Source organism: Heteronotia binoei, chromosome 1 (genome assembly GCF_032191835.1).
Source record: "Heteronotia binoei isolate CCM8104 ecotype False Entrance Well chromosome 1, APGP_CSIRO_Hbin_v1, whole genome shotgun sequence".
Lineage (NCBI taxonomy): Eukaryota > Metazoa > Chordata > Lepidosauria > Squamata > Gekkonidae > Heteronotia > Heteronotia binoei.
The window spans coordinates 4,775,990-4,847,787 of NC_083223.1; the positions used below are offsets into that span (position 1 = coordinate 4,775,990).

The window sequence follows — 71,798 nt, forward strand, 5'->3', positions numbered from 1 at the left end:
GACAAAGGGGATCCAATAGATGTTGTTTACCTTGACTTTTGGTAAAGTTCCTCATCAAAGGCTCCTTAGAAAGCTCGAGAGTCATGGAGTAAAAGGACAGGTCCTTTTGTGGATTAAAAATTGTGGCTAATTAATAGGAAGCAGAGAGTGAGTATAAATGGGCAGTCTTCACAGTGGAGGATGATAAGCAGTGGGGTGCTGCAGGGTTCATTACTGGGTCCCATGCTCTTTAACTTGTTCATAAATGATTTGGCGTTGGGAGTGAGCAGTAAAGTGGCCAAGTTTGCAGATGACACTGAATTGTTCAGCGTGGTGAGAACCAGAGAGGATTGTGAGGAACTCCAAAGGGATCTGTTGAAGCTGGGTGAGTGGGCGTCAACGTGGCAGATGCGGTTCAATGTGGCCAAGTGCAAAGTAATGCACATTGGGGCCAAGAATCCCAGCTACAAATACAAGTTGATGGGGTGTGAGCTGGCAGAGATTGACCAAGAGAGAGATCTTGGGGTCATGGTAGATAACTCACTGAAAATGTCAAGACGGTGTGCGGTTGCAATAAGAAAGGCCAACACCATACTGGGAATTATTAGGAAGGGAATTGAAAACAAATCAGCCAGTATCATAATGCCCAAGTATAAATCAATGGGGCGGTCTCAGTTCGAATATTGTGTACAATTTTGGTCACCACACCTCAAAAAGGATATTATAGCATTGGAAAAAGTCTGGAAAAGGGCAACTAGAATGATTAAAGGTTTGGAACACTTTCCCTATGAAGAAAGATTAAAACACTTGGGGCTCTTTAGCTTGGAGAAAGGTCGACTGTGGGGTGACATGATAGAAGTTTAAAAGATTATACATGGGATGGAGAAAGTAGAGAAAGAAGTACTTTTCTCCCTTTCTCACAATACAAGAATTCGTGGGCATTCAATGAAATTGCTGAGCAGTCGGGTTAGGACGGATAAAAGGAAGTACTTCTTCACCCAAAGGGTGATTAATATGTGGAATTCACTGCCAGAGGAGGTGGTGGCAGCTACAAGCATAGACAGTTTCAAGAGGGGAATGGATAAGTATATGGAGCAGAGGTCCATCAGTGGACCTGATGGACCTCTTATCTTATCGAGAGAACCACATCTTATCGAGAGAACTCTCTGTCTGGGGCAGTGATGCTCTGTATTCTTGGTGCTTGGGGAGGGGGGGGCAAAGTGGAAGGGCTTCCAGACCCACTTGTGAACCTTCTGATGGCACTTTGTTTTTTTTTGGGGGGGGGGTTGCCACTGTGTGACACAGACTGTTGGACTGGATGGGCCATTGGCCTGATCCAACAAGGCTTCTTTTATGTGACACAGAGTGTTGGACTGGATGGGCCATTGGCCTGATCCAACAAGGCTTCTCTTATGTGACACAGAGTGTTGGACTGGATGGGCCATTGGCCTGATCCAACATGGCTTCTCTTATGCGACACAGTGTTGGACTGGATGGGCCATTGGCCTGATCCAACATGGCTTCTCTTATGTTCTTATGTGACACAGAGTGTTGGACTGGATGGGCCATTGGCCTGATCCAACATGGCTTCTCTTATGTTCTTATGTTCACAGCTTGTTTTCAAGGCTTGCTCAATTGCACAGGAGCTACAGCACAAGACCTCTATTTTTTCCATTACCGGAGGCTCCTCCCTTGGGGAAGAAGGGGGAGAGGCAGTGCTTGTTTTTCCAGGCTCTCTCAATTGCACAGCAGAGCTACTGAGCCAAACCCCTCTTCCTTCTATTGGCTGGGACTCCTCCCCCTCCTGATCCCCTGGGGAAGGAAGGAAAGAGCCAGTGCTTCCTTGACCCAGTTCCCTGGATCCCGTGGAAGAAATACAAGGAAAGCACCTTTAAGACCAAGGAATGATAATGTTTTAAGTTTTTAAAAAATATATATTTTATTGTGTTGGTGTGCTTTATAAAGTTTATATCTCTGCTACGTAGTCTTAAATACGTATACATGTGGCCTGGCCTGACATGGCCTGGCCTGACATGGACTGGCCCAACCCGACACAGCCCGGCCCAACAAGGTCTCATTTATGTCAGCTCTGACCCTCATAACAAATGAGTTCAACACCCCCTTCCCAGGTTTAAGCCCCCCCCCCCCATTTCTCTTGGTCGTAGCTTGTCATGGCGGGAAGAAAGGAGGATCCGAACCAGCCAGTTTGGTTCGGGGCATTTTTAGCCTGGTTCAGAGTTCAGTTCACGAACCACCCCCGAACCGAACAGAATTTTTGGGTTCGTGCCCATCCCTAATCATTGGTATCTTCAGTGATAAGGACCAGGCAGTAGATGATGAGAAAGTCCTCTGAGACCTTGAAGAGCCTCTGCCAGTCTGAGTTCACAATATTGACTGATAGACCAAGGCAGTTTCATTTGTTCACATGTTGATGTTCAGTATAAACTCCGGTTATATTATTCTGTTCCCACTAGGAACTGAACCAATTTGGTGTACAGGTGAAGTGCACTGACTCTTAACTGGGAGAACCGGGTTTGATTCCCCACTCCTCCACTTCCAGCTGCTGAAATGACCTTGGGTCAGCCATAGCTCTCTTATCTTGGAGAACCGGGTTTGATTCCCCACTCCTCAACTTGCACCTGCTGGAATGGCCTTGGGTCAGCCAGAGCTCTCTTATCTGGGAGAACCAGGTTTGATTCCCCACTCCTCCACTTGCACCTGCTGGAATGGCCTTGGGTCAACCAGAGCTCTCTTATCTGGGAGAACCGGGTTTGATTCCCCACTCCTCCACTTGCACCTGCTGGAATGGCCTTGGGTCAGCCAGAGCGCTCTTATCTGGGAGAACCGGGTTTGATTCCCCACTCCTCCACTGGAATGACCTTGGGTCAGCCATAGCTCTCGCAGAGCTTATCCTTGAAAGGGCAGCTTCTGTGAAAACTCTCTCAGCCCCACCCACATCACAGGGTCTTTGTTGTGTCAGAGGAAAATAAAGGAGATTGTAAGCCACTCTGAGACTCTGATTCAGAGAGAAGGGTGGGGTATAAATCTATGGTCTTCTAAAAAAAAACCCCTCACCTTCGCCATCTTAAAGCCAAAGCCTACATGAGAAATATAGAGCTTGCCTTAAGATTTTAAATAAGATGAGAATGTATCACACCTTGAACTTGTTTTTGGAAGTTTCTCTCCTTAATGGTGGTGGTCGTAGAAAGTGCCATCAAGTTGCAGCTGATTTGTGGTGACCCCATAGGATTTTCAAGGCACAAGACAAGCAGAAGTGGTTTGCCATTGCTTGCCTTTGCATAGCAACCCTGAGCTGCCTAGATGGTCTCCTATTCTAGTATCAACTGGGGCCAACCCTGCTTAGCTTCCAAGATCTGGTGAGACTGGGTAGCCTTGGCCATCCAAGTAGGACAGAAATGAATAGACGGTGGTTTGCCACTTCCCTTGGTGGTCTCCCATCCTTGTATCAACCAGGGGCAACCCTGCTTAGCTTCCAAGATCTGGTGAGACTGGGCTAGCCTTGGCCATCCAAGTAGGACAGAAATGAATAGAAGGTGGTTTGCCACTTCCCTTGGTGGTCTCCCATCCTCGTATCAACCAGGACCAACCCTGCTTAGCTTCCAGGATCTTTTGAGACTGGGCTAGCCTGGGCCATCCAAGTAGGACAGAAATGAATAGAAGGTGGTTTGCCACTTCCTGCCTCTGCATAGCAACCATGGACTTCCTCGGTGGTCTCCCATCCTCGTATCAACCGGGGCCAACCCTGTTTAGCTCCCAGGATCTCATGAGATTGGGCTAGCCTGGGCCATCCAAGTAGGACAGAAATGAATAGGTGGTTTGCCACTTCCTGCCTCTGCATAGCAACCATGGACTTCCTCGGTGGTCTCCCATCCTCGTATCAACCGGAGCCAACCCTGCTTAGCTTCCAGGATCTCATGAGATTGGGCTAGCCTGGGCCATCCAGATCAAGCCGTTCTTCTTACTAGCGTTATTAATGATATGTTAGAATATAGTCCATCTTCTGAGAACGATATGAGCATAAGCCAGTATTCTTCTCAGGTTCAAGATGCCCTCAAGGTACAGGATCCAGACTCATATATCAGGAATATTGATTTTGGACCCATCTCTTGCTAACCTCTCATGTGAATCCCACATCTCATGTGCCTTCGTTCTTTCTCATGATGCCGAAACCTGCTTTCTTTGGGAGGGGAAAAGACCGTAAGGCAGAAAACGATTCTATTCTGGTTGCGATTGTTTGATTTCCCCAAATTTTATTTTTGTAAACGGACAGGACAATTTGTCTGTCTTGCGAAATGATGGCTGTAGGAAAGGGGGAGGGGACGGAGGAAGACCCGGGGAACCTTCCCGGTTCCTAACCGCAAAAGATCGCAGACCCCGGCGACAATAAGGCGACACGTTTATTTGACTAATTCTTTCACCGCTTGTCAAAGAACATACTTGTCGGGGTTTATTTTGTGGTAACAAACAAGCTTTCCCCCTCTTCCATTTCTTCTCCAGCAAAGTGGGACGAGAGCGCTCATGGGGCAGCACACAGCCCCTGCTAACTGTTATGATGTTTGCTGTCAAACTCATTTATTTATGCAAGTGCTGTGGAAGAGCCCCGGGCGGATAAGCAGCCATGAAAGATTTCAGAGCCCTGGTGTGGGGTCATGAAAGGGAAAGAGAGGGAGAGAGCGAGGGAGGGAGGGAGGGAAGGGGGGGGGATGCCCTCCACTGGTTATGAGAAAGGAACTGACACAGGAAATGGTCACATATGGCACAGATTTATTGGGTCCAGGACTTCCCATTCAAATCCCATTATATCTACCGCTCACAGCAGCGTGCTCGGCGCAACCGGCGTTCGGTTTTTTTTTTTTTTAGGTCAAGCATCCAATGAAATCAACTGCTCCGTTCTCCCAAAAAGGGGACAGTTAATTGTGCATGGCAGGCAAGCTGGGGTTGGTCTTGCATTTGGAAAGAAGGCGGTCAGAAGGGGCAACGGTGAGACGGGGGACGGGGGGGGCGCATGGAGAAGCTACCTTTGTGGGCTTTCGATTTAATTAATCGGAAATAATTTCGGAGAAGAGAGAGCTTTGTTGTTGTTGTTTGCAATCAAGTGGCAGTCAGCTTATTGTGACCCTGTAGGGTTTTCAAGGCAAGAGACGTTCAGAGGTGGTTGGCCATTTCCTGCCTATAAATACAGGAAGGAAAAGAGGATATTGGATTTATATCCCACCCTACGCTCTGAATCTCAGAGTCTCAGAGCAGCTCACGATATCCTTTATCCCCTCCCCGCACAACAGACACCCTGTGAGGTAGGTGGGGCTGAGAGAGCTCTCACAGCAGCTGCTCTTTCAAGGACAATTCCTGCAAGAGCGATGGCTGACCCAAGGCCATTCCAGCAGCTGCAAGTGGAGGAGTGGGGGATCGAACCCGGTTCTCCCAGATAAGAGAGCTCTGGCTGACCCAAGGCCAGTCCAGCAGCTGTAAGTGGAGGAGTGGGGGATCAAGCCCGGTTCTCCCAGATAAGAGAGCTCTGGCTGACCCAAGGCCATTCCAGCAGCTGCAAGTGGAGGAATGGGGAATCAAACCCGGTTCTCCCAGATAAGAGAGCTCTGGCTGACCCAAGGCCATTCCAGCAGCTGCAAGTGGAGGAATGGGGAATCAAACCCGGTTCTCCCAGATAAGAGAGCTCTGGCTGACCCAAGGCCATTCCAGCAGCTGCAAGTGGAGGAGTGGGGAATCCAACATGGTTCTCCCAGATAAGAGTCTGTGCACTTAACCACGACACCAAACTGGCTCTCAGAAGAAAAGGCTGCAACAGTGAATAGGAGAAAAAAGGAACAAAAGGATCTTCTACGCTTTTTGCTAATTTTTTTGTCAAGGGATCTTATATGCGAACTTCTTGGCTTCCACTTGGAATGACTGGAACAAGGTTTAATAAAACCTCAGCCTTGAATTGCAGCTTGTTCCTTTTTTTTCCTCCTGCCTCTGCTGTAGATGTCTTAGACTTCCCGGGTGGCCTCCCATCCAGTTTGGTGTAGTGGTTAAGCACGCGGACTCTTCTCTGGGAGAACCGGGTTCGATTCCCCACTCCTCCCCTTGCACCTGCTGGAATAGCCTTGGGTCAGCCATAGCTCTTGCTATGGAGTTGTCCTTGAAAGGGCAGCTTCTGCGAGACTCCTCTCAGCCCCAACTACCTCACAGGGTGTCTGTTGTGGGGGGAAGGTAAAGGAGGTTGTGAACGGTTCTGAGACTCTGAGATTCAGAATATAGGGCAGGATATAAATCCAATATCATCTTCAAATACTAAGCAGGGCCAGTCCTGCTTAGCTTCTGAGATCTGATAAGATTTGGGTAGCCTGGGCCAGCCAGGTCAGGGAAGAGGTGGTTTGTTGTTGCATTCCTCTGCATAGCAACCTTAGGCTTCCTTGGTGATCTCCTATCCACGTACTCACCACGGCTGACCCTACTTAGCTTCTGAGATCTAATGAGATAGGGATGGTGGCTCAGTGGTTCAGTGGTAGACCATCTGCTTGGTGAGCAGAAGGTCTCAGGTTCAATCCCCGGCATCTCTAACTCAAAAGGGTCCAGGCAAATAGGTGTGAAAAACCTCAGCTTGAGACCCTGGAGAGCCGCTGCTTGTCTGAGTAGACAATACTGACTTTGATGGACCGAGGGTCTGATTCAGTAGAAGGCAACTTCATATGTTCATATGACATTTAGTTAACCTGGGCTATCGAGGTCAGGACTATAATGCATAAAAGGTACCGATCTTGTTGGTTGCACTTCAAGATGTTGAGTTATCTTTTTCCAGCCATCTCCCAGAGCACCTTTCATGACACGCTTCTCTGAAGCGCTTGGGCTGTATTAATGCCACAGGGAACCCAAAACACAGGAAATAGGCTAAAATTTGAAGAAGTATGGATGGGCAGAAGAAGATATTGGATTTATACCCCACCCATCACTCTGAATCTCAGAGAGTCTCAAAGTGGTCACAATCTCATTTACCTTCCACCTCCCACAACAGACACCCTGTGAGGTAGGTGGAGCTGAGAGAGCTCTTACAGCAGCTGCCTATGAGACTTATGGCTGACCCAAGGCCATTCCAGCAGCTGCAAGTGGAGGAGTGGGGAATGAAACCCGGTTCTTCCAGATAAGAGTCCACACACTACACTACGCCAAACTGGCACTCAAGCAAAGTGGGTGCACCCTACCCAACCAAAGTCTCTTGAGCCCCTCTCTCTATGCCATGGGTATGAAGGTTATTCATTTATTTAATTTAAAACATTTTGATGCAGCCTTTCCACCCAAATAGGCTACCCAAAGTGGCGAAGATTGAAACATTGAAGACATTGAAATGGCACTTAAAATAGAGCAGTGCTGAAATATTTGAACAATTTAACTGAAAATGTATGAGCATGCAACACACATAATGCAGCCAGGGAGGAGGGTCAATAACAGTTGTTGGGGGTGCACCAAACCAGAAGACAACAGTAGAGGGAGGCAGATGAATCTTCTCAGAGAATTCCAGGGTTTTGGTGTCACAACCAAGAAGGCCTTTTTTCAGGTTGCTGCATGTCTAACTTCAGACAACAGGGGCACCTAAAGGTGGTCCTTCCAAGATGGCTGTAGTCATTGGGTAGGTTCCTAAGGGAGTAGGTGATCTTTCAGGTATGCTGGTTCCAAGCTATATAGGGATTTAGGGGTCAATACTAACACATTGAATGAAGCTCAGAAGCAAACTGGGACCCAATATGGATGGCACAAGACTAGTGTGATAGGGTCCCTGTGACTCACTGCAGTCAGCATTCTGGCCACTGCATTTTGCACCAACTGTAACTTTTGGACAGTCTTCAAGGGCAGTCCCATGTATAGCACACTGCAGTAATCTAACATTACCAGGGCATGCACCACAGTGACAAGAGCTTTCCCATCCAGGAAGGGCTATAGCTAGCTTGCCAGCTTTAAAAAGATTTAGAACATAACCTAAGCCATCAAGGTTCTTAACTGTAGGTGCATTCACATTACACTAAATAATGCCTTTTATGTCCGGATTTTTACTGTGTAAGACTAGCAGAAATCTGGATGTAAAACACGTTATTTCGTGTAGTGTGAATGCACCATGTGTATAGTCTACTTGCAGTGAGGTAGTGGGTTTATACAGCTAGCCAACCGTAATTGGCCTGCATTAATTCATTGGGTCACCATAATTCGACCCTAACAAATAATTTGACCCAATTCACTTGAGTCACCATAATTCAACCCAAGCGAATAATTCGACCCAAGCGAATAATTCAACCCAAGCGAATAATTCGACCCAAGCGAATAATTCAACCCAAGCGAATAATTCGACCCAATTCATTTGGGTCATCATAATTCGACCCAAGCAAATAATTCGACTCAAGCGACTTGATGGCATTTAACACACACAAACTGAGATCTGGAGAAACCAAGGGTTAAATGGAATTAACATGCAAATACACGTAACACATCCTCACATGCACGCACACACACACACACTCATGCTCTGTCCTCCCAAACAAAGCATTTTCAGAAATTAGCAAGGGGAAGTGTAGAAGCGGGACCAGCCAAGTGCATTTTGCCAGCCCAGAAGCCTTCCTAGACTAAACAAGATGGGCTGTAGAGGCACTTTCCAACCTGTCTTGGACCCAAGGCGACAACAGTCACTTTGGTCAAATGAGCGGTGAGCTCCATAACACTTTCCTCATGTGACTTGTTTGGTCCAACTCCACCTGCTTTCCAGCCATGTCTTCCCAAGGTGCTTCTTCCTTTCCCTTCAGGTTTCTGATTTTCTTTAGATGAGAGCAAAGGTCTTCTTAGGTAGTTCATGGAATTGTAGGCAAGCGAATAGGGTTCTTTTTAGAGGACATGTTCTTTTTTTTATGTCCATCCTCTTTGGGTCTATTTTTAAAAAAAAGTTATAAATTGTCTTTATTAGTCAATTCCATACATACAGAATATAAACTGCATCCTCTTTTGTTTTCACCACGTACAAATTTAAACAACAAATCATGCTAAACCAAAATATACACAACTAAATGAAATAAAGTATCTTCCCTATTATGCAATGAGTTAATCCATTTACAGATAAATCGGTTTTCTATAATACTGTTTACTAGGAAGAATGTTTTTCTCATAGAAATAAGAAACCAAAGGGAACTGCACTGATACCACATGCTATTATATCATACGAATTGTATGCTAATTTCATTAAAATAAAGATTTCCCATACCCTCTGGTGCCATATGTCCACTGTCGGAATACTTTTGCCCCTCCACCACGTAGCAATAGTCAGTCTCGCTGTTGCTATTAAAATATGGACTAATTCTGAAGTGCTAGAACCCACTTTCGAATCTGCCCAGTTATGGAGTAGAAATATATCAGGTTCCAATGGCAGGTCTATTTGAGTGATTAAGTAAATTTGCTCTTTAATTTGTTGCCAATATGTGGTAATGTATTTACATTTCCACCAACCGTGGAAAAAATCAGATTGTTCTCCACAAGACTTCTTGCAAAGCGGATCTATTGAAGGAAATATTTTGCTTAATCTTTTTGGAGACCAATACCATCGTAGAAGAGACTTATGAAATTGGAACTTTAGGTTAAAAACCTTTGATTTATTACAATAAGAACTCCAGATTATTTCCCGATGATTATCTGGTATAACCTTTTGACAGTCTTCATTTCACCTCTTTTGGTATTGAAATTCTTGTTTGTTGAATATATTGAAGATATTGGATTTATATCCCGCCCTCCACTCCGAAGAGTCTCAGAGCAACTCACAATCTCCTTTACCTTCCTCCCCTACAACAGACACCCTGTGAGGTGGGTGGGGCTGGAGAGGGCTCTCACAGCAGCTGCCCTTTCAAGGACAACCTCTGCCAGAGCTATGGCTGACCCAAGGCCATGCTAGCAGGTGCAAGTGGAGGAGTGGGGAATCAAACCCGGTTCTCCCAGATAAGAGTCTGCACACTTAACCACTACACCAAACTGTCTCTCCAGTTTGTTGGCATAACTTATATGTTTTGGAGAGTATAGGGTTGAATAGGGTTACCAGATGCCCTCTTTTCAGAGGACATGTTCTTTTTTGTGTCCATCCTCTTTGGGTCTATTTTTTTAAAAAAAAACAACTGATGAAACTGTCCTCTTTTGGGGTTGGAAAACTAGGAATATTCCTAATTATTGGCAATTAAAAGTAAATGTAAAGGTAGTCCCCTGTGCAAGCACCAGTCGTTTTCAATTCTGGGGTGACGTTGCTTTCACAACGTTTTCATGGCAGACTTTTTATGGGGTGGTTTGCCATTGCCTTCCCCAGTCATCTACGCTTTCCCCCCAGCAAGCTGGGGACTCATTTGACCGACCTCGGAAGGATGGAAGTCTGAGTCAACCTGGAGCCGGCTCCCTGAACCAGCTTCCGCTGGGATCGAACTCAGGTCATGAGCAGAGGGCTCAGACTGCAGTACAGCAACTTTACCACTCTGCGCCATGGGGCTCTCTCTTATTGGCAATTAACACAGATTAAATCGTAAGGGTATTTAAAAAGAGATTTTAGAAGAGCATAGCTCTGTTTAGGATTGCACTGTTAGGAGGCTAACTACGGTATCACTCATCCCTCTTCCTCATGTTTGAACATGTTGGATTGATGGCCAAGAACTACAGTTCCCCATTAATTATCCCCCCCTTTTATTTTTAAACTTGGTTGCTACCTTTGTATTTGCATTAGAAGTGAACGCCTAGAAATAGCAGTGCATGATGTTTATTTTTTTTGGATAAAGGACATATTAGAGAAACTTGATGGCATCTCTTTGTTGCAATTAAAAAAAACCCACTATATTTTCCCACAGAAGCAAACGTTGTGGAATCTATCATAAACACAGGGAAGAAATTAGTGAAATGGAGTGGTGGTGCTAACCCGAAGGGGAAAATCATTAATGTTGATGTATTTCATTCAATTTTGAATGTAGAACTTTTGGGGGGCTAAAGTGTGAGGTAGGTAAGAAATTGCAAAAGTCTGCGTGCCTTTAAGTAAACACACACGCGCATTCATGAATTTTCAGGGGAAACTTTTAACGAAACTTCCATCTTGGTTCGTTTTCTAAATAAAGAATATGAATAGAATGAGGTATCCCCCCTCCCCAAAGAGAAGAGGGACCCCCTCGGCATATTTTTCTTTTCAGATGTGAAATGAGGTGGAAAATCCTCATTTCACGACAGGAAGGACAAATATTGACACATTGTTAATATTTGTTTGAAGCCCTGGAAGCAACTAGAGTGGATTGGGAGTGGGGGGAGGGGGAGAAGTAAATTAAATAAAAGAAACTTGATGTGAAGTTTTCTTTTTAATTTACTAAAAAAAACCAAAAAGGAATTCAAGCTCTCGAATGTGAAAAAGATAGGGGAAACGACGTGTACCAGGAGCACGTGCAAACATAGGTACTAATTTTTCATTCTCTGCCTCTTGGACACATACACTAGACTTCGGGGTAACACACCTGTGAACTCGTCTGTTGACATTAAAGACACCACAGAAGAAAAATAAGCAAGGCTACAGAGAATTTATTTGGCTGAGAGGGAAAAAAAATGGTTGTGTATGCACTGATGTCATGTCTCCTTTTAGCACATAAACACATCCACATATCTTCTCTCTCTCTCTCTCAACCTCATACAATTCTTTGTAGCTTTGCTGACTTTTTCTGCCACATGAATGGAGAGTATCTCTGTTCTCCGTTTACAACTTCCCTCTTTTTCGCATGTGTATGTGGAGGGGGGGGGGGAGGAATGCAAACAAATATTAGCTGCTTAATTTTAGCAATCGAGGATGTAGGCTTCTGGAATTCCTCGCTGTTATTCTTCGCCTCCTACATAAGCAGCCTGTGTCACCTCAATATTCAGTGGTCGATCAGTATTTATTAAGGCCCATCCATTCTGGCCTTTTCCTGCAAGGAGAGCCTTGGGGCAGATTAGCTGCTGCCCCTGACGGGGCTTGTCACTTATCTATTTGTGTTGATGATGAGATTGGGCTGTGAGCTGGCCTTTCTTTTTCTCCCCCTCCCAGCCCTCCTTACAAGAACCCCTGCTTGGATTTTCATGAGGAAATAATCAGATTAGGCCTTCAGCGGCAAGTTCATACGGAGTTCCCTTTTCTCTCTCTCTCTGATGCGCCACTAACCGGACTGACTTGTTTTGTGGCAAATCGTAAATGACGTTTTTTTGGGGGGGGAGGAAGGGAGGGGTTGAAAATGGCTGACCACCGAAATGGTGGTTGGCAGAGAGAAGGCCCTTCGGAAGCACGAAGGGAAGAGAGGGGGCGCAAGGGATAGGAGTGGAAGTGGCGCTAATGGGAATCCCGGCCACGACAAAAAAAACACAGGCAGGGTCAGGAATGGAGAAAGGCAGAAGGGAGATGTCATTGGCAGGGATGAGAGTAGGGTTGCCAAATCCAATTCAAGAAATATCCGGGGACTTTGGGGGCGGAGCAAGGAGACATTGGGGGTGGAGCCAGGAGCAAGGGTGGGACAAGCATAATCGAACTCCAAAGGGAGTTCTGGCCATTACATATCAAGGGACCGCACACCTTGTAAATGCCTTCCTTCCATATGAAATAATGGAGAGGGTCACCTTCTTTGGGGGCTCATAGAATAAGACCCCCTGGTCCAATCTTTTTGAAACTTGGGGGGTATTTTGGGGGAGAGGCACTAGATGCTATACTGAAAATTTGGTGCCTCTAACCCAAAAAACAGGCCCCCCCCCAGAGTTCCAGATACCCGTGGATCAACTCTCCATGATTTTCTATGGGAATAAATCTCCATAGGGAATAATAGAGTTCCCAGCAGACATTTCCCTCCCCTCCCCCTGCTTTCTGATGATCCTGAAGCGGGGGGAGGGCCTCCAAACCAGGGGATCCCCTGCCCCCACCTGGGGATTGGCAACCCTAGATGAGAGTGACTCAGTGGTTTGTACAAGATCAGTTAAGGAACTCCCTCAGCAGGTTACAGGTTTGATAACTCCAGGTTTGGAAGTTCCTGGAGATTTCGGGGTGGAACTGGGGAAGGGACTAACTGGGGTACAATGCTGTAGAACAGGGGTGGCCAAACTTGCTGAACGTAAGAGCCGCATAGAATAAACATCAGATGATTGAGAGCCGGAAGGAAGGATGGCAAATAGATGAGGGAGGAGAGGAGGGGAGGTGAAAAGAAAGCAAGTTTAATTTTAAATGCATTCTCCAGGCTGCCAGCTGACTTGGCTTGGAGAAGTGATTTCAAGAGAGATATGCCTTTCCAAGTTGGCTGACAGGGTGGTGGGGGTTTCAAGAGCGACACAATATGGGTGGAAGAGCCACGAGCTCAGTTTGGCCACCACAGCTGTTGATTCGACCCTCCAAAGCAACCTTTTTTTTTCTGCTGGGGAACTGATCTCTGATGTCTGGAAATCGATTGTAATTCCAAGGGATCTTCAGGCCCCACCCGGAGGCTGGCAACCCTAACTAAGCCACGCAGATTCAAAGAAATCACCCTACATTCTTTGAAAGCACATTTAACATCCAGACTCCTGGGGGAGCCTCTCCGTTAGCCCTGTTTGCATTACAGTGAACACCCGTCCTCCATGCAGTTTCGTACATCAGGGCTTTTTTTGCAGCAGGAACTGCTCTGCGTATCAGGCTAGAACCCCTTGATGTAGCCAATCCTCCAAGAGCTTACAGGGCTCTTCGTACAGGGCCCACTGTAAGCTCTTGGAGGATTGGCTACATTAGGGGGGGGGTGTGTGACCTGATATGCAAAGGAGCTCCTGCTACAAAAAATGCCCTGATGTACAAATGTAGACCCTGTACTAAGACCCCTGTAAGCTCCAGGAGGATTGGCAACATCAGGCCATGAATACTTGGAGTGCACACAGGAATGCAAGGAAATATGACTTTGAAATCTGTAAGAAAGTTTCCCCAGGCCAATCCCCAGGTGGGGGCAGTGGATCCCCCGGTTTGGAGGCCCTCCCCCCACTTCAGGGTCGTCAGAAAGCGGGGGGAGGGGAGGGAAATGTCTGCTGGGAACTCTGTTATTCCCTATGGGGATTTATTCCCATAGAAAATCATGGAGAATTGATCTGCGGGTATCTGGGGCTCTGGGGGGGCTGTTTTTTTGGGGTAGAGGCACCATATTTTCAGTATAGCATCTAGTGCCTCTCCCCAAAATACCCCCCAAGTTTCAAAAAGATTGGACCAGGGGGTCCAATTCTGTGAGCCCCAAAAGAAGGTGCCCCTATCCATTATTTCCTATGGAAGGAAGGAATTGAAAAGGTGTGCTGTCCCTTTAAATGTAATGTCCAGAACTCCCTTTGGAGTTCAATGATGCTTGTCACAGCCTTGATCTTTGCTCCACCCCAATGTCTCCTGGCCCCACCCCCAAAGTCCCCAGATATTTCTTGAATTGGACTTGGCAACCCTAACTCCTTGCATATTAGGCCACAGACCCCTGATGTAACCAACCCTCCAAGAGCTTACAGGGCTCTTAGTACAGGGCCTACTGTAAGCTCCAGGAGGATTGGCTACAACAGGGAGCGTGGCATAATATGCAGAGGAGCTCCTGCTAGAAAAAGAGCCCTGATTAACGGTAAAGGAATATATTATAGGCAGGGCTTTTTTTGTAGCAGGAACTCCTTTGCATATTAGGCCACACACCCCTGATGTAGCCAATGCTCCAAGAGCTTACAGGGCTCTTAGTACAGGGCGTACTGTAAACTCCAGGAGGATTGGTTACATCAGGGGCATGGGGCCTAATATGCAAAGGAGTTCCTGCTGCAACACCCCCCCCCCCCCGAACATAAGCAAAAGAGAGGATTCTGCCTTCAAACAAGTTGCAATTTAAGTCAGCCTGAATGTTTGTAACTCTGGGACTCCCATCGCCGACCTCGGTATATTACAACTAAGACATATTAGATGAAAATTTCGTTCGGAGGAGTAATTGTCATTAACCTGACATTTGGTACATTCTGTTTCATGTCATAAAGGGGTAACAGCAATAAATTGTCATAATTCACCATTTTTTCATAGCGCCTTTGTGCCCCTACTATAATACATTCGCATTTGCTTATTGGGAAACTCATGTTTTTAAGGCGCTAGATTTGAGGCGACTAGCATGTTGCAGACCAACAAGATTGTCAGCGTATGAGTTTTTGAGAGTCGGTGCTCCAATATCTGATGAAGGGAACACTGACTATTAAAAGCTCGTATCCGCAAAATCTTGGTCTCTAAGGCGCTGCTGGGTTCGAATTTCGCTGTTCTGCTGCAGAGTGATGCAGGTACCCTCTGAAACTAGCATTTTTGAGAAATAGTTTTCCAGAAGAAATGGGATGAAGTGCTTGGCTTGGAAATCCTAACAATTGCATTTGAGCTAATCTCACAAAACCTGTGGCTTGTGCAAATATTAAAGAAATCTTCTAATAGTTTTCGCGCATGTCCAAAGATTAATTACTATCGGAACATGATCTTGGAAAACATTTATGAGATTCCATGTTTGTTTCTCTCTTCAGATTGGAAATGCGCATTACTGAAATACTTGAAACGGGACCGGTTTTGGAAAGACGGTTTCTTTTTGAAGTCATACTTAGAGAGGCAGACTAAAAATGTCATACACAAGTGTTATATTATTATTATTATTATAGTCCATATTCGTTGTTCATGTTTCTAATGTAATGATGATTTTGAAATCAGCAGAAAAAGTCAACATTTAAAAATGTCTTTTCCATGTATTCCTTTTCCCACTGTCATCTGGATTAGTTTTATGATTTCTTTTTAAAAAGAGGCGTTTAACAACTGTCAGGAATCCTTAAATGCAGACTTTTGATGAAAGCTGAAATTCTTACACAGTTCTTTATTTCTTCAGTGACTGTTGTTATTATGAGAAACTTCAAGTATTACAAGTAAGAAGTCAAATATTACAAGTGAGTATAAGAATTGGCAAATCTATGTTGATGGCGTATTATTTATTTAACAGGCATTTACAGAGAAGACAGAAAATGTGTCTACAGAGCTTCAGTAGATGGGTACTTGTGTAGAGAAACAAGCCATGCAATGGTGATTTTGGAAAGTATCGGTACCAATGCTGTGACTACCAATGCCATTCATAGGAAATTCCCTCCCCCGGTATTGATGACCGGCACCTTTGTGGATATCTTCAGTGATGCCATTTCATCTCCCCATGCCTCAAAACATTCATCAGTATTTTACTCTATCTTGCCATCAAACCAGCTCTCAAAGATTTGTTTTGCCACCGCAGTGACTCCCTCTTTAAAACTTTATGTCAACAGTGGTAACAATGCCACCAGGATTCTCGTAGCGATCTTCTATGATGCACCACGAAGCTTTCGTGTCTTTGCTAAAGGGAAGTATATCTCGCCAGTTCTTTCATCTTCCATCCCTTCCTCAGCAAATGCCATAACAGGAACCAACTCCTTTAACTTTCAGGAGAATCTTTTATATGTTACCATTAGTCAAGAAGACCCCGTTGAGATATATGTTCAGAATTCCCTTCATGTTGCATTCACTATAGCAGAGACCATCGGAGTAGAGATTCAGGCAATGGTGATTGAGCGTCTGGTTGATTTTTTACAGATTGGGCACAGCCAAATCAGAACAGTCCATGACTCGTCAGGAAGTGAGGACACATTAAAGATTATTGCGGACAATACCACCAAGAAGAAACATCAGTGTTCCACTATGAAGTCTTGTATGTTCACCCATCACGGAGTTGGTCAACAGAGAGACCTAATAGGTTCAACGGGGAGTTCCCAGCGGTCCCTTTGGGGGACTGGTTTAAGAGTACTAATCCTGGAGATCAGTGATCCACCATCCTTTCCGAACGACAATCTCGTTTCCTCGTTTTCAAGCGAGAGATTAAACAGCTTGGCCAACATTCTCGTCAATGCCCAACAGGTCGGTGAACTTCAACGAGCCATCCAATTGCCAGTGGACTCTTTAGTGGTAACAGTTTTTGCCACTTCAACTCCAGCAGAGGGAAATTCTAGGTAAGTTTCCATTTCCTTTCTTTTTGTACCATTAGAAGCTCATTGATTCACGAATCTTGAACAGCAGAATAAACTTATTTCTTATTTTTTTTAATGCAAGGGCTAAAGGACTGAGACAAATTTTGCAATTGCTAGGGTGTTCTTAGGGTCCTTATCACTGAGCAAAAGAGCCAGGGTTTCTGGAGTATGGGGGGACAATTAGTTGAATACAGGCTTAATATAGCAATCCCTCCTAATCTCAAAAAAAATCTGCATTCCAGCAGAGTGTGAAAGGATGTATCAATCCTATTAAGGTCACAAGGGCAGATTCTATCAGTGTAGGGCGTATTCAAAAATTTCCCTTGCAAAACCGTTGTAGGTATAATGTATTCTAGGTAAGTGCTACTGTCTAATCTTAAAACAGCATTACTAGATTTTCTAAGGGAGCATTCAAACACTTACACTGAAAATGTAAATGCTTCAGCCAAATCTATAACAAATCCATAAACACTCAATATTCTTAAGCAGAAACAGTCTTAATATTAAACATAGACTAGAACAGTGGTGGAATTCTATCAGGAGCTCCTTTGCATATTAGGACACATACCCCTGATGTAGCCAATCCTCCAAGAGCTTACAAAAAAGAGCCTTGTAAGCTCTTGGAGGATTGGCTACTACATTGGGGTGCATGGCCTAATATGCAAAGGAGCTTCCCAGAATTCCCTTCATATTGCTTTCACTATAGCGGAGACCCTGGACTAGAATATTTAATGCCCAAACATGGAACAGATGCAGTGCCAAACAGATAGAACTATCCCAGAAAAATTCCACAGGTAAAGTTCAAATGGCAACACAGTTACTTATTCCTTTTCCAAAGGGGACGTCTTCTGCTCAAGTTGCTGTAAGTTGGAATCCAATATGGACCATAGTCTAGCAGAAGACCTCTGGATTCCAACTTGCAGTGACTTGAATGGAAGATGTCCCCAGTTTGATATAGTGGTTATCTGGGAGAACCGGGTTTGTTTGCCCACTCCTCCACTTACAACTGCTGGCCTTGGTTTAGCCATAGCTATTCCAGGAGTTGTCCTTGAAGGGGCAGCTGCTGTGAGAGCCTTCTCAGCCCCACCCACCTTACAGGGTGTCTGTTGTGGGGGGAGAAGATATAGGAGATTGTAAGTCGCTCTGAGTCTCTGATTCAGAGAGAAGGGTGGGTTATAAATCTGCAGTCTTCTTCAGTGTTTATGAATTTGTTATAGATTCGGCTAGAAACATTGTTTACACGGAGGTTTTGGCTTGTTTCTCTTACCATTCAGAGCCATGACAGATTGGTTTTTTTAAGCAGCTTCATTTACTTACAGGAAGTCCTTACCAGAAGTAACAAAGAGTAGCTCTAGGAATCGCCCAGAAACTCTATGGTCTTACTGCCTGTTGTCGTCTGATGTCAAAAACCGCATTACTGCACGAAGCCACTACAATGGGAGAGTGTCAACTATCAATAAATTATTATGTGGCAGAGGAGAATCAGGACCAGGAATACTAGTACTTTCCTACGGGGGTCTTAAGAAAACGCCTCGTTTCTAGAAAGTTCAGTGAGTGAGGAGTTAAATGGATTTAGCTGTTGGGCAGTTGGATTTTTTTTTTTATACTCTTTCTTTAGCTGGAGGACCTTGTGCCCGCGGGCTGCAGTCACATTATCAGCTGGAAATTGGATAACGACAGCACAATGACAAATCCAGGTTGCTTGCAATAAGGTGCTAATCCCTTTGCTTTAATATTGGAGCAGCATGTAATGATGTTTGGACATCACTCCAGTTTACTGACGACCCCACTGGGGCCTGCAATAGAACCGTACAAAGCCCCTAACGTGGCGTCAGGTGACCGCCGTCGTCAAAGCAACGGACATGGCAATCTAATCTTCCTTCCATCCCTTCCAGCCTCCCAATAAGGCCCAGGTTATAGAAGTGGCCCATCGACGCTCGGTAACTGGAATCAATTAACGTTAATTCGCACAATGCTATGATGTATTGTGATCACTTTCATTTCGGAGAAAGGGGGGAAGGAATAGCTATAATTCACCTAAAATGAGGTTGTCTATGGTGCCGAGGTATTAATTGGGTGTCCATATTAAATGGGAAAGGAGCACAGCACTGAAGGAATCGTGGATGAGTGACTCTCTTGGCTGCTATTGACCTATCAGAAGAAGACAGTGCCCTTTTCCTTTGCTTTTATCTATTACAGTTTTCCCTATTGCGTGTCAAGTTGATGTATTATAAAAAATTCATTTGGTGACCTTTCACCCCCTTTGCAGATTAAACAATTTCACCGGGATGGCATCATTAAGAGGGCCTTGCATTTAATGATGATTTCTCTAAAAGGCCACGGAGATTCGATTTTAAGCTAACAGATTTATTGCACTATTATAACATATCGTAAAAAACTCTTACCACCCTACGGTCTAGTTTTAGGATAGAAGCTGTTTAAGAGTTTATGGGAAGCTTAAAGTGGTATTACCTTGGGATACACTGCGGTAGCCTGTCAGCTAGCACCTGTCCTTTGGCATAGAGCTGTTTACGTTAAACAAGGCACGTTCCTCAAGTACTCAACTGCCTTGCTTTCATTTCTGGCTAGTCACTGCAGAGTGTTTTGGTGAGGAAAGGGTCAAATACTCATGGCTATAATGAGTGAATGGGATGAGGGATGGTGTGGGATAGCCCAATTCTGTCAGATCTTGGAAGCTAAGAAGAATTGTCGGGTTGGATGTGAGAGTGATCTGGCTGCGACATCTGTCACCCCATTGATCGCCAGCGTTGATTCGGCTGATCTGGCTGGCTAGGTGGGTGTCCCCTACCTCCGTCACAGCTCCATGTGCATCCCTCCCGAAGCTGCACACTCGGTGGAAGAGGACAACCATCCCAGATAGAAGGCGTGTACTGTTCTTCGGTCAAGGGTATATGATAGCTGCGCTCCCCTGCTAGAACCTCCAAACAAGCTCAAGGTCCATTTGTTGGAGAATGTAGGGTTGCCACGTCCCCCCCACCCCGCCCCGGCCACTGGCAGGGGATGGGAGGGTAGTATTGCCAGGTCCAGGTTGGGAAACTCCCAGGGATTTGGGGACAGAGCCTGGGGAGGGCAGGGATCTCATTGGGGTACAATGCCACAGAATCCGCCCTCCAAAGTATCCATTTTCTCCAGGGGAACTGATGTCTTTAGACTGGAAATGAGTTGTAATTCCAGGGGATCCCCAGTTCTCACCAAGAGGCTGACATCCCTATACTTGGTACTTTAAAAAAAAAAAAATGATCAGAGGGGACTATTGGTCTGACCCAGCAGGGCTCTTCTGATGTTCTTATTAAGGCCTCGGCCTCTGTGCCCTGTTGTTAGCTTTCCAGAAGAATTGTTTGGCCACTGTGTGAGAGCGGATGCTGGACTAGATGGACCACTGGTCTGATCCAGCAGGGCTCTTCTTATTTTCTTAGGAAGGCCTTGGCCTCTGTGCCCTGTTTTTGGCCCTCCAGAGGAACTGGTTGGCCACTGTATGAGTCAGGATGCTAGACTAGATGGACTACTGCTCTGCTTTTCATTTACCAGAGAAGGTAGTGATGACCACAGGAATAAACATCTTCAAAAATAGATTAGATCATGGAGGATGAGTCTATCAATGGCTACTAGCTACAGTGACTGAGGGGAACCTCCACATTCAAAGGTGCTAATTCTCTGAATCCCAGAGCCAGGAGGAAACATCAAAGAAAGGCCTCAGCCTTTGTGCCTCTATAAATGTAATTAAATAACAACAACAATTTCTGTTGCTGGCTGTCCAGAGGAACTGGTTGGCCACTATGTGAGAGAGGATGCTGGACTAGATGGACTATTGGTCTGATTCAGCAGGGCTCTTCTGATGTTCTTATTAAGGTGTTTGCCTCTATGCCCTGTTGTTAGCTTTCCAGAAGAATTGGCTGGCCGCTGTGTGAGACAGAATGCTGGACTAAATGGAGCACTGGTCTCATCCTGCAGGGCTCTTCTGATGTTCTTATGAAGGCCTCCGCCTCTATATTTTATTGTTGGTCCACCAGAGGAAATGGTTGGCCACTGTTTGAGAGAGGATGCTGGACTAGATGGACTATTGGTCTGATCCAACAGGGCTCTTCTTATGTTCTTAAAGCCACTTGCTAGGGTTCCTATAAGTCAGCTGCACCTTGACAGCAATTTATATACACACGTAAAGAATAAATGGGATGTGGAATGGTTCAATATAGCCCAATCTCCTCAGATCCCAAAAGCTAATCAGGGTTGGTACTCAGATGAAGGACCACCAAGGAAGACTGCAGAAGAAGGCCATGACTAACCACCTCTGCTTCTCACTTGCCTTGAAAGCCCCTTGCTGGGTCCCCATAAGTATTGGATGGGAGACCACCAACGAAGACTCTAGAGTAAGGTCATGGCCAACCACCTCTGCTTCTTACTTGCCTTGAAAGCCCCTTGCTGGGGTCCCCATAAGTCTTGGATGGGAAACCACCAAGGAAGACTCTACAGAGGAAGGCCATGACCAACCACCTCGGCATCTCACTTGCCTTGAAAGCCCCTTGCTGAGGTCACCATAAGTCAGTCCTTGGATGGGAGACCACCAACGAAGACTCTGCAGAGGAAGACCATGGCCAACCACCTCTGCTTCTCACTTGCCTTGAAAGCCCCTTGCTGGGTCCCCAAAAGTCTTGGATGGGAGACCACCAACGAAGACTCTAGAGTAAGGTCATGGCCAACCACCTCTGCTTCTTACTTGCCTTGAAAGCCCCTTGCTGGGTCCCCATAAGTCTTGGATGGGAGACCACCAATGAAGACTCTAGAGTAAGGCCATGGCCAACCACCTCTGCTTCTCACTTGCCTTGAAAGCCCCCTGCTGGGTCCCCATAAGCAGGGGTCGTTTTGTAGAAAAATAGGTGGTGGAACTTATCCAGGGATTGTTATGCAGCTGCACCTACTATTCAGTGGACAAGGTGGGAAGGAGGAGGTGGAACTCTCCAAAAGGTTGAGGAGATGCGCTCCTGTGAGCTCCCACTGAATCCCAGGCCTGCCATAAGTCTTGGATGGGAGACCACCAAGGAACACTCTGCAGAGGAAGGCCATGACCAACCACCTCTGCATATCACTTGCCTTGAAAGCTCCTTGCAGGGGTCACCATAATTCATGGATGGGAGACCACTAATGAAGACTCTAGAGAATAAGGCCATGACCAACCACCTGTGCTTCTCACTTACCTTGAAAGCCCCTTGCTGGGGTCCCCATAAGTCTTGGATGGGAAACCACCAAGGAAGACTCTACAGAGGAAGGCCATGACCAACCACCTCGGCATCTCACTTGCCTTGAAAGCCCCTTGCTGAGGTCACCATAAGTCAGTCCTTGGATGGGAGACCACCAACGAAGACTCTGCAGAGGAAGACCATGGCCAACCACCTCTGCTTCTCACTTGCCTTGAAAGCCCCTTGCTGGGTCCCCATAAGTCTTGGATGGGAGACCACCAACGAAGACTCTAGAGTAAGGCCATGGCTAACCACCTCTGCTTCTCACTTGCCTTGAAAGCCCCTTGCTGGGTCCCCATAAGCAGGGGTCGTTTTGTAGAAAAATAGGTGGTGGAACTTATCCAGGGATTGTTATGCAGTTGCACCTACTATTCAATGGACCAGGTGGGAAGGAGGAGGTGGAACTCTCCGAAAGGTTGAGGAGATGCGCTCCTGTGAGCTCCCACTGAATCCCAGGCCTGCCATAAGTCTTGGCTGGGAGACCACCAAGGAACACTCTGCAGAGGAAGGCCATGACCAACCACCCCTGCATATCACTTGCCTTGAAAGCTCCTTGCAGGGGTCACCATAATTCATGGATGGGAGACCACTAATGAAGACTCTAGAGAGTAAGGCCATGACCAACCACCTGTGCTTCTCACTTACCTTGAAAGTCCCTTGCTGGGGTCCCCATAAGTCTTGGATGGGAAACCACCAAGGAAGACTCTACAGAGGAAGGCCATGACCAACCACCTCGGCATCTCACTTGCCTTGAAAGCCCCTTGCAGGGGTCACCATAAGTCAGTTGCAACTTGATGGCACATACCTACATAGATAATGCAGGGTGGAATTCTAGCAGGAGCTCCTTTGCGTATTAGGCCACACACCCCTGATGTAGCCAATCCTCCAAAGAGCTTACAACAAAAAAGCCTTGTAAGCTCTCGGAGGATTGGCTACATCAAGGGGCTGTGGCCTAATATGCAAAGGAGCTCCTGATAGAATCCCACCCCTGAGATAATGAATAAATAAAATTGTATCTAAGTCCACATATGGTCATTGAAAGGACCATTCGGTTACGATGGGCAACTATAGGAATCCACTACTGTGCTGTAAAACTTTCAAGGGAAATATAGGATTATCCTGTGAAACTCGAGTTGTTTCTTACACCTTGAGGAGCTTAATTTTCTAAGCAGGGTTGCTCTTTTCGCACCGCCATCACACAATTCGCTCATATCGTGTGGTTTTAACGGTGGGAATTTCCAAGGCCGTTTTTGTTGGATTTCTTGTTAGTTGTGTTTTCTTGTTTTTAAGTTGTCATCAAACTTGCATCTCTGAGGAGAGGGGAAGGTGGAGTATAAGTGAAGTAAATTATTGCTGACCCAGCCGGGGGGGGGGATGCGGGGCTGTGGGAGGGAGGGACAGTTTTGGTGCAAAAGATTGTGTCCCAAGGAAACAAAAAGGGCTCTCAACAGCAAGGTTCATTTTGTAGCAGGAAGAAGAAGAAGAAGAAGAAGAAGAAGAAGAAGAAGAAGAAGAAGAAGAAGAAGAAGAAGAAGAAGAAGAAGAAGAAGAAGAAGAAGAAGATACAGAAAGTACAGAAACGCAGTACCGGCTGGCTTGGTGTCAGGGGGTCTGGCCTAATATGCAAATGAGTCCCTGCCAGGCTTTTTCTACAAAAAAGCCCTGTGTGAAACAGTAGTGACATGAAGGGGTGTGGCCTAATATACAAATGAGTTCCTGCTGGACTTTTTCTACAAACATAGCTCTGATGATGGTGGTAGTGGTGACGATGATGATGTTGGATTTATATCTCACCCTATACTCTGAATATCCGAATTTCAGTAGTCAGAATATCCTCTACCTCCTCCCTCCACACCCTGTGAAGTAGGTGGGGCTGAGAGAGCTTTTTACAGCAGCTGCCCTTTCAAGGACAACTCCTGTGAAAGCTATGGCTGACCCAAGGCCATTCCAGCAGGTACAAATGGAGGAGTGGGGAATCAAACCTGGTTCTCCCAGATAAGAGAGCTCTGGCTGGCCCAAGGCCATTCCAGCAGGTGCAAGTGGAGGAGTGGGGATTTAAACCCGGTTCTTCCAGAAAAGAGTCCGCACACTTAACCACTACACTAAACTGGCTCTCCACACCAAAGGAGCTCCTTTGCATATTAGGCCACACACCCCTGATGTAGCCAGTCCTCCTGGAGCTTACAGTGAACCCTGTAAGCCCAGTGTTTGAGATCTTCTTCAAAGGTTCTGTTGCAAAGCCTTCCCCTGTCCGAGCTGCTTTGAATGGGCAGATGAATGGGCTTTGAACGGGCATTCTTTAACTCTGGAATGCCTTCCCTAGGGAGAACCACTTGTCACCGTCTTCAGCTGAATACGTTACCTAGTTGGTTTGTAATTTCTAGTTGCAACCAATGCTCTCTGTAAGCTGTCCAGTCCTGTGAGCAAAAATTCTACTTTGTGAGCTACGTGTATTAAAGTTGTGAGCTCCTGCATAAATTAGTTTGCCCTGAGGCCGTTTTTTTTCTTGAGCCACGACCAAAATGTGTGAGTTGGAGGCTAAGCATCTGTGAGCGAGCTCACGTTTCTTCAGCTTAGAGGGAACACCGGTTGCAAACAGTTCTTTCTTTTATTTATTTTTAATTGTGCCCTGTTGGCTTTCAGGTTTTAAATGTTCCTGGCTTCTTTACAGTCGTCACATTTTTCCTGGTTTTATTGCAGTTGTGGTTTCTAAATGCCATACACTGCTTTGGGACTCCAGCCAGCATTTAAGTTACACAAGCAGACATGTAAAAAGGGTAAAAATTAAAATCAGGCCGGCTGTTATCCAGAGTTGTAAGCAGTGCCTTCTTCAGTGAAGGCAGAAAGTGTTGGTCACAATCAGACAAGGAACGTCAGGGGTCAAGCCACGCACCCTGTGGGCCGGATGGTCCAAATCCGCAGGTGAAACTAACTGGAACTCATCCCAACTATTTGAACGAGGGTTTTCATGTATAATTTATGTGGCTTGATTTCCACTTGTTGGACAGAAGAAACTTGCCCCTGAGGAAAGAGGAAGTCACGTTGAGGTACAGTGCTGTCTAATTACCATGACGTCTACGCCTCCGCGGAGTAGAATTCTCACATCCTGTAATATTTCCAATGGTGTTAGAGTGTTCATTGATTTGTGAGGATTCTTACCTGCCTTTAAACTATCGCTCCGGGATGCCCAAACTTGCTTAATGTAAGAGCCAAACAGAATAAATGTCGGAGCGCCACAAGACATGAGCGCCAGATGTTTGACCGAGAGCCAGTTTGGTGTAGTGGTGAAGTGTGCAGACTCTTATCTGGGAGAACCGGGTTTGATTCCCCACTCCTCCACTTGCACCTGCTGGAATGGCCTTGGGTCAGCCAGAGCTCTGGCAGAGGTTGTCCTTGAAAGGGCAGCTGCTGTGAGAGCCCTCTCCAGCCCCACCCACCTCACAGGGTGTCTGTTGTGGAGGGAGAAGGTATAGGAGATTGTAAGCAGCTCTGAGTCTCTGATTCAGAGAGAAGGGTGGGGTATAAATCTGCAGTCTTCTACTTCTTCTTAAGAGTAGGAAGGGAGGGAGGGAGAGGTGGAAAGAAAGCAACTTCAACTTTAAATGCATTCTCCTGGCCACTGGTTGAGAGACGAGTGCCTTCTTCAAGCTGGCCAATGGGGCGGTGGGGGCTTCAAGAGCCAAACAATGTGTGAAGGAGTCACATGTAGCTCCCGAGCCACAGTTTGGCCACCCCTGGGCTAACTTATGGTAAATGAAAATGGACCCTCCATAGCCTTACAGTAGCTACAAGACCTGTATTGCAACACCTCCAATAAATCAACGGATTGAGGACCTTACGACATTATCAGTCTTTGAACTTATAGCATATAGACAACAATAGTGTGTGGAATGATATTTAGATATTTAGATACTACTTTACACAGAGAGAGCGATTAGAATAGGGTTGCGAAGTCCAATTCAAGAAATACCTGGGGACTTTGGGGGTGGAGCGAGGAGACTTTGGGGGTGGAGCCAGGAGACATTAGGGGTGGAGCCAAGATCAAGGCTGTGACAAGCATAATTGAACTCCAAAGGGAGTTCTGGCTATCACATTTAAAGGGACAGCACACCTTTTTAAATGCATTCCTTCCATAGGAAATAATGAAGGATAGGGGCACCTTCTTTTGGGGCTCAGAGAATTGGACCCCCTGGTCCAATCTTTTTGAAACTTGGGAGGTATTTTGGGGAAAGGCACTAGATGCTATATTGAAAATTTGGTGCCTCTACCCCAAAAAACAGCCCCCCCAGAGCCCCAGATATCCACAGATCGATTCTTCATGATTTTCTATGGGAATAAATCTCCATAGGGAATAATAGAGTTCCCAGAAGACATTTCCCTCCGCTCCCTCCGCTTTCTGATGACCCTGAAGCAAGGGGAGGGCCTCCAAACTGGGGGATCCCCTGCCCCCACCTGGGGATTGGCAACCCTAGATTAGAATGTAGAGTTTGCTGCCAAAGGGGGTGGTGATGGCCACAGGCATAAAAAGCTATAAAAGGGGATTAGCTAGATTCATGGAGGAGAAGACTATTAATGGCTACTAGCCACGGTGGCTGAGGGGAACCGCTACATTCAGAGGGAATTAACCTCTGAATCCCAGAGCCAAGTGGCTACATCATGGTAAGGTCTCAGCCTTTCTGCCCTGCTCTTGGCCATCCAGAGGAACTGGTTGGTCACTGTGTGAAACAGAATGCTGAACTAGATGGACCACTGGTCTGATCCAACAGGGCTCTTCTGATGTTCTTATGAAGGCCTCAGGCTCTCTGCCCTGTTGTTGGCCCTCCTGAGGAACTGGTTGGCCACTGTGTGAGACAGGAGTCTGGACTAGATGGACCACTGGTCTGATCCAGCAGGGCTCTTCTGATGTTCTTATGAAGGCCTCAGGCTCTCTGCCTTATTGTTGGCCCTCCAGAGGAACTGGTAAGCCATTATATGAGACAGGATGCTGGGTTAGATGGACCCCTGGTCTGACCCAGCAGACTTTTTCTTATTTGGATATCTTTTATAGAAACTTATTGGTAGATCTGCCACCACTGTTGTATTTGTGTTTTTACTTTCTATGTATCTTTTTTTCTCATTTGTTTTTGGATTTTTAGTTTTTGCTCTTCTTTTTTTCCTTTTGCTTTTGAAATATTAAAAAAAAAAAACTTCAAATGGCAACGAAATGTCATAAGAGCCCTGAGAAAATACATGGGATCTGATCATGTAAGAGTACAATGATTCACAGTTACGTTTTAAATTTGGGCCTTTTAACAAATGCACCATTTTGCTTTTGTTTCACCATCAAACTCATTACATTAAGTGGCAGATTTTTTTTTTTTAAAAAAAACAGCTACTCTATTTGGAAATGGAAACAGTAAAACAGTAAGTTCCCAAGAGCTTTCGACTGGGGCAAAACCATAACCTGCACCGTGAAAGGATTCCACATAACATATCGTGACCAGGGTTGGGTACAACAGCACAGAGTTACAAATCTGGAAATTGGTTTTCACCAATTTCATGACATTTTCTGGGCAGACATTTTACGGTGTGGTTTGCCATTGCCTTCCCCAGTCATCTACGCTTTACCCCCAGCAAGCTGGGGACTCCTTTGACCGACCTCGGAAGGAAGGACGTCTGTCTTGCCTCAACCAGGGCCGGGGCTTTTTCGGCACTGGCCCCTGCCTGGTGGAATCAGCTTCTTATGGAGATCTGGGCCCTACCTGAGCTACTGCCATTTCATAAAGTCTGTAAGACGGAGCTGTTCCGCCGGGCTTTTGGTTGAGGCAGTGGGCGTCCTGCCTCACCAACTATTCCATCTATCGGCCTCCCTTGTTGTGATGACATTCTTTACGGCTTTGTTGTGGTGTTGAATCTGATTATTAACACCATTGCTTCTCCTTGGGCCAAAAACGGTTGCATTTTGTGAAACGTGCCCTTTCTGCCGGCGTTGCACCTTCTTTCGTTTTATTGTTCAGCTTTTGGTTTGATGGCATTGGTTTTAAATTTGAATTGTGGGTTTTTATTGTCCCAAGTTATGTCGTTATAGGAAAGGGTGGGATATAAGCCTACTAAGTAAATAAAATAATAAAGTGGAAGGCTGAGTCAACCTGGAGCCGGCTACCTGAACCCAGCTGCCGCCAGGATCAAACTCAGGTCAAGAGCAGAGCTTGGACTGCAGTATTGCAGCTTTACCACTCTGCGCCACGGGGCTGTTACTCCTGTTAGCTCTTAGCTCTTGTTTTTGTTAAATGACAAGGACCGTACAGCGTGACTGATGATAGCATCCGCGTGCCTCCGATTTTTGTAATCCTCTCCTGTTCCTTTCCCATTCCACCAACTGCCAGCCCCGAATCTCCCCCACTATCCAAGTACTAAAATCTTTAGATACATTTTTTGCCAACCATAAAGTGCATTCCGTGTTCTTTCCTTGCCACCCAGTAATTGTGGAGTTTCCTGGCAACGGCTGAAATTATAGGGAAGGCTGCCCTCCCGCCAATACACCAGCATGGGGTTTCCATTAGGCTTACAAGAGAGGCATAGTTCCTTTTCTCAAAATTGCAGGGTTTCTTTATCTCCCTGCCTCCTACCGCTGCCCGTGACCTTCATTATGACAACCAAGGCAATGCTCCAGCTCTTTTCTGTATTCCAGACAGTTAGATACAGCTGTTTTCTCTCAACGCATCCGATCTTGGCGCAAGGGAGGAAGCCCATTTGCTCTCCTGTGGCTCTCAGTGTGTTCAACAGGCCCGTGTTTGCCTTCCCTGTGGTGGAACAGCTTTATGGTTTCCCCCCACAGGGCAGCTCTTCCTGGGTGGCGTGAACTTGCCCGCTCCTCGTGAGGGGGTGGACTGACAAGGTAACCCGCTTACCCGTTGCTTCCGCTCAGTGGGAAGCAGGAAACCTGCCGATCCTTCTACCGTCTCGTCAAGGGAGAGTGTTCAGGTGTACGTAAGGTAAAAAGCAGGCCGGGACGGGAAAGCATTTTTCCTCACTCCATTCAGAATTCATGGATAAATCTTCCCTTTCCCTTCCAGCCCAGACAGGGCTTTTTTTTTTTGTATCAGGAACTCCTTTGCATATTAGGCCACACCCACCCCGATGTAGCCAATCTTCCTGGAGCTTACAGCAGGCCCATAGCCAGAAAATGTCAGGTGGGGAGGCCACAGAATATAATTTTGGGTGGAGGGCCCCCCCTTCTGGCGGCCCCCACTTTCTCTGTCGCCATTGCTCTGGTGGCCAATGATCTCCCGCCACTCTGGTGGTCTCTGCCCCTCTCCACGGTGCCTCTCCCTCCCACCCACCCAGTGAAGTGCCGGCTCCTGGGGTTTTTTCAAGGTGCCCCCCCCGCCAATTAGCTGATCAGGGGGAAAAGCCAAGGCCGAGACACTAAAAAAGTGCCCACAGCTGCCACCTCCTCCCCATTTTCTCCCCAGATCGCCACTTTTCCCACCAATCAGAGGATGGGGGAGAGGAGGCCTTGAAGGAGTCCCAGGAGTGGGCGCTGTGGTCGGTTGGTGAGGGGGAGGAACTGTGGAGGGGGGCAGGGCTTACCATAGCGGTAAGGAGATTGGGGCCACCTAGGGTTGCCAATCCCCAGGTGGGGCCAGGGGATCCCCCGGTTTGAAGACCCTCCCCCCGCTTCAGGGTCGTCAGAAAACGGGGGGAGGGGAGGGAAATGTCTGCTGGGAACTCTATTATTCCCTATGGAGATTTATTCCCATAGAAAATCATGGAGAATTGATCTGCAGGTATCTGGGGCTCTGTGGGGGGGGGCTGTATTTTGGGGTAGAGGCACCAGATTTTCAGTATAGAATCTAGTGCCTCTCCCCAAAATACCCCCCAAGTTTCAAAAAGATTGGACCAGGGGGTCAAATTCTATGAGCCCCCCCAAAAGGTGCCCCTATTCATTATTTCCTATGGAAGGAAGGAATTGAAAAGGTGTGCCGTCCCTTTAAATGTGATGGCCAGAACTCCCTTTGGAGTTCAATTATACTTGTCACAGCCTTGATCTTGGCTCCACCCCTAGTGTCTCCTGGCTCCACCCCAAAGTCTCCTGGCTCCACCCCCAAAGTCCCCAGATATTGAATTGGACTTGGCAACCCTAGGGCCACCAGGAGAGGCCATACAGGTGGAAGGGGGATTTGAATGGAGTGGCTGGACCACCCCCTCCCCATGGCTACGGGCTTGGCTTACAGTAGCCCAGTATGAAGAGCCTGTAAGCTTTCAGAGGATTGGCTATATCAGGGGTGTGTGGCCTAAAATGCAAAGGAGTTCCTGCTAGAGAAAAAGCCCTGGGCCCAGAGAACTATAAAGAGAGCCAGTCACTTTTGAGCAGGGATGTCAAACTCATTTGGTATGAGGGCCAGATCTTCACTTTGTTGGGCCGGGCCGTGTGTGTCATAAAATGTAATGCCAGGTATAAACTCTATAAAGAACACAGAGGAACAAACACACTCAGCCTTATCCACCTCACTGGCTTGTTGAGCCTCAGCCAACAGAAGGAAGAGCCTAGCAAAGCCAGCTCTCCTTTCTGCACTTGCTCCCCAAGGGAGGAGCTTTGCTCTGTTGCTCCTGCGCGATTGAGCAAGCCTGGCAAAGCAAGTTGTGATGCAGAAGGAAGCAAGAGAGAGGGAGAAGGAAGCAGACAACAGTAAGTTGCTCGTGGGCCTGAAAGGAGCCCTCCGGGGCCTGATTCGGCCCCCGAGTCGCATGTTTGACACCCCTCCTTTAGAGATTGTCCATATTGTCTTTAGGAGTAGATGAAGTTGAACATGGATGTGTACGGATGTCTGCCAATTGTTTCAATTGTTTTATATTAACAGGGGTGCCCTGACCTCAGTGGCTCAGGTTAGAGTGATCTAGTCGGCAATGTCACTTGTGAAAAAAACTGGAAGATATGGCATGATATTGGGGACACTCTGGTACAGGGGTGTCAAACATGTGGTTCAAGGGCCGAATCAGGCCCCCGGAGGACTCCTATCAGACCCCCCAACAACTCGCTGTCATCTCCTTCTCCCTCTCTCTTGCTTCCTTCTGCATAACAACTTGCTTTGCAAGGCTCGCTCAATCGCACAGCAGCTACAGAGTGAAACCTGTATTTTCTCCATTGGCTGAGGTGCCTCCCTTGGGGAGGAAGGGGAGGATGAAGAGCTTGCTTTGCCAGCGTCTCTCAATTGCACAGTAGAGCTACAGAGCCAAGCCTCTCTTCCTTCTATTGGCTGAAGCTCCTCCCCCTCCTGGTCCCCTGGGGAGGAAAGCAAAGAGCCAGAGCTTCCTTTGCCCAGTTCCCTGGATCCCATGGGAGAAATACAAAGAAAGCACCTTTAAGACCAACAAGTGCTAATGTTTTAAGCATGTTTAATTTTAATTTTTAAAAAAGTAATTGTGTTTTTCTGTGACCTTTATAAATTTTATATCTCTGCTACCTCATCTCAAATAGGTACGCATATGGCCTGGCCCGACAAGGTCTCATTTATGTCAGATCCGGCCCTCGTAACAAATGGGTTTGACACCCCTGCTCTAGCATTTGCCCCAAACTCCCTGGTTTAACCATGGAATTTTGATGAAGCCCAGAACCTTTTTTTTCTTTTTTGCCTGAAGTGTCACCAGAACATCTGTCCCTGGCTTCCAAATCTTCCTGGGGTGCTAGGCAGAAGTCTGACATCCATAGGAGCAACATGCCTACGGGTGCGATCACACGAGAGGTTTGGCCCTACGTACCTCCCCTCCCCTCTCCTCCCGATCAAATGATAGTAATCAAACGGGCACATCCGACTCCCGTGCCCCACTCGCCCTTACTACACGTTAAAAACAACTCCCATGTGGATTAAATAGCCACCGGGAAATTCCCTTGGCTACCCTGGCCAAAGCACTTCCATGGCAGGTTTCCAGATAAGAACATAAGAGAAGCCATGTTGGATCAGGCCAATGGCCCTCCAGTCCAACATTCTGTGTCACATAAGAACATAAGAGAAACCATGTTGGATCAGGCCAATGGCCCTCCAGTCCAACATTCTGTGTCACATAAGAACATAAGAGAAACCATGTTGGATCAGGCCAATGGCCCATGCAGTCCAACACTCTGTGTCACATAAGAACATAAGAGAAGCCATGTTGGATCAGGCCAATGGCCCTCCAGTCCAACACTCTGTGTCACATAAGAACATAAGAGAAACCATGTTGGATCAGGCCAATGGCCCATGCAGTCCAACACTCTGTGTCACATAAGAACATAAGAGAAGCCATGTTGGATCAGGCCAGTGGCCCATCCAGTCCAACACTCTGTGTCACATAAGAACATAAGAGAAACCATGTTGGATCAGGCCAATGGCCCATCCAGTCCAACACTCTGTGTCACATAAGAACATAAGAGAAGCCATGTTGGATCAGGCCAGTGGCCCATCCAGTCCAACACTCTGTGTCACATAAGAACATAAGAGAAACCATGTTGGATCAGGCCAATGGCCCATCCAGTCCAACACTCTGTGTCACATAAGAACATAAGAGAAGCCATGTTGGATCAGGCCAGTGGCCATCCAGTCCAACACTCTGTGTTACATAAGAACATAAGAGAAGCCATGTTGGATCAGGCCAATGGCCCATCCAGTCCAACACTCTGTGTCACATAAGAACATAAGAGAAGTCATGTTGGATCAGGCCAGTGGCCCATCCAGTCCAACACTCTGTGTCACATAAGAACATAAGAGAAGCCATGTTGGATCAGGCCAATGGCCCATTCAGTCCAACACTCTGTGTCACATAAGAACATAAGACAAGCCATGTTGGGTCAGGCCAATGGCCCATCCAGTCCAACACTCTGTGTCACACAGTGGCCACACACATATACATACACTGTGGCTAATAGCCACTGATGGACCTCTGCTCCATATTTTTATCCAAACCCTTCTTGAAGCTGGCTATGCTTGTGGCCGCCACCACCTCCTGTGGCAGTGAATTCCACACGTTAATCACCCTTTGGGTGAAGAAGCACTTCCTTTTATCCCTTTTAACCTGACTGCTCAGCAATTTCATCGAATGCCCACGAGTTCTTGTATTTGGAGAAAGGGACAAAAGGACTTCTTTCTCTACTTTCTCCACCCCATGCATTATCTTGTAAACCTCGATCATGTCACCCCGCAGGCGAGGTTTCTCCAAGCTAAAGAGCCCCAAGCGTTTTAACCTTTCTTCATAGGGTTGTCATCAGATGTCTGATTTCTCAGGCGTGCCATGGAAACGCATGAGCAGTGTGATTGTCCCACTCTGTTTCTGACATGTCCTTTAAAAAAAAACACCACCCAATTATAGGATCACGGTTGAAATACACTACAAAAAAACACAAAACATAACTGTGATATATATAGACGACCATACTTTTACTTATTTTTTTAAAAAAAAATCTCAAAATTTTCTTTCATGAAAATTTAAACGGCTTACATAAAATCATAAAGCTTCAAAACACGATACAACTTAAATTCCACGCATAGATAATGACACAAAAAAATAAATCTATGTTAAATAATTAGCAAAATGAATCCTTAAAAAAAGGCGACCACTTTTCCATTACAGACTTCTATTGAGGTGCCATAGCATGTCTCTATCAATAGTGAAATAATCCCAAACTTTGAGATACCAAGCCAGAATATTGGGAGACTGCACATTTTCCCATTGACAAGCGATGACCGCTTTAGCTGCTCATTGTTATTTAGTCATACAGCATCCAATTAACTAGTTACAATAACAGACGTGTTTCGTGTTGCCGCTTCATCAGTATTGTTAATGTCTTCTTCTTGTTGAGCTGTATGGAGTGAAGGAGTAAGCCGGTATCTTTTTTTTTTAATTAAAAATTGTTTTTCTGTCTATTGATGTGAAATTCATAAGTAAAAATATGGTAGCCTATATACGAAGCGCCCCGTGGCGCAGAGTGGTAAAGCTGCAGTACTGCAGTCGGAGCCCTCTGCTCACGACCTGAGTTTGATATCAGCGGAAGCTGGTTCAGGTAGCCGGCTCCAGGTTGACTCAATCTTCTATCTTTCCGAGGTCAGTCAAATGAGTACCCAGCTTGCTGGGGGGAAAGTGTAGATGACTGGGGAAGGCAATGGCAAACCACCCCATAAAAAGTATGCTGTGAAAATGTTGTGAAAGCAACGTCACCCCAGAGTCGGAAATGACTGGTGCTTGCACAGAGGACTGCCTTTACCTTTAGCCTATGTATATCACAGTTATGTTTTGTGTTTTTTGTAACGTCCTTTTTTCCCCCCAACCCCACCCTGACATGCGCTTCAGCACCCCCATAGAACATGACCAGGAGTGTGGGTACGCTTGTTGGCTTCTGTGCACTGCACTGCAGTACTTAGCGGGGGGGGGGGGGGGGGGGACAACCCAGCCACAGTTCCATGGTTGTATCACATTAGTGATGTGAATGATCAACCACGAACCCAAGATGCTATGATGTCGGCTTGACTGGCACTGTCTGGTCAATGCAACACATCCCAAACTCAAGCGGCTTTTAAAAATCCAAGATCCTGCCGCGTCAGCCGACCAGTCTGACCACACCCTATGTTTAGCATTTATTTAAATAATTCATTTATACCTCACCTTTCTGCTCAAAGGGGGCTCAAAATGGCTTATGTTATTCTCCTTCATGTTATCCTCAGAACAACCCTGTGAGGTAGGTTAGGCTTAGAGAATGTGGCTGGCCCAAGGTCACCCAGTGAACGTCCATAGAATCATAGAATCACAGAGTTGGAAGGGACCTCCAGGATCATCGAGTCCAAACCCCTGCACAATGCAGGGAATTCACAGATACCTCCCCCACCCCACCCCACCAGTGAATGGCATAAGTGGGGATTTGAGCCTCGGTTTCCTAGTCCAACACTCTTGGATAAGTATATGGAGCAGAGGTCCATCAGTGGGTATTAGCCATAGTGTATTGTTGGAGCTCTTGGAGCCAGTTTGGTGTAATGGTTAAGTGCGCGGACTCTTACTTGAGAGAACCAGGTTTGAATCTCCACTCCTCCACTTGCAGCTGCTGGAATAGCCTTGGGTCTTGTAGGAGTTGTCCTTGAAAGGGTAGCTGCTGTAAGAGCTCTCTCAGCTCCACCTACCTCACATGGTGTCTGTAGTGGGGGAAGGTAAAGGAGACTGTGACCGCTCTGAGACTCTGAGATGCAGAGTATAGGGCAGGCTATAAATCCAATATCATCATCTTCTTCTTATGTCTGGGGCAGTGATGCTCTGTATTCTTGGTGCTTGTTGGGGGGGCACAGTGGGAGGGCTTCTAGTGTCCTGGCCCCACTGATGGACCTCCTGATGGCACCTGGGTGTTTGGCCACTGTGTGACACAGAGTGTTGGACTGGATGGGCCATTGGCCTGATCCAACATGGTTTCTCTTATGTTCTTATGACACAGAGTGTTGGACTGGATGGGCCACTGGTCTGATCCAACATGGCTTCTCTTACGTTCTTATGTGACACAGAGTGTTGGACTGAATGGGCCACTGGTCTGATCCAGCATGGCTTCTCTTATGTTCTTATGTGACACAGAGTGTTGGACTGAATGGGCCACTGGCCTGATCCAACATGGATTCTCTTATGTTCTTATGTGACACAGAGTGTTGGACTGAATGGGCCACTGGTCTGATCCAGCATGGCTTCTCTTACGTTCCTAACCTCTGCACCACACTGGCTCTTTATTATGCATCGAGGGGTATCCTCAACATTCAGCATTCTGTTCGTATGTGCAAAGGCTGCATATACATGCAAAAGAAGACATACCTTGCCCCAGGGGTGGAATCCTAGCAGGAGCTCCTTTGCATATTAGGCCACACACCCCTGATGTAGCCAATCCTCCAAGAGCTTACAAAAAAGAGCCTTGCAAAAAAAAAAAAGAGCCTTGATGTAGCCTCTTGGAGGATTGGCTACATCAAGGGGGCGTGGCCTAATATGCAAAGGAACTCCTGCTAGAATTCCACCCCTGCATTGCCCTATTGTCATAAAATGGGAACTGTGCCTCTGAGGATGTAGCAAATGTTCCCTTTACTCGTGGTCGGTGGGCCAAAATCGGTTGTCTGTTGGGAAGCAAGGTGTTGTCTGATGGATTTGCCGTGCTTTTTGTACGCTTTTCTTCTCTAGCGCCTTTTGCGAAGGCAAGCAAATTGCGCGGCGGGGACTGTGGAATGCCAGCGAAATAAATATATATATATATATTTTAAAAAGACAATGGAAGAAATTGAGTTAAACGGAAGCGAGACGCCTCTCAATAAATCCATTGTTTGTAAACACCTCAAAGCAAACGCCAAGAGAGCCGAATAAATAGCTTTTATGCTTTTCATTTTGAGGCAATATCAAACCCCAAGTCGCCACTTTGCTGCAGCGGATTAGAAGCATATATAAGAAGGTTGCATAAATGACAAGAGGCACCGAGATGGAGGTGGGGCTGTTTGGGCTGGAAACGAAGAGAGCGTTGTGCGGCTGGGCAGATTCATTTCAGATGCGCACTACTCCCAGGGTGCTTCATTGCACGTTTTACTCTTGGAAAACCGGCTGGCTGATAAGGTTGCCTGCTCCGGATTGGGAGATTCCTGGAGATTTGGGAGTGCGGAGCCACTGTCTGGCAAGGCTAACTTCTGGAACCCCCCTGCGCTGATAACGTCGCCAAATGGAGGGGGGGGGTGCCAATTCAGCGCCCCCAGAAGGCTGGCGCCCTAGGCAGTTCGCACAAGCTGGGTACAAGCGAGAGCAAAGTCCAAGTCCAGTCCGGGGTCAATTCAATGAGCTCAAACTGAAGCTGAGTCGGGTAGCTGAGTTAGGGGGAGGAGAGTGGAGCCATCTGGAGCCAGGAGTCAGGAAGCCGAAGTGAGCAAGCAAGAGCTCAGGAGCTGGAGTGGACGCGAATTGTCTGGAGTGGACGCAACTTGTTGCTTCCACGGAGAGCCCAGCCCTGAGCCTCCGGTGATGCTCCAATTAGCAAGCGGGACAGCTCCTGCGAAAACTCAGGACTCAGAGACCTTCCTTGTAGGCGTGCGTCCCTCCTCTGGGCTGCTAAGTCTTGGCGGAGTCACTCCTTCAGTCAAGCTACCCAAGGGGGGGGGGGAGTTGGGCAAACTCCCTGCTTGCAGCTGTGCCTCCTCCTCTTCTGCTGCCGGGTCAGGTGCGGGGGATGATGGCTCAGCGGCAAGCTGTCAACCTCAGAAGCGCTAGAGGGGCCAGCTACAGGCTCAGCTGCCAACTTAAGCAGGGCTCCTGCCTGGTCATCATCGCCCATGACAGCAATCGTCTAGTTTGCCTAGTGCAGGGGTAGGGAACGTTCGCTCTCCAGATGTCTTTTGCCTACAACTCCCATCAGCCCCAGCCAGCATGGCCAATGGCTGGGGCTGATGGGAGTTGTAGGCAAAAAAAAACCATCTGGAGAGCCAACGTTCCCTACCCCTGGGCCCTAGTGGCTTGGATGGAGCCCAAGCAGGGCAGGGTTTGGGGAGGGAAGGGATTTCAGTGCTATAGAACCCACCTTCCAAAACAGCCATTTTCTCCAGGGGGACTAGTTTTCATGGGCTGGAGAGAGAGTTGCCAGCTACAGGTTGGGAAATACCCGGAGATTTTGAGGGTGGAGCATGAGGAGGGGAAGGGAGGGACATCAGTGGGGTATAATGCCATAGACTCTGCCTTCCAAAGCAGCCATTTTCTCCAGGGGGACAAGTTTTCATGGACTGGAGAGAGAGAGTTGCCAGCTACAGGTTAGGAAATACCCGGAGATTTTGGGGGTGGAGCATGAGGAGGGGAAGGGAGGGACATCCGTGGGGTATAATGCCATAGACTCTGCCTTCCAAAGCAGCCATTTTCTCCAGGGGGACAAGTTTTCATGGACTGGAGAGAGAGAGTTGCCAGCTACAGGTTAGGAAATACCCGGAGATTTTGGGGGTGGAACATGAGGAGGGGAAGGGAGGGACATCAGTGGGGTATAATGCCATAGACTCCGCCTTCCAAAGCAGCCAATTTCTCCAGGGGGACAAGTTTTCATGGACTGGAGAGAGAGTTGCCAGCTACAGGTTGGGAAATACCCGGAGATTAGGCGGGTGGAGCATGAGGAGGGGAAGGGAGGGACGTCAGTGGGGTATAATCCCATAGACTCCGCTTTCCAAAGCAGCCATTTTCTCCAGGGGGACTAGTTTTCATGGACTGGAGAGAGAGTTGCCAGCTACAGGTTGGGAAATACCCGGAGATTTGGGGGGTGGAGCATGAGGAGGGGAAGGGAGGGACGTCAGTGGGGTATAATGCCATAGACTCCGCCTTCCAAAGCAGCCATTTTCCTCTGTGAACTAATCACCATCACCTGGAGATCAGTTGTAATCCTGGGGGACCTCTGGCCACCTCCTGGAGATTTGTCAACCGCACGGGATGAACACAGTAACAGATTGTTGAACAGGAGACGCCTGTGTTCCACAAGCTTACTCACAAGGACTTTTACTGAAAAAGCTCTGTTGCTAAAGTAATTTACTACGCACGCCTAGTATTAGTGCAATCAATTTCACTTTTATCACTCTTGCTTATATCAGCGCATATAACCATTCAAGGTAAACGACCCTATTTGTACAAACATTTCATAATATAACACTAAACAGCAGATAAATAAAAAGAGAACACTGACGAGTCCTATGTACGAGTCTCTTGCTTGTTGTGTAGACCTCTTGTTTCAACTGTGGATGTTGTCAGTGTCGATGCGATACTTCGTGACAATGTTGCAAAACATTAGTTGTAGCTGAAACAAAACTCAAAAGTTCTCCAGAAGTATCCTGAATCGCAAAAGACAGATAGGACTCCCAGACTACATTGAAGTGTATGGGGTAACACGTATCCTAGATAATCACGTGTTTCGATGTCCACTTCTTCTTGATCACAGTACTTCAAATTTTGGAACCAAAGCTCAGACAGCTATAGATGCAGTTAGTCAATTACTAAGGCGACATTAGCGGTCCTCCGAATGTACAAATGTGGCCAAGTGCAAAGTAATGCACATTGGGGCCAAGAATCCCAGCTACAAATACAAGTTGATGGGGTGTGAACTGGCAGAGACTGACCATGAGAGAGATCTTGGGGTCGTGGTAGATAACTCACTGAAAATGTCAAGACAGTGTGCGTTTGCAATAAAAAAGGCCAACGCCATGCTGGGAATTATTAGGAAGGGAATTGAAAACAAATCAGCCAGTATCATAATGCCCCTGTATAAATCGATGGTGCGGTCTCATTTGGAGTACTGTGTGCAGTTCTGGTCGCCGCACCTCAAAAGGATATTATAGCATTGGAGAAAGTCCAGGAAAGGGCAACTAGAATGATTAAAGGGCTGGAACACTTTCCCTATGAAGAAAGGTTGAAACGCTTGGGACTCTTTAGCTTGGAGAAACGTCGACTGCGGGGTGACATGATAGAGGTTTACAAGATAATGCATGGGATGGAGAAAGTAGAGAAAGAAGTACTTTTCTCCCTTTCTCACAATACAAGAACTCGTGGGCATTCGGTGAAATTGCTGAGCAGACAGGTTAAAATGGATACAAGGAAGTACTTCTTCACCCAAAGGGTGATTAACGTGTGGAATTCACTGCCACAGGAGGTGGTGGCGGCCACAAGCATAGCCACCTTCAAGAGGGGTTTAGATAAAAATATGGAGCAGAGGTCCATCAGTGACTATTAGCCACAGTGTGTGTGTATATATAACATTTTTTGCCACTGTGTGACACAGAGTGTTGGACTGGTTGGGCCATTGGCCTGATCCAACATGGCTTCTCTTATGTTTTTATGTTCCTATGAAATTGATTGCACTAATACTAGGCGTGCGCAGTAAATTACTATAGCAACAGAGCTTTTTCAGTAAAAAATCTCCTCGAGATTGTCAGATGTACTTGGAGATCATTTTTAATTCTGGGAGATCTCCAGCCAATTTGGCAGCCCTGTGAGATGTCTGCCTGAATGTTACATTTCCCCCAAAGAAATTGAGGGATTACAATGACACAGTTCAGACACAACCTAAAAACAAAGTTTCTTTGACTATGGTTGCTTTGGCCTGCAGACAATCAGATTGCAAATCCTGGTTTCCCTGCTTCTCCTCTGAAGCCAGAGTGGGGACAGGAGTGATCAGGGTTCTTTTTGTAGCAGGAGCTCCTCTGCATATTAGGCCACGCCCGCTGATGTAGCCAATCCTGCAAGAGCTTAGAGGGCTGTTAGTACAGGGCCTACTGTAAGCTCCAGGAGGATTGGCTACATCAGGGGGTGTGGCCTAATATGCAGAGGAGGTCCTGCTACAAAAAGAACCCTGGTGGTGAGGAGATGGTCGCCAGCTCCGGGCAGGGAAATATCTGGATATTTTAGTGTTGGAGCCAGAGGAGGGTGGAGTTTGGGGAGAGGAGATACTCCAACGGCATACAGTGCTATAGACTCCACCTTCCAAAGCATTCATTTTTTTTCAAGGGGAACTGGTCTCTGTTGCCTACAGATCAGTTTTAATCCCAGGAGGCCTCCAGTTGCCTCCTGGAGGCTGGCAACCCTAGCAGAGAACCAAGCCAAGATTAGAGTAAGCTGCTGCATTTGCGCATCCTATGAAATCACAAGGTCCACTGGTGACTGGTAAACCCGTCTCAAACCGAAATTTCAAATCTAGTTGGAGCAGCCCATGTTCAACAATCGCTAGTGAGGGTGGCAACAAACCGGCACACGAACGAAAGTTCATTGTGAATTTTGTTCAGGTTTGGTTCATGGAGCAATGTTCACGAGCTAAAGAGCTGCCGCGAACATCCACGAATTTTGAGGCAATTTAAGACAGCACGGTCAGTATTTGAATGGGAGATCACCTTCGGAAGACTGGGGTGGCTGTGCAGAGGAAGATAATGGTTCATCTTTGAATCGCCATCCTCCAGATGGAGGCGAGAGATCTCTCAGAATTGCCACTGATCTGCAGACAACAGAGTTTTCTTGAAGAAAGTGGCTGCTTTGGAGGGTGGACCCATGGCATTACAATCTGCTGAGGTTCCCTACCAAACTCCCCAGGTTTTACCCCTCACATCCCCAGAAATTTTATTACCTGGATTTGGCAACACTAGCTCATCTCTTAAGAACATAAGAGAAGCCATGTTGGATCAGGCCAACGGCCCATCCAGTCCAACACTCTTGTGTCACACAGTGGCAAAAAATTTTATATATACACACACACTGTGGCTAATAGCCACTGATAGACCTGTGCTCCATATTTTTATCTAAACCCCTCTTGAAGGTGGCTATACTTGTGGCCGCCACCACCTCCTGTGGCAGTGAATTCCACACGTTAATCACCTTTTGGGTGAAGAAGTACTTCCTTTTATCCGTTTTAACCTGTCTGCTCAGCAATTTCATCGAATGCCCACGAGTTCTTGTATTGTGAGAAAGGGAGAAAAGTACCTCTTTCTCTACTTTCTCCATCCCATGCATTATCTTGTAAACCTCTATCATGTCACCCCGCAGTCGACGTTTCTCCAAGCTAAGAGTCCCAAGCGTTTGAACCTTTCTTCATAGGGAAAGTGCTCCAGCCCTTTAATCATTCTAGTTGCCCTACTCTGGACTTTCTCCAATGCTATAATATCCTTTTTGAGGCGCGGCGACCAGAACTGCACACAGTTGCCTTAGAAAACTCTTGCCTTAGAAAACCCATGAGGTGGAACATCATGGAGCTGGGGTGTCTGGAGTTGATTGAAAGGGGCAATATACCTTTAGCTAATTCAGTGGATAAGTGAGCCCCGTGGCGCAGCGTGGTAGACGGCAGTACTGCAGTCCAAACTTTGCTCACCACCTGAACTCAATCCCGGCGGAAGCTGGGTTCAGGTTGCCAGCTCAAGGTTGACTCAGCCTTCCATCATTCCAAGGTCGATGAAATGAGTCCCCAGCTTGTTGGGGGTCAAGTGTAGATGACCAGGGAAGACAATGGCAAACCACCCTGTAAAAAGTCTGCCAAGAAAACATTGTGATGTGGCGTCACCCATGGGTCGGTAATGACCGGGTGCTCGCACAGGGGACTACCTTTACCTTTAATCCAGTGGATGGTGTCTTATAGCACTGGCAGAGTTCTAAAGTTCTGTCACCGAGAAGCACTGGTGAATATTTCGTGTGTCTTCCAAATTATTCGCCGTTAGTGACCTGCCCCTCCCCTCTTTTCTCTTTCCCATTTAGCAGAAATGGAAGCAGTGAAACTCGAAGAGCTTGCCTGTATGTCAGGCCTTACAACCTCTCTGTCGGGATTCAGCCTTCCGATGGAATTGTGGGTAGACCGCTGCCCAGGCAGCCTCAGGTTGTTTTCCTGGATAAGCAGGTATGGAATTGTGAGGGGTATGTTTGGGTTTGTCCTGAGCTGCGGGAGGGGGGGGCACGGCTCAGTCAAACTCAGTCTCATTAGATCTTGGAAGCTAAGCAGGATCATCCCTAGTTCGTACTTGGATGGGAGACCACCAAGGAAGTCCAGGGTTGCTTCGCAGAGGCAGGCAGTGGCAATCCACATCTAAATGTCCCTTGCCTTGAAAAGCGTCATAAGTCAGCTGCAGCTTGAGGGCCTTTTCCACCGCTGTGGTTGGTTTGTAGGTTGCAGATTAGGAATCTACCCTGTAGCTATGACCTTCTAGATTCAAATGTCCAAAACAGACAATACTGACCCTGATGGAACAGTGATCTGACTCTGGTTAAGGCAGCTTCTAGTGTGTATGTAGATGAAGAAGAAGATATTGGATTTATATCCCGCCCTCCACTCCGAAGAGTCTCAGAGCGGCTCACAATCTCCTTTATCTTCCTCCCCCACAACAGACACCCTGTGAGGTAGATAAAGATATTGGATTTATATCCCACCCTCCTCTCTGAAGAGTCTCAGAGCAGCTCACAATCTCCTTTACCTTCCTCCCCCACAACAGACACCCTGTGAGGTAGATGAAGATATTGGATTTATATCCCGCCCTCCACTCCGAAGAGTCTCAGAGCGGCTCACAATCTCCTTTCCCTTCCTCCCCCACAACAGACACCCTGTGAGGTGGGTGGGGCTGAGAGATCTCTCCCAGAAGCTGCCCTTTCAAGGACAACCTCTGCCAGAGCTATGGCTGACCCAAGGCCATGCAAGCAGGTGCAAGTGGAGGAGTGGGGAATCAAACCCGGTTCTTCCAGATAAGAGTCTGCACACTTAACCACTACCCCAAACTGCCTCTCCAAACTGTATGTAGGACTTGCCGCACAACTGGTGAATTTCTCTTTGCCTAATAATGGTGAGGAAGCGGAGGCTATTTTTAGAGTGTGTGTGTGTTTGTGAATCAGGACACCTGTCAGACCAGCCAAAGAAATCCTCACTTTTAAAGAGAAGAGGAGAAATCGATTGATCTGCCATGATTTGACTAGCTGGTGGCGAAGTTGAGCAGCAAGTATTGATACTGTTGATGATATTGCTTTAGAAAAACAACAACAGTTAACCTAAGGCAGGGAAAAGCTGAAAGAAGGCAAATAGAAAAGCCCAGTCCTTCTCATTAAAATATTATACCTGAAATTTGCTTTCTTGAGATGATAATATTCGCAAATGCCAACATCTAGGAGCGGAGGAAAACCTACAAAACTCCCTGTTTCTTCTTCTTTTCTGTAGGGTCAGCGAGTTTTGAAATTAGGCTTCACCTCCAAATCATGGATTGTGGCAGCTCGTCTCCGAGGCGATCCGAACGCCGTGTTGAAAGGTTTGGATATCTGCTTGGTTCTAAGCGTTCCTGGGCCCCATCCTTCTCTTGTTCACAAATGGATTGGGAGTGTTCATTTCCTTGATAAGCACATCAGGGACTTTGTCTGTACCCTGTATAATCCCAAATGGACCTCTTTTGTGTATCTCCTGCACAAGGTCCAGACAAAGCACTCTGTAAACTTCTCCTTTCCAACAAGCGTAACAACACTTGGCCTAGCACTGTCCCTGTTGCAGTGATCCCCATTGGATGTGAAAACAAAATGGCTGCCATAACAAAATGGCTGCCACAAGGAGGTGGGGCCAGACACAAAAGCATAGCAGGAACTCCTTTGCATATTAGACCACACACCCCTGATGTAGCCAATCCTCCAAAAGCTTACAAGGCTCTTAGTACAGGGCGTACTGTAAGCTTCAGCAGGATTGGCTGCATCAGGGGATGTGGCCTAATATGCAAAGGAGTTCCTGGTACAAAACAAGCTCTGAGGGGTGCCTATGGGAGTGTGCCAGTGTGTTCCCTGAGGTCAGCTTGCTTCTTCCTCAAGCATCCTTTGCAAACCCCACCCCCACCCCACCCCACCCATCCTGGCTTGGTTGGTAGATCCCAGGGGGAATATTTTCATTTGGAAATAGCTGCCTATTGAGGCCTCGCATCATTTGTGGAACCTTCAGACATTTTTTTATCGGTCCTAGCCTTGAGGTTGCCAACTCAGAATTTAGATGGGAGGGGCTGTGGCTCAGTGGTAGAGCATCTGCTTGGCATGCAGAAGGTCCCAGTTCAATCCCCGACAGCTCCATGGTTCAGGTGGTAGGCGACATGAAAGACCTCAGCCTGAGACCCTGGAGAGCCTCTCCAGTCTGAGTAGACAGTACTGACTTCGATGGACCAAGGGTCTGATTCAGTATAGGGCAGTTTCATGTGTTCAACTGGGAAATTCCTGAAGGAACATAAGAGAAGCCATGTTGCATCAGACCAATGGCCCATCAAGTCCAACACTCTGTGTCACACAGAAGCCAAAATCCCAAGTGGCATCAAGAGGTCCACCAGTGGGGCCGGGACACTAGAAGCCCTCCTACTGTTGCCCCCTCAAGCACCAAGAATACAGAGCATCACTGCCCCAAACATAAGAAGGCAAGAGAAGCCATGCTGGGTCAGGCCAATGGCCCATCCAGTCCAACTCTCTGTGTCACACAGTGGCCAAAAACCCCAGGTGCCATCAAGAGGTCCATCAGTGGGGCCAGGCCACCAGAAGACCCTCCCACTGTGCCCCCCCCCCCAAAGCACCAAGAATACAGAACATCACTGCCTCAGACAGAGAGTTCCAACAATACACTGTGGCTAATAGCCACTGATAGACCTCTGCTCCATATGATCTACCACAGGGTCACCCCAAGAACAGAAGAGCATAAGAGAAGCCATGTTGGATCAGACCAATGACCCATCCAGTCCAACACTCTGTGTCACACAGTAGCCAAAACCCCAAATGCCATCAAGAGGTCCACTAGTGGGACTAGAAGCCCTTCCACTGTGCCCCCCTCCCCAAGCACAAAGAACACAGAGCATCACTGCCCCAGTCAGAGAGTTCCAACAATAAGCTGTGGCTAATAGCCACCGATGGACCTCTGCTCCATATGCTTATCCAAACCCCTCTTGAAGCTGGCCATGCTTGTAGCTGCCACCACCTCCCGTGGCAGTGAATTCCACATGTCAATCACTCTTTGGGTGAAGGACTTCCTTTTGTCGGTTCTAACCCGACTGCTCAGCAATTTCATTGAATGCGCACGAGTTCTCGTATTGTGAGAAAGGGAGAAAAGGACTTCTTTCTTTACCTTCTCTATCCCATGCATAATCTTGTAAACCTCTATCACAGGGGTGGCCAACGTTAGCTCTCCAGATGTTTTTTGCCTACAACTCCCATCAGCCCAAGCCATTGGCCATGCTGCCTGGGGCTGATGGGAGTTGTAGGCAAAAAACATCTGGAGAACTACCGTTGGCCACCCCTGCTCTATGATGTCATTGAGCCTAGGGAGGGCAGATTTTGGAACGGGGAGGAAGCTCAGAGTCATGGGCAACAAGGATGATCTTGCATCTGAGCCTGTAGCCCGCCCCTCTTGCACTCCGGAGGTTGACAGCTTGCCACCGGCAGTCCCCGCACCTGACTGAGCAGCAGCAGAGGAGAAGGAGCGGGCACAGCTGCAAGCAGGGAGCCTACCCGACTCACCCCACAAGTAGCACGATTAAGGGAACAGCTACGCCACAACTTAGCAGCCCAGTGGAGGGACGCACACCTAAAGGGAAGGTGGTTGTTAAGCCCTGGGTATCAGCAGGCAGGGCCAGATTAAACTCTGTGGAGGCCCCTAGGCAGTCAAAATCTTGGAGGGGGGGGGGCCTCGCAAATTATCTCAGAGTCAGAGCACCTGTCCCGCCCCCTGTGGCCCCCACTGCAGCCTGCAGGCACCTTCTCAAAAGCCCCTTTGACAAAGCTGCGGGGGAGCGGCAGAGAGAGGCAAACTGGGCAACAACGCCAGCAGCAGCCGCACCAGGCAAGTCAAGCAAAGAGCAGCTCAGTTGCTGGCTGGGCGTGGAGGCTGGGAGGGCTGCAAGCAGGGGGGGAACTGGGAGGGGAAGCCGGCCCGGGGCCCCTAGAGGTGTGGGGTCCCATAGGCCAGTGCCTACTTGGCCTAATTGTTAATCCAGCCCTGTTAGCAGGAGCTTCCTGCTAACATTTTAGCTCCTGCTCTGGGCTGGGGTCTCCATGGAAGCAAGAAGTCATTTTGGCACGACGCACATCCACCTTGGCCCCTGCACCCTCCTTCAGACTCTTTGGTATCCTGACTCCCAGCTATAGATGACCCTGCTTTCCGCTCCCTGGCTTGACTTTGTGGCTCGACTTTCGTTGGAACTTTTGGCTTGACTCAGGCCTGGACTCCGACTTGCCCACACCTGCACCCAGCCCGTGACACTCAGCAGGGATGTGATACTACAGAGCGGGGGTCCCTACCTTTTTGAGACTGAGGGGGCCTTTGGGATTCTGGCACAGGGCAGTGGATGCAAGTACAAGATGGCTGCTATGAGAGGCGGAGCAAACCACAAAATGGCAGGGAGTCAGGTCAAGTATCGCTCTAACAGTAACTCTTCAACGTTTCAGGAAGTTCTGTTGAAAAAGAGGCCATTTTAAAAAAGCAAACATATTGGTTACAAATATTTTCTTGCATATGCGTAATTTACTTTCAGTGAAGATCCTTGTGTTTTGGTGACAGCTGCTGCTGAAGCAGCTTTTTCAAAATCTGCTTAACCAATCAGATCTTCAGTGGCCAATCAGAAGCCCTTCTGGGCAAAAGCCCTGCATAGTCCCACCCAGGGTGTCTGGAGATTAGTTGTAATTCTGGGAGAACATCCGCTGCCACCTGGAGGGTTGACAACAACATTGCAGCGATTTTGTGTCTGGCCTCACCTCCCCGTGGCAGCCATTTTGGTCATGGCGGCCATTTTGTTTTCACATCCATTCCTATTCTCTAAATTCCACAAGCGTCCACAGATGCAACAAGATTGAGGATCCCTTCGTTTTGCTTATGCCTCATGTGTGTATGGAGGAGATTAAAGTACCCCAATCTGGCTCAGATTGAAGTCAAAGTCGTCGTTGCCGGATCAAAACCTGTTAAAAATGAGTTATTGACCAGGTGTTGGTTTGAGGGAAAAAAACGACAGAGTGAATGCGCTGCCCTCAACCAGACGACCCGGGATCTCACGACCTTGTCAGATCTCAGATGCTAAGCAGGGTTGGCCTTGGTTAGTTACTCGGATGGGAGACTGCCGAGCAAATCCAGGTTAACTGTGTGGACATTGGCAATGGTGAACCACTTCTGATCAGCTCTTGTCCTGAAAACCCTTCGAGGTCACCATCAAGCAACACGAAGGGGCCTGCATTCTGAATGGTATACCAAGAGTCTTGTATCAAGATAGATAGCCATGTTTGTCTGTAGCAGCAGAAAACAGCAAGAGACCAAGGGTGGAATTCTAGCAGGAGCTCCTTTGCATATTAGGCCAACCCCCCCCCCTCCCCGATGTAGCCAATCCTCTGAGAGCTTACAAGGCTCTTTTTTGTAATCTCTTGGAGGATTGGTTACCTCAGGGGTGTGTGGCCTGATATGCAAAGGAGCCCCTGCTAGAATCCCACCCCTGTTAAAGACTAAGGAAATTTGGGGCAGGGTAAGGGCTTTTGAGATTTCCTGCTCACTTCACTCACAAAAGCTCATAACCTGCTGCAAATTTTGTTAGTCTTTTCACGTATTAAGAGACTTGTACGTTATGCTTTTGCTAAGGATCGGCTTTGTCTTGAATCAGGAAAACTGGGTTGAACCGTTAGCCCAACCCTGGATTTTTCTTTGGGAAATTAATACCCCTCTGCCTCCATTCTCCACTGAGTAAAATGGGACCATAAGTGGCCTGCTCCACAACTTTGCTGTAAGAAGAAAATGATTTTCAAATGTATAAAGCACTTTGTATATTGAATGTGTTATATTTCTCCACTAAATAATAAAAGATGATGATATTGGATTTATATCCTGCCCTATATTCTGAATCTCAGAGTCTCAGAGAAGCTCGCAATCTCCTTTATCTTTCTCCCCCCACAACAGACACGCTGTGTGGTGCGTGGGGCTGAGAGAGCTCTGACAGAAACTGCTCTTGAGAAGAACAGCTCTGTGAGAACTTGTGACTGACTAAAGGTCACACTAGAAGAAGAAGAATGCAGATTTATACCCTGCCCTTCTCTCTGAATCAGAGATTCAGAGTGGCTTACAATCTCCTATATCTTCCTCTCCCACATCAGACACCCTGTGAGGTGGGTGGGGCTGAGGGAGCTCCCCCAGAAGCTGCCCTTTCAAGGACAACCTCTGCCAGAGCTATGGCTGATCCAAGGCCATGCTAGCAGGGGCAAGTGGAGGAGTGGGGAATCAAACCCAGTTCTCCCAGATAAGAGAGCTCTGGCTGACCCAAGGCCATTCCAGCAGCTGCAAGTGGAGGAGTGGGGAATCAAACCCGGATCTCCCAGAGAAGAGAGCTATGGCTAACCCAAGGCCATTCCAGCAGCTACAAGTGGAGGAGTGGGGAATCAAACCCGGTTCTCCCAGATAAGAGAGCTCTGGCTGACCCAAGGCCATTCCAGCAGCTGCAAGCGGAGGAGTAGGGAAACAAACCCGGTTTTCCCAGATAAGAGAGCTCTGGCTGACCAAGGCCATTCCAGCAGGTGCAAGCGGAGGAGTGGGGAATCAAACCCGGCTCTCCCAGATAAGAGAGCTCTGGCTGACCCAAGGCCATTCCAGCAGATGCAAGCGGAGGAGTGGGGAATCAAACCCGGTTCTCCCAGATAAGAGAGCTCTGGCTGACCCAAGGCCATTCCAGCAGGTGCAAGCGGAGGAGTGGGGAATCAAACCCGGTTCTCCCAGATAAGAGAGCTATGGCTGACCCAAGGCCATTCCAGCAGGTGCAAGTGCAGGAGTGGGGAATCAAACCCGGTTCTCCCAGATAAGAGAGCTCTGGTTGACCCAAGGCCATTCCAGCAGCTGTAAGTGGAGGAGTGGGGGAATTATGGGCCGCTCTGAGACTCTTCAGAGTGGAGGGCGGGGTATAAATCCAATATCTTCATCTACCTCACAGGGTGTCTGTTGTGGAGGAGGAAGGGAAAGGAGATTGTGAGCCGCTCTGAGACTCTTCAGAGTGGAGGGCGGGGTATAAATCCAATATCTTCATCTACCTCACAGGGTGTCTGTTGTGGAGGAGGAAGGGAAAGGAGATTGTGAGCCGCTCTGAGACTCTTCGGAGTGGAGGGCGGGATATAAATCCAATATCTTCATCTACCTCACAGGGTGTCTGTTGTGGGGGAGGAAGGGAAAGGAGATTGTGAGCTGCTCTGAGACTCTCCGGAGTGGAGGGCGGGATATAAATCCAATATCTTCATCTACCTCACAGGGTGTCTGTTGTGGGGGAGGAAGGGAAAGGAGATTGTGAGCTGCTCTGAGACTCTCCGGAGTGGAGGGCGGGATATAAATCCAATATCTTCATCTACCTCACAGGGTGTCTGTTGTGGAGGAGGAAGGGAAAGGAGATTGTGAGCTGCTCTGAGACTCTCCGGAGTGGAGGGCGGGATATAAATCCAATATCTTCATCTACCTCACAGGGTGTCTGTTGTGGGGGAGGAAGGGAAAGGAGATTGTGAGCTGCTCTGAGACTCTTGAGTGGAGGGTAAAATATAAAACCAATGCCTTCTTCTTTAAAAAAGTAGACTGTCCTCAGTGACTTCCCCATAAGAGAACTGAAGCCCTCTTACGGGGGGTGGGGGGGTGTTGTTGTTTTTCTTTCCGGGAGACTGCTTAAATAGGCCTGTGATGCACCTCGCAGAGCCTTTGTGAGAATTAAGGCTCTGAAAAAAAACCTGAAGGTGTTTTCTCTGCTTCTGTGGAAACGGCAGCCATTGAGGCTATAGGCCGTTAGCTGCCCTACCTGTGCCTGCTGAACGATTTGAAAATAATGGCGTAAACAAACGGCCTCGGCGGTGATATGAAGGGCTTCCCACCACTTGCCAATTGGAAGTCATAATGGGCTTTGCACGTATGAACCCCGATCATGCTAACTGTACCTTTCCAGGGGTCGTAACAGTCCAGGCAGGTACGCAGGGATGGCTGAGAACCGAGGAAGAGAAATTGCCTGTGCAAATGTCTTTCAATTATGGGCCTAATGACCCTGGTGCCCCCTTACTGCTTTTAAAGCTCTGGATGTAATGGACTGATTGCTGGGGCTGACATTAACCTGGGCCGCTGCTCAGCTGGCTTAAATTGGCATCTCTCCAAGGGAGCCAATGAGGTAATTTTGATTTACATGCGGGCTGGTGACATCAGCAGCGACGCTCGTTCCACCGGACAAACATTTGTCGACCGTTATAGAACGGTAACCACCTGTCCCACTTTTGCCCCGGCCGGCTGCCTGTTAGGTGACGCATTTTGCCGTTTCGTAATTTGTCACGGCTTTGCAGCCGACCCCGAAAAATGAGTAGCAAGGACTTTTTCGAAGCGACGATTTGAGCGTTGTCAGGGTTTTGCTTCCGAGTGCTCGTCGATGTAGCTTTTTTTTTTTTTTTTAAAAATTGAAACATTTTTTTGTGAGTTGGGAAGGAACTTTTATTTCTCTGTCTGACCTAAAATTAATTAAACCACGAGGGAAGCACTGGGAAGAATGAAAGGGGGGGGGGGGGAGGCGAGTAACACGAGAGGAATACGGCTCAGCTAAAGGACAGTCACCAAAAAGAAAAAAGGCATTTTGCGTTCTTTAAAAGATACATGCATCAAATTAATAGTCAATAAACTCTAGGAACGGGGGGAGTGGGCTCCGCAGATGTTCGCTGCATAATCGTTTGCTGCATTTATTCCTTTGACAAATGTCCTTATTCTGAGCGTCGGTAGCAGCATTTAAACCAAATGCGTCTGCCGAGCACACTCAGCCGGCTTCATCTGACAGCCGCCAAACGGCCTCTTGGAAAGTGCTTTAGCACCAAATTAGCTCACTCCTGCGTTAAATACCAGCTTGCTTCAGAGATTTTTTTGTGACGAGCCCCATATATACCCATAATATTCCGGGATTTGAAGCATATGTGCCAGAAAGCTGAGATCACCTCCTTTGAGGAGTACAGTATGTGACTTCAGGCTTTCTCCGAGACTCGGAATGGCAATTATAAAATCAGCTCCATTGATGGGAACCCTCTGGAAAAGCTGGCGTTGCAGTTAGCTGAGGAGGCTATGAGATAAGAAGAAGAAGATATTGGATTTATATCCCTCCCTATACTCTGAATCTCAGAGCGGTCACAATCTCCTTTACCTCCCCCCCGCCCCACAACAGACACCCTGTGAGGTAGGTGGGGCTGAGAGAGCTCTCACAGAAGCTGCCCTTTCAAGCACAATTCCTACAAGAGCTATGGCTGACCCGAGGCCATTCCAGAGGCTGCAAGTGGAGGAGTGGGGAATCAAACCCGGTTCTCCCAGAACTGCACACTTAATCACAACACCAAACTGGCTCCTTGACTGAGCAGTCAAGGAACTCAGAGGTAACCCTGAGAAAAAGATTCCATGACAACCTCCGAATATGAGGACGTGCCCGGATCTGGCCTGGCTGGTGAGCAGGGAGATAAACGTACTTGGAGTCAACTGGGTTTCCCCCAGAAAACAGAGCGAGTAATCCACATTTGAAACATTTTCAGTGAACCCCTATTAGGGTTGCCAGCAATGTTCCCTCTAAGCTACAATCTTATGAGCAAAAATTCTACTTTGTGAGCTCCTGACATTGAAGTTGTGAGCTCCTGACATTGAAGTTGTGAGCTCCTGCATAAATTATTGTGCTCTGGGGTCCTCCTTCCTGAGCTAAGACAAAAATGTGTGAGCTGGAGGCTAAAAATCTGTGAGCTAGCTCACACTAACTCAGCTTAGAGGGAACACTGGTTGCCAGGTCTGGATTGGGAAATAGCTGGAGACTTTGGGGGTAGTTCCGGACGAGGGCGGGGTTTGGGGAGGGGCCTCAGCATGGTACAATACCCTAGAGTCCATCCTTTCAAGCAGCCATTTTATCTGGAGGGAAGAGCAGAAAAACCACCGGAAGCAATGACATTTACATGAAAACGTGTATAAATACGTTTTAGTGCAAGCTTAAATGAAACTGAAACAAAACTAAGGAACGCTGAGCTTTCAACATATGAATTTTCCCACACAGTCTTTCAGCAGCTCTGTAAATCGGCTTCCTTTGAGTAGGCTCAGTTGTGTGTGAACGCACAGGAAAGAAGCCGATCTACAGGGTTACTGAAAGACTGTGTGGAAAAATTCATACATTGGAAGCTCAGCATTCCTTGGTTTTGTTTTGTTTAAGTTTCATTTAAGCTTGCACTAAAATGTATTTATACACGTTTCCGTGTAAATTTCATTGCTTCCAGTGGTTTTTTTCTGTATTTTCATTGATTACACCAGTTCCATTTGTTTTGATCATTTTATCCAGAGGAGCTGATCTCTGCCAGTTGGAGATCAGTTGTAAAAGCGAGGGATCTCCAGGCCCCACCTGGAGATTGGCAACCCTGATCCTTTTTTCCCCACTTAACAAAATAGCACCAAGAGCCCCTTTGGGTACTTCAGTGACACAGCTACAACGTCTTATTGCATATACCAACCCACCCTCCACTGTATTTTAATGTTTTCCTTTTTTTCTAATGGCAAGCTATAATGGATGACTGGTTTCGCACTCAGCTTACCCCGCAGTCACGGTCCTCTTCTCTGTGCAGCGTCCGTCAGATTTCCCACTCTCTGCACTGGAGTTACAGGAAGCATTGCGGCTTTCACGCAGCAAATGGAAACCGCTAAAAACCAGTTTCCGTTTGCTGCGCGAAAGCTGCAACACTTCCTGTAACTCCGGCGCAGAGAGTGGGAAATCCGATGGATGCTACACAGAGAAGAGGAATGTAAGCTGAGTGCGAAATCAGTTGATGTTTTAATCTCTTGAGAAACCATGCCCTCTATTTAAACTAACAAAGCCAGAATGTTACCTAGATCTATGGCACTTCGCACCTACGACAGCAGGCGGCTTTTTATCACCCTCCAGTGTTTTTTCAGCCCTGCTTTGTCCTGACACTAATAAACACAGATCCCTATTTGTGATTCTTTTAATCCTCTAAAAGCATTCCCATGATTCCACCTACCAACTCACTGCCCACTTATATTAAGAACTGCAGCTTGCCATTCCCATTTGGTCTGATGAAGTCTGCTTAAGAAAGTACGAAAGCTTACATTCTGAATAAAACTTAGTTGGTCTTAAAGGTGCCATTTGTCCACTGCTTTGTTCTACAGCTACAATTGTTCTTCGGTCCTTTTAACTCAACGAGAGCCAGTGTGGTGTAAGAGTATGAATGTTCAACTAGGATCAGGGAGAACCAGGTTTGAATCCCCAGTCCTGCCATGGAAGCTCACTGGTTGATCATGGGCCAGTCACGCACTCTTAGCCTAACCCACCTCACAAGGCTGTTGTGAGGACAAAAACAAGGTTTGAAGTTCATACCCAGAAAGCATGGATTGAACAGTAGCAGGAACCTGAAGGTTTGAAAATGCAGTCCCCAGCTCTGGGTTGGGAAAGTCCGGGAAATTCGGGATGGTGTGTGTGTGTGGAGTCTGTGGCGTTTGGAGAGGGAGAGTCCATCACCAGGGATGTGTTCGTATACATAACAGCCAATCAGGGAAGATTCAAATAAAGTTACAAAGAGCCAGTTTGGTGTAGTGGTTAAGTGTGCGGACTCTTATCTGGGAGAACCGGGTTTGATTCCCCACTCCTCCACTTGCAGCTGCTGGAATGGCCTTGGGTCAGCCATAGCTCTGGCAGAGGTTGTCCTTGAAAGGGCAGCTGCTGTGAGAGCCCTCTCAGCCCCACCCACCTCACAGGGTGCCTGTTGTGGGGGAGGAAGATAAAAGAGATTGTGAGCCGCTCTGAGATTCGGAGTGGAGGGCGGGATAGAAATCCAGTATCATCTTCTTCTTCTTCAAAGCGATTTATCCAATAACTGGATTTAAAACCGCTAATCACAGTCTAACTCCCACCCCCAATTTCAAACTGAATTTCTTTCCCTGCCCATTTTACAGAGGGAAAAAAAGTGTAATATTATTATAATTCAAAGTGAGTGAACCAGTTACTGAATCATTTTTCAGTGTCTGTGTTGGAGAGCTAAAAAATACTCTTAACCCAAATTTTGGGGGGAGGAGGAGGAAGAAGAGGAGGAGGAGGATTTCTATACCCTGCTTTTCTTTACCCTAAGAGCCCCGTGGCACAGAGTGTTAAAGCTGCAATACTGCAGTCCTAAGCTCTGCTCACGACCTGAGTTCAATCCCCGGCGGAAGCTGGGTTTTCAGGCAGCCAGCTCCAGGTTGACTCAGCCTTCCATCCTTCCGAGATCGGGAAAATGAGTACCCAACTTGCTGGGGGGCGGAGTGTAGATGACTGGGGAAGGCAATGGCAAACCACGCCGTAAAAAGTCTGCCGTGAAAACGTTGTGACAGCAACATCATCCCAGAGTCGGAAATGACTGATGCTTGCACAGAGGACCTTTCCTTTCCTTTCTTTACCCTAAGGAGTATCAGAGTGGTTTACAATCACCTTCTCTTCCTTTCCCTACAACATGCACCTTGTGAGGCAGGTGGGGCTGAGAGAGTCCTGAGAGAACTGTGACTGACCCAAGGTCACCCAGCTGGCATCATGCAGAGGAGGAGTGGGGAATCAATCCCAGTTCTCCAGATCAGAGTCAGCCACTTCTCACCACTCCACCACTCTCTTAACCACTACACACTCCTGGATTAGAAGGAAACCAATGTTGCTCTGTTATCTTTGCATAGATTCAGGTAGGTAGCCATGTTGGTCTGAAGCAACAGAACAAAATTTGAGTTCAGTTGAGTCTTAAAGGTGCCCCTGCACTCAAACTTGGGTACCTTTGAAGTACAGCTAATGTAAGAGGCATCCCTGAAATAGTTGGTAATAGGAAATCCACAAATACATAGGGATTTAAAATGCCCAGTAGCGTAGATTCTTCAGGTAAACTCTTTTAGACTCCTCTTCGATGAGTCAATCAGTCTGTCAGGAATATTTGTGTAGTAAATTATTACAGATGGGCAGGGCTTTCTTTTGTAGCAGGAACTCCTTTGCATATTAGGCCACACACCCCTGTTGTAGCCAATCCTCCTGGAGTTTATATGAGGCCCTGTAATCTCTTGGAGGATTGGCTACATCAGGGGTGTATGGCCTAATATGCAAAGGAGTTCCTGCTACAATAAAGATCCTAGATAGATAGATAGATAGATAGATAGATAGATAGATAGATAGATAGATAGATAGATAGATGATAGATAGATAGATAGATGATAGATAGATAGAAGATAGATAGATAGATAGATAGATAGATAGATAGATAGATAGATAGATAGATAGATAGATAGATAGATAGATAGATAGATAGATAGACGGACGATAGATAGATAGATAGATAGATAGATAGATAGATAGATAGATAGATAGATAGATAGACAGACAGACAGACAGACGATAGATAGATAGATAGATAGATAGATAGATAGATAGATAGATAGATAGATAGACAGACGATAGATAGATAGAGAGAGAGAGAGATAGATAGATAGATAGATAGATAGATAGATAGATAGACAGACAGACAGACAGACGATAGATAGATAGATAGATAGATAGATAGATAGATAGATAGATAGATAGATAGATAGATAGATAGATAGACAGACGATAGATAGATAGATAGATAGATAGATAGATAGATAGATAGATAGATAGATAGATAGATAGATAGATAGATAGATAGATAGATAGATAGATGGATAGATAGATCTAGCTCTTGGAGGACTGGCTACATCAGGGGTGTGTGGCCTAATATGCAAAGGAGTTTCTGCTACAAAAGAAAGCCCTGCGGACTGAGAAGTTTTCTAATCACCAGACCTCGGATTCAGCAGGAGCGCAACTCCTGAACCTTTCTGAGGGCTCCACCTCCTTGTCCATTGAATAGCAGGTGCAGCTGCATAACAATCCCTGGATGAGCTCCACCACCTGTTTTTCTACAAAACGATCCCTGATTATCGCTGTTAGACTAATCAAGCACAGGACGTCTCAAAGGGTATTTTGTAGCTGGCGAGAAAAAGGATAGAAGAAGGCAGGTAAGGCATCACAGTTTGTCGTACGGAACACATTTCTTTCTGTTACTTGTGCGATAGCAAAATATTATCGTAGCAGCAACGCACGTGCTTCATGTTGGAAGCAGTTGATTTACCAAACAAGCAAGGGGTTCGGTTTGTGATCTCTGGACTCTATCCGATATCCTACAGCTGATATGTAACCTCACCCCATCCCTACTTCCTCCACCTGGACCAATATTTAGGAAATCGAATGTCTTATCTTTTTTCGCCTAGTGTTTAAGAAACGCAGGCACTGGCCTGCACGAGGTTCAGGACTTCCCCAACACTTGACTGGCTCTCAGAGAGTTTCAGAATCAGCTGCAGATATCCAGCTGTTAAATCAGTGATACTTTTCAGAACGCAATTTGCAATAGGAAAATAACGTTGAGCACAAAACCAGAACGCTGAATTAAATAATTTATCCAGGTAACCGTCAGAAAAGAGTCTCACCCTCGGGCCGTGAATCACGAGGTTTTATAACATTTCCCCCTCTCTGCGTTACAGTATTCTAATATGCGGCTGATACGTCTCACTTCTTGTTTCTGAATTAATACTTCTAAATAATTTGGACCTGGGCTATTTCTATTTCAGGGGTTTTTTCAGCTGCCTTTGTTATAACACAGTCTAGTGTAACAGCTAGCTTTTGGGGAAGAAGAAGAGGAAGAAGAAGACTGCAGATTTATACCCCGCCCTTCTCTCTGAATCAGAGTGCTTACAGTCTCCTATAATATCTTCTCCCCCCCACAACAGACACCCTGTGAGGTGGGTGTGACTGAGAGGGTTCTCACAGCAGCTGCCCTTTCAAGGACAACCTCTGCCAGAGCTATGGCTGGCCCAAGGCCATTCCAGCAGCTGCAAGTGAAGAAGAAGACGACTGTAGCTTTATACCCTGCCCTTCTCTCTGAATCTGGGTTTGATTCCCCACTTCTCCACTGGCACCTGCTGGAATGGCCTTGGGTTAGCCATAGCTCTGGCAGGGTTGTCCTTGAAAGGGCAGCTGCTGTGAGAGCCCTCTCCAGCCCCACCCACCTCACAGGGTGTCTGTTGTGGGGGGGAGAAGATATTATAGGAGACCGTAAGCCCAGATTCAGAGTGGCTTACGGTCTCCTATAATATCTTCTCCCCCCCACAACAGACACCCTGTGAGGTGGGTGGGGCTGGAGAGGGCTCTCACAGCAGCTGCCCTTTCAAGGACAACCCTGCCAGAGCTATGGCTAACCCAAGGCCATTCCAGCAGGTGCCAGTGGAGAAGTGGGGAATCAAACCCAGTTCTCCCAGATAAGATAAGAGTCTGTGCACTTAACCACTACAATCATAGAGTTGGAAGGGATCCCCCCAGGTCATCTAGTCCAACATTCTGCACAATGCAGGAAATTCACAAGCACCTGCCCTTTACAGTAACCTGCTCCATGCCCAGAAGATGGCAAAAAAAAGAGAAGGAAATGATGTCAAGAGAAAAAGGGGGGAATGTTCTCCAAGATCCCTAGCCAAACTGGCCTGGACAAAAACGGTTGCCTGACCCCAAAGTGGCGATCAGCATTTCCCTGAGCGTGTAAGAAGAGGCCATGAGAACAAAGCACTTCTGCAACTCTTCCTGCCATCCCTCTCACGATCTGCCCAAGTTCACAGAATCAGCACAGTTATCGAATGGCCATCTTAGCCTCTGTTTAAAAACCTCCAAAGAAGGAGAGCCCACCGCCTCCTGAGGAAGCCTGTTCCAGCAGCACCTTAGAGACCAACAATATATATCTGTACTGTTTTTGCAACCTCCCTGCTTTTGCAACCTGACGCTCGGACCTTGTGTCCCTCCTCATTACCTCCTCTGCCCAGTGAGGCAAAGGCAGCCCCTACCTGCAGGTGCTGGAGAACCAGTTTGGTGTACTGGTTAAGTGTGCGGACTCTTATCTGGGAGAACTGGGTTTGATTTCCCACTCCTTCACTTGCACCTGCTGGAATGGCCTTGGGTCAGCCAGAGCTCTCTTATCTGGGAGAACCGGGTTTGATTCCCCACTCCTCCGCTTGCACCTGCTGGAATGGCCTTGGGTCAGCCAGAGCTCTCTTATCTGGGAGAACCGGGTTTGATTCCCCACTCCTCCACTTGCACCTGCTGAGATGGCCTCGGGTCAGCCAGAGCTCTCTTATCTGGGAGAACCGGGTTTGATTCCCCACTCCTCCACTTGCAGCTGCTGGAATGGCCTTGGGTCAGCCAGAGCTCTCTTATCTGGGAGAACCAGGTTTGATTCCCCACTCCTCCACTTGCAGCTGCTGGAATGGCCTTGGGTCAACCATAGCTCTCTCAGAGGTTGTCCTTGAAAGGACAGACTATTATCTGGGAGAACCGGGTATGATTCCCCACGCCTTCACTTGTACCTGCTGGAATGGCTTTGGGTCAGCCATAGCTAGGGTGACCATAACGTCTGAAGGCCAGCCAGGGACACCTTAGGGGGGAAGGGGGGAGGCAGGGGTGCGCGCGCGAAGTGTGTGCGCCGCCGGAAACAGGAAGTGACACCACTTCCTGTGACATCATTTCCCCCGCGTCACCTGCCGGAAACGGGAAGTGACATCACTTCCTGTGACATCACTTCCCCCAAATGACATCATTTCCCCCAAATGCCACTGCCGGAAACAGGAAGTGACTTCACAGCACTTCCTGTGACGTCCCCAAAAATCCCCCAAATATCACCGCCGGAAACAATTTTGTTCTCAAATCCTGTATATACTTCATCAGTATATGGGATAAGGCACTTTCTCAACTGTGCTGCATAATGCAGCCTATTTCTTTTGTCCTGTTTGCTCTGTTGGCTCTATCTGCGCCACCTTCATCACTTTCAGGGTGTGGATCCCCCAGTGGGGTGGTCTCCCGACTCCCTCCGCCGGCTGTTTCTGATAGCCCTGCGCCCCCTCTTTCATTTGATATGTGTCCCGTGCGGGTGCCACCCTCCCGCCGGGAGATGCCGCAAAATGAGCCCCCTTGAGGCTTATGGCTGCAGGGCTCGGGGGAAGCGAGCTAGACTGCTGTTCTTTTGAGGGGTTATAGAGTGTTTCGAGCCCGTCCCTGTGGCATCGGTCCCATCGTTGTGGGACCCAGGGGGCCGGTGCAGCGGCACGCCGAAGCAGCCTGTCACTAATAACACAGGTCGAGATGCAGGACAGGAACCCGGAAGTGACCGACAGGCTGCTTCGGCGGGCCGCTGCGCCGGCCCCCTGGGCCCTACAATGATGGGACCGATGCCACAGGGACGGGCTCGAAACACTCTATAACCCCTCAAAAGAACAGCAGTCTAGCTCGCTTCCCCCGAGCCCTGCAGCCATAAGCCTCAAGGGGGCTCATTTTGCGGCATCTCCCGGCGGGAGGGTGGCACCCGCACGGGACACATATCAAATGAAAGAGGGGAGAAGCCTTCGCTGGTCGGCGCTAGTCCCGGAAGGCCCTCCAGAGTCTCTGGAAGGCCTTCCGGGACCAGCGCCGGCTGCTCCGCGGCCTCTCCGCGGCCTCCGCTGGTCGCTGGAGACCCTCCAGAGTCTCTGGAGGGCCTCCAGCGACCAGCGGAGGCCGCGGAGAGGCCTTCGCTGGTCGGCGCTGGTCCCGGAAGGCCCTCCAGAGTCTCTGGAAGGCCTTCCGGGACCAGCGCCGGCTGCTCCGCGGCCTCCGCTGGTTGCTGGAGACCCTCCAGAGTCTCTGGAGGGCCTCCAGCGTCTCTGGAGGGCCTCCAGCGACCAGCGGAGGCCGCGGAGAGGCCTTCGCTGGTCGGCGCTGGTCCCGGAAGGCCCTCCAGAGTCTCTGGAAGGCCTTCCGGGACCAGCGCCGGCTGCTCCGCGGCCTCTCCGCGGCCTCCGCTGGTCGCTGGAGGCCCTCCAGAGTCTCTGGAGGGCCTCCAGCGACCAGCGGAGGCCGCGGAGAGGCCTTCGCTGGTTGGCGCTGGTCCCGGAAGGCCCTCCAGAGTCTCTGGAAGGCCTTCCGGGACCAATGCCGGCTGCTCCGCGGCCTCTCCGTGGCCTCCGCTGGTCGCTGGAGACCCTCCAGAGTCTCTGGAGGGCCTCCAGCGACCAGCGGAGGCCGCGGAGAGGCCTTCGCTGGTTGGCGCTGGTCCCGGAAGGCCCTCCAGAGTCTCTGGAAGGCCTTCCGGGACCAGCGCCGGCTGCTCCGCGGCCTCTCCGCGGCCTCCGCTGGTCGCTGGAGGCCCTCCAGAGTCTCTGGAGGGCTTCCAGCGACCAGCGGAGGCCGCGGAGAGGCCTCCGCCACCGCCGCTGGGCCCCGCGCGCGGGCGGGGAAGGCGGCGAGTGAGGGAGGGAGCGTCCCTGCGCACACGCAGGGATGCTCCCTCCCTCACTCGCCGCCTTCCCCGCCGGCGCCCGCGGCCCACCGCCTTCGGGGCTGGCTAAACCGGGACCTCTAAATGGTCCCGGTATAGCCAGCCCGGGAGGCGGGAATAGGGGGTCAGAACCGGGACATTCCCGGGCGCCCAGGACGGTCTGGCCACCCTAGCCATAGCTCTCACAAAGGTTGTCCTTGAAAGGGCAGACTCTTATCTAGGAGAACCGGGTTTGATTCCCCATGCCTTCACTTGCACCTGCTGGAATGGCTTTGGGTCAGCCATAGCTCTCACAGAGGTTGTCCTTGAAAGGGCAGCTTCTGGGAGAGCTCTCTCAGCCCTACCCACCTCACAGGGTGTCTGTTGTGGGAGAGGAAGATAAAGGAGATTGTGAGCCACTCTGAGATTCGGAATGGAGGGCAGGATATAAATCCAGTATCATCATCTTCCTCTTCTGTGTGTGGGAGAGCTGTTTTGCATATACGCACACTAAGAAATGTGTGTGCGCGTGGAAGTTTATGCCCAGAATAAAACTTTGGTGGTGTTAAAAGTGCCCCAGGCTCAAACTTTGTTCTGTCATCTAGCAAAGTATACAAATCGGGTGAACAATGCTGATGCCAGGGGTCTGTGGCCTAATATGGAAATAAGTTCCTGCTAGGCTTTTCCTACAAAATAGCCCTGGAGGTATCTAACCATCCACAGCTTTTGCCTGAGTGGGATGTTCTCATTTCCTCCTTCTGCTGAAACCTACTCAGCCTCTGGGAGTCGGAAAATGCTCAGAAACATCTTGTGGGCGTGCCTTGGCGTTTGCAAAGCAGGAGACAAGTGGCACCTTTAAGACCAACCAGTTTTTATTCAGAATGTAAGCACACTTAAGCACACTTCATCAGGCGAGGGGATCAGGTATTGTGAGCCGAAATGCGAGCAGTTTGTTGATGAAGAGGGCAAACTAGCTGATCACACGGTCACATAAAACAGTGTGACTTGGCCGTTTGGTCTGGATAGCCGTAAAAGGTGATAACATTCCCTGCCAAATGGTGTTTTTTTGCAAATCCAGGTGAATCACAAAAGGACATGTATACCAGGGTTGTAGTCCACCCAATCTACTTATCAACATCAATCTATACATTGTAAACATCATTGTAGTCTGTCATTAGAAAACAAGAATACATAAAATGAAAATGGGTTAAGCACATGTAATGAGATAAACAGCCACTATCCCTTATTTGAGTATGTCAATATAAAACATTATTCTGATACATATGAACATATGAAGCTGCCTTCTACTGAATCAGACCCTCGGTCCATCAAAGTCAGTATTGTCTTCTCAGACTGGCAGCGGCTCTCCAGGGTCTCAAGCGGAGGTTTTTCATACCTATTTGCCTGGACCCTTTTTTGGAGATGCCGGGGATTGAACCTGGGACCTTCTGCTTCCCAAGCAGATGCTCTACCACTGAGCCACTGTCCCTCCCCTAACTATTATAAAAGAGAAATATATTGGAATACTGTGGATGTATAGCTGTACTCACTGAGAGTGGGTTTAGCTTATGTAACGAGATAAAAAAAACCCAATATCCCTGTTCAGTCCTGGAGAGGTGTTTGTTCCAAGTTTCATAATAATTTGTAATGCAGCAATTTCTCTCTCCATTCTGTTCTTGAAGTTCCTTTGCACTAAAACAGCTACCTTGAGGTCACCCATTGAATGCTTTGGAAGGTTAAAGTGTTCCCCCACAGATTTCTCAGTTCTGCAATTCCTGATGTCAGATTTGTGTCCATTTATCCTTTGGCGTAGGGCTTGTCCTGTTCGCCCTATGTAGAGAACCGAAAGGCATTGTTGGCAATTAATGGCATATATAATGTTGGAAGATGAACAAGTGAATGAACCTGAGATCGTATAGTTAATGCTGTTGGGCCCAGTGATTGTGTTGTCTGGGTGTATGCGGCAGCAAAGTTGGCACTTGGGTTTATTGCAAGCTCTGGTACCGGTGTCCACGCTCAGATGAGATGTTGTATTGTTGTGGGTGGGGAGTTGTTTGAGATTAGGGGGCTGTCTGTGCGCAAGAAAGGGTTTGACCCCCAGTACTTTTGAAAGAGAGCTGTCACTGTTTGCACTGTTGGGGTTTGCAATAGGGGCGGTAATCAGCAGAAATCATCGAACCCTTTCCTGGGAACAGAAATGGTGTTCCACTGGAGGAATGGTGTGGTTGTATGTACTACGATAAATGGTCTTCTGTCTGAAATATCCTTCCCAAATTGCCTTCAAGGAGATACTGATAATTGTGGCGGTACTTACTGGTATTGAGAAGGGAGAAGAGCTCTCCTAAGTACTGAACGGGGAATTGCTAGAAATCAGTGCAGACTTTCATCCAAAAAAAAAAAGAACACATATTACAGAAATGGTATTAAAGAGAGCCAGTTTGGTGTCGTGGTGAAGTGCGTGAACTCTTATCTGGGAGAACCGGGTTTGATTCCGCACTCCTCCACCTACAGCTGCTGGAATGGCCTCGGGTCAGCCATCTCTCTTGCAGAGTTGTCCTTGAAAGGGCAGCTGTTGTAAGAGCTTTTTCAGCCCCACCCACCTCACAGGGTGTCTGTTGTGGGGAAAGAAGATATAGGAGATTGTAAGCCGCTCTGAGACTCTGATTCAGAGAGAAGCGTGCGATATAAATCTGCAATCGTCTTCTTCTTAAATGTATAAAGTAATGTATTAGAGAAATGTTCTGTTTCAGTGGATCTTGCAGCTGTCTGATTGGTAAGCTGCAGTACTGCAGTCCAAGCTTTGCTCATAACTTGAGTTCAATCCCGACGGAAACTGGGTTCAGGTAGCCGGCTCAGGATTGAATCAGCCTTCCATCCTTCTGAAGTCAGTAAAATGAGTCCCCAGCATGCTGGGGGGAAAGCGTAGATGACTGGGGAAGGCAAGGGCAAATCACCCCAGTAACAAAAAGTCTGCCAAGAAAACATTACGATGTGACGTCACCCCAGGGGTTGGTGACAACTCAGTGCTTGCAAAGGTGACTACCTTAACCTTTAATTTCAAAAAGGGATATAAGTTTATTTTGTTCACTATGTTCCTTGGATTCAAGTCTCACTGATTTGGTTTGTGCATCCAAGTAAATGTGTTCAGAATTTTCTCTTTAGATGATTTTTGTCTTGATTGGTTTCCACAGGAAACCATAAGTCCCAGCAAGGATATCTATTATTCTGCAGGTACCACCAAGGAAGAGGTTCAACACGGACGAGCTACCTTTCGGAATCTGATCGTCTCCAGCTCCTGTTCAAACTGTTACCTGATTTTCAAAGTAACTTCTCCTCCAGGTAAGACATTTCCAGGCAAAATGTTTAACTTGAGGATTGGGGGAGTAACCGGGTACTGTTGCTTTCTTGAAGTCGAGCAGGCTGGAGAAGAATCGTGCCTAAATGGAAGACCACCGGGAGCCCTGCGGATGCTGTTCTTAGGCTTTCCAAAAGTCGTGTGGTATAACATTCAGCGTTTATGCTGACCAGTAACGTTGTTTATTATAAATAAATTGTAAATACTTGTAGAGTTCCTAATTTCAATTGGCCAATACCTACAGATTCAACTACCTGTCCAAGACTAACTTGTGAATACCAAAAATCATCATGTAAAAATCTACCGTCAACACTGTTCATTACTGTTCACTGTTCATTATCCTAGAAGTAATGGATGTATCTGTTCTTTTTTTTGCTTTTATGCTGATTCTCTCAAAAATTAAATGCCCTCAAAGCAGAAACTTCCATTGCTAGAATTCGACACCTCCATTTTCAAAGGGGCAAGATAATTGGGTGACAGCGTTTTCATCCTTACGATGATGATCGTATAATACCCATGGCCTGCTCTTGATCTCTGTGTTATCTATTTGAGTAACGCCACATGAGGTTTAGGGAAAGTCACACTGTTGGTACATGTAATAAAAACGAATCACAACCAGAATGAGGTACGTGAGTTCAACACACGGCTGAAAAGGGAGGGACATATTTTTTTGAATTCATATTTCTAATGTATTAATTAAAGTGACAAAAAAGGTGAAATGATCCATAATCAGCATATATACATAAAACAAAGGCTGAAGGTGGTTGAATACAAAGCGGGGGGGGGGGGGAGGGGGAGAGAAGTTGAGATACACAGATCATGTCATTACATTTGGTCAACCCCATTTTATATCATTTGCATAACATTTTTCTACTTCTAGTCTCTCATAGCCAAAAGGAAAATCGAGACAAATAGCGGTAGACAAATGGAAGAGATTATATGATCTCTTCCATTTGTCCACCACTATTTGTCTCGATTTTCCGTTTTCTGGGCAGGACATATTTTATTCTCTGTATTACCTACTTTGGATCTGGGATGATCCTCCTGGTTATACATTTATGCAGTCTGTTTGGCATATTTGCCATTGGTCAATTGGCACATAGGTATTTCCTGTGGATTTGTTTTGAAAAGCACGTGGTGTGCAACTTTGTGCAACTTTGTCATTGTTTCCATGTTTGCGAATGCACACCGCCTGCCCTAGTTATTTTTACTCGTATTCTTCTAAGTTGGAAACCTTCCAGTGTGTTTTATATAAATGACCTTTTAGAGGATGTAGCTGATTTCAGTGATGGATTTGGACATACGAAGTGTAAGAATATGCTTAAAAAAAAAACCCTTCAGTACATTTATTAAATGTGTGGTTTAAGGTCTTTCTTTAGTTATTCAAGTTGGTTTATTTCTCTCTCTGACGGCTTCAAAGGAAATCTCTTCTTCCGCTCTAACTCCTTTCCCACCCTCACTCTGTCACCCCAATCCATTTGGAATGCACTCTTCATGTATTGCATTCCTTACTCAAGAGAAAGGGATCATGTAGAAACCAGAAGCAAGAAGACATCAGGCAACTTGGCGAACCTGGTTGCATGATTGAGTAAATACAAGTCCCATGTAAATTACAAAATAACATACCATTAAATGCCATGTTGAATTCAGCCTGTCTCTGCTATGATTCCTTCAGGGGTCATTTCATAGAAAAAGAGGTGCTGGAGCTCATTAGCACAACTTATTTGCGTAACTCATTTGCATACGCCACACACCCCTGACATCACCACACACCACACACCACTGACATCAAGACATTCTTCTGGAATTATAATTGTCATAATGAAACATTACACCCAGGGCCAGTTTGGTGTAGTGGTTAAATGTGCGGACTCTTATCTGGGAGAACTGGGTTTGATTCCCCCCTCCTCCACTTGCAGCTGCTGGAATGGCCTTGGGTCAGCCATAGCTCTCTTCTCTGGGAGAACCGGGTTTGATTCCCCCCTCCTCCACTTGCAGCTGCTGCAATGGCCTTGGGTCAGCCAGAGCTCTCTTATCTGGGAGAACCAGGTTTGATTCCCCACTCCTCCACTTACAGCTGCTGGAATGGCCTTGGGTCAGCCATAGCTCTCTTATCTGGGAGAACCGGGTTTGATTCCCCACTCCTCCACTTGCAGCTGCTGGAATGGCCTTGGGTCAGCCAGAGCTCTCTTATCTGGGAGAACCGGGTTTGATTCCCCACTCCTCCACTTGCAGCTGCTGGAATGGCCTTGGGTCAGCCATAGCTCTCTTATCTGGGAGAACCGGGTTTGATTCCCCACTCCTCCACTTGCAGCTGCTGGAATGGTCTTGGGTCAGCCAGAGCTCCCTTATCTGGGAGAACCAGGTTTGATTCCCCACTCCTCCACTTGCAGCTGCTGGAATGGCCTTGGGTCAGCCATAGCTCTCTTATCTGGGAGAACCAGGTTTGATTCCCCACTCCTCCACTTGCAGCTGCTGGAATGGCCTTGGGTCAGCCAGAGCTCTCTTATCTGGGAGAACCGGGTTTGATTCCCCACTCCTCCACTTGCAGCTGCTGGAATGGCCTTGGGTCAGCCATAGCTCTCTTATCTGGGAGAACCGGGTTTGATTCCCCACTCCTCCACTTGCAGCTGCTGGAATGGCCTTGGGTCAGCCATAGCTCTAATAGAGAGCCAGTTTGGTGTAGTGGTTAAGTGTGCGGACTCTTATCTGGGAGAACCGGGTTTGATTCCCCACTCCTCCACTTGCAGCTGCTGGAATGGCCTTGGGTCAGCCAGAGCTCTCTTATCTGGGAGAACCGGGTTTGATTCCCCACTCCTCCACTTGCAGCTGCTGGAATGGTCTTGGGTCAGCCAGAGCTCTCTTATCTGGGAGAACCGGGTTTGATTCCCCACTCCTCCACTTGCAGCTGCTGGAATGGCCTTGGGTCAGCCAGAGCTCTCTTATCTGGGAGAACCGGGTTTGATTCCCCACTCCTCCACTTGCAGCTGCTGGAATGGCCTTGGGTCAGCCATAGCTCTCTTATCTGGGAGAACCGGGTTTGATTCCCCACTCCTCCACTTGCAGCTGCTGGAATGGCCTTAGGTCGGCCATAGCTCTGGCAGACGTTGTCCTTGAAAGGGCAGCTGCTTTGAGAGTTCTCTCAGCCCCACCCACCTCACAGGGTGTCTGTTGTGGGGGAGGAAGATAAAGGAGATTGTGAGCTGCTCTGAGACTCTGCGATTTGGAGTGGAGGGCAGGATAAATATCCAATGTTGTTGTCGTCATCTTCTTCTTCAATTATTCTCTCCTGTGTGGCCACAGTGGCATGATGAAGATTTCCATCTATCTGCTTTATGTGTTTTGGTTCTTTTCCCATTTTTCTGTGGGGGAAAATATTAGAAAGTTTGTCAAATCTTGGAGTTCAGCAAAATTCTCACAGGGGGTTTGAACAATGGAGCCCAGAAGCAAGTATTGGCCGGGGGGGGGGAGGGGGTGGTAAGAAACAAAGAACACAATAAAATTTAGAGGTTCCAGAGTTCCGCTCCTGTGAGCCCCTGCCCAAAATGAGGCCTGATGATCTGGTAAAGACAGTGTACAGCTGCAACCCAACCTTTCGGCCCATTCTGTAATAATTCCCAAAGGGAAATCCTTTTGTATTTATATATAAATCTTCCCATTCATATCTATTGTTGTATATTTGCTTTTAAGTGAAAATTCAAGTTATAGAGCTAGACCCTGCCTTGTGCCTTTCCTTGCCAGGCTGTGTTCCAGTGAGTTTCGTACAAATGGGCACAGACCTGAGCCCAAGCCAAAGTTTGGTCCAAACTTTGGATGGTTCACAAACCCCAGACCGAGGTTTCGGGAAGGAGCCTTCCTCAAACAATCATTGGTTTGAGTACTTGCCCCTCCCCCTACAAGCACGCCATTTCTGGGCAGTGTTGGGCACCGCCCCGGTGCACCTGCATCATCCAGAAGGGCCACAAGTGTGTTGCCTAATGTGTTTGCATCACTTTTGGGTAACTTGGGGGCAGTACACTCTAGGGGGCTGATAAGCTTGAGTCACTTCGAGATGACTCGTTACAAGGTGCTAGTTATTACCGGATTCATTACAAGGTGCTAGTTATTACTTTTAAAGCCCTGTATGGCCGAGGACCTGTTTATTTGAGGGACCTTCTATCCCCACACATTTCCCAGAGGGTACTAAGATCTGGCTCCCGACATCTCCTAGTGACTCCTGGGCTGAGGGAGGCAAGATTAGTGACCACCAGGGATCGGGCCTTTTCAGTGGCAGCCCCGTCCTGGTGGAATCAACTGCCAGAAGAGGTTAGGGCCTTGCGGGACCTTGCCCAGTTCCACAAGGCCTGTAAGACCGTTCTCTTCCAGCAGGCCTTCAAACTGCTGTAGGGGAATTCTGGAATAATCGCCATCCTGGAACGATGAGGAACATCTGATGTGTTAGCACTAAGCCTTATATTTATGTGTTTAAACTTATCTATTTTAATGGTTTTATTGTTTTTATGACTGTGATCATAGCATGCTATGACTCTGATGTAAGCCGGCCTGAGCCCGCCTTGGCGGTGAGGGTGGGGTATAAATCGAATTAAACATAAACATGATGCAGTCGCTCCGGGGCAGCACCCAAATGCTGCCCAGAAGCGGCATTCGTGCATCACCAGAGGGACGCCAAACCATTTCAGTTTTGGAAGGCTTTGCTCAGGGGTTTGGTTCAGGGCTGCCTGGTTTGCAGACCCCAAACCAGCCCTTCCTGGTCTGTGCCCCTCCCTAAAGCTCGATATGTAGAAACAACGGTGTCACAGTATAACTTAGAATGGCAACACAGTATACAGTAAATTAGAAGTCCAAAAACCAATTGCGCCAAAAACGCCAAACACTTAAACCAAAATACAAAAAATTATATCTATTATGAGAGTGCATAAACATCGAAAAATTCATACATGAGTAATAAAATTAATAGTCCTATACACAAAGTCCCGTGCAGAATAAATCAGTTTCATTCTTCATAAGCCAATTTACAAAGTCCTCCAGACTAGTTCTCTTACACGCCCATTTTCAATTTCTTAAGTGACGGCTTATGAAGAAGCTGCAATGCAGCGGAACGTGGTAATAAGCTGGTGATCACGTGAAGGAGAATTTTCCTTTGGAAGCCGACGTTGGTGGAAGGACTCCGCTTTTTGGATTACTTTCGAGTGCTGTTGTTGTTCAGTTGCACAGTCGAGTCTGACTCTTTGGGGCCCCATGGACCGCCAGGCCCGTCTTCCACTATCCTCTGAAGTCTGCTCAAATTCATGTTTGATACATCAGTAATGCTGTCCAGCCATCTCTTCTTTTGCTATCCCCTTCTTCTTTTGCCTTCTGTCTTTCCCAGCATCAGGATCTTCTTCAGTGAGTGCTCCCTTCTCACTTGGTGGCCAAAGTATTTGAGCTTCAGCATCTGACCTTCCAGGGAACAGTCAGGGTTGATTTCCCTTAGGACTGACTGATTTGATCTTCTTGCAGTCCAAGGGACTCTCAAGAGTCTTCTCCAGAATGACAGCTCGAAAGCATCTATTCTTCTGCACTCATCGTCTGCCATCCCCTTCTTCTTTTGCCTTCTGTCCTTCCCAGCATCAGGGTCTTCTCCAGGGAGTGCTCCCTTCTCATTTGGTGGCCAAAGTATTTCAGCTTCAGCATCTGACCTTCTAGGGAACAGTCTGGGTTGATTTCCCTTAGGACTGACTGTTTGGGTCTTCTTGCAGTCCAAGGGACTCTCAAGAGTCTTCTCCAGAACCACAGCTCAAAAGCATCTAATACTACTTTGGAGCAGTCTCTTTGTTTTTGTTGACAAATGGACAGGCCCACTATGAAGAAAGGTTGAAACGCTTAGGGCTCTTTAGCTTGGAGAAACGTCGACTGAGGGGTGACATGATAGAAGTTTACAAGATAATGCATGGGATGGAGAAAGTAGAGAAAGAAGTACTTTTCTCCCTTTCTCACAATACAAGAACTCGTGGGCATTCGATGAAATTGCTGAGCAGACAGGTTAAAACGGATAAAAGGAAGTACTTCTTCACCCAAAGGGTGATTAACATGTGGAATTCACTGCCACAGGAGGTGGTTGCGGCCACAAGCATAGCCACCTTCAAGAAGGGGTTAGATAAAAATATGGAGCAGAGGTCCATCAGTGGCTATTAGCCACAGTGTGTGTGTGTGTGTGTATATATATATATATATATATTTGGCCGCTGTGTGACACAGAATGTTGGACTGGATGGGCCATTGGCCTGATCTAACATGGCTTCTCTTATGTTCTTATGTTCTTAAGCACACACTGTTGATTTCATGTTCTGCTCATGCACTTCTTGGAAGGTTCTGATTGGCCATTGTTGCAAATATTATAACGAGATGGTCTGATCCAGCCAGGCTCTTCGTTTGTTTTAATAAGTGATACTGGAATCTTAAAACTTGCCTGTAATCTTGATTGTCGTTTCAGCACTCCATCACCCAGGTCAGGAGTGGTTCAGATCCACAGTTGCAGTCCCAGATACTTTCCTTGCTAGCGGCAATACGTTTTAGCCAGGGATGTCAAACATGCAGTTCGGGGGCCGAATCAGGCCTCCAGAGGACTCCTATCAGGCCCCCGAGCAACTGGCTGTTATCTGCTTCCTTCTCCTTATATCTCACTTCCTTCTGCATAACAGCTTGCTTTGCAAGGCTTGCTCAATTGCACAGGAACTACATACCAAAACCTCTATTTTCTCCATTGGCTGAGGCTCCTCCTTTGGGGAGAAGGGGAGGGAGGGAGAGCTTACTTTGTCAGGCTCTCTCAATCGCACAGCAGAGCTACTGAGCCAAGCCTCTCTTCCTTCTATTAGATGAAGCTTCCCCACCTCCGTCCCCTGGGGAAGGAAGGAAGGAGCCAGAGCTTCCTTTGCCCAGTTCCCTGGATCCAATGGGAGAAATACAAAGGAAGCATCTTTAAAACCAATGAGTGCTAACATTTTAAGCATGTTTTAATTTTTTTTAAAATATATATATATTTGTGTTTGCGTTCTTTATAAAATTTGTATCTCTACTACCTAATATTAAATAGGTTTACATGTGGCCCAGCCTGACATGGCTCGGCCAAATCCAACATGGCCCGGCCCAACAAGATCTCCTTTATATCAGATCCGGCCCTCATAACAAATGAATTCAACACCCCTGGTTTTAGCTTTGGAACATGTGTTCTTTGTCGCTTCAATTGCTTTATTGCATATTTGGCCTAGGACCTGCCTACCTGAAGGACCGTCTCTCCCCACATGTTCCCCAGAGAGTACTGAGATCGGGAACCCAAAATCTTCTCGTTATCCCCGGGCCAAAGGAAGCCCGCCTAAAATCTA

At 47.5% G+C, this 71,798-nt stretch overlaps 1 protein-coding gene across 1 annotated transcript; it reads left to right on the top strand.

Moving 5' to 3' along the window:
* The first annotated feature begins 16,144 nt into the window (after positions 1-16,144).
* On the top strand, positions 16,145-44,265 carry LOC132585551 (fibrocystin-like). The gene is made up of 3 exons (XM_060257470.1): positions 16,145-17,019; positions 42,501-42,636; positions 43,939-44,265. Exons 1-3 carry the CDS (start codon positions 16,145-16,147, stop codon positions 44,263-44,265), a joined length of 1,338 nt encoding a protein of 445 aa, XP_060113453.1.
* The last annotated feature ends 27,533 nt before the right edge of the window (positions 44,266-71,798 follow it).

What these genes read in the sequence shown, in the direction of transcription:
- LOC132585551 (XM_060257470.1), top strand. Translation starts at nt 16,145, where the DNA reads ATGACCGGCACCTTTGTGGATATCTTCAGTGATGCCATTTCATCTCCC. An exon ending in CCAGCAGAGGGAAATTCTAG is followed by an intron (nt 17,020 to 42,500) that starts GTAAGTTTCCAT and finishes CCCATTTAGCAG; the next exon opens with AAATGGAAGCAGTGAAACTC. An exon ending in TTGTTTTCCTGGATAAGCAG is followed by an intron (nt 42,637 to 43,938) that starts GTATGGAATTGT and finishes TCTTTTCTGTAG; the next exon opens with GGTCAGCGAGTTTTGAAATT.